Source organism: Lutra lutra, chromosome 16 (genome assembly GCF_902655055.1).
Source record: "Lutra lutra chromosome 16, mLutLut1.2, whole genome shotgun sequence".
NCBI classification, from domain to species: Eukaryota; Metazoa; Chordata; class Mammalia; order Carnivora; family Mustelidae; genus Lutra; species Lutra lutra.
Genome location: NC_062293.1, coordinates 48,623,348 through 48,694,485, shown reverse-complemented (window position 1 = coordinate 48,694,485; position 71,138 = coordinate 48,623,348). Strand labels below are relative to the sequence as shown.

General features: G+C 48.0%; 1 protein-coding gene across 2 annotated transcripts; it reads left to right on the top strand.

The window, feature by feature from the left end:
- Positions 1-25,289: 25,289 nt before the first annotated feature.
- On the top strand, positions 25,290-62,295 carry TNFRSF13B (TNF receptor superfamily member 13B). Of its 2 annotated transcripts, XM_047708924.1 has the most exons (6): positions 25,298-25,380; positions 49,146-49,283; positions 51,817-52,062; positions 61,148-61,324; positions 61,831-62,093; positions 62,197-62,295. In XM_047708924.1, exons 2-5 carry the CDS (start codon positions 49,169-49,171, stop codon positions 62,079-62,081), a joined length of 789 nt encoding a protein of 262 aa, XP_047564880.1. In that variant the 5' UTR covers positions 25,298-25,380; positions 49,146-49,168; the 3' UTR covers positions 62,082-62,093; positions 62,197-62,295. The 2 variants fall into 2 exon arrangements, with proteins under 2 accessions (XP_047564881.1, XP_047564880.1); XM_047708925.1 differs by lacking the exon at positions 49,146-49,283 and having other exon boundaries at positions 25,290-25,380.
- Positions 62,296-71,138: the final 8,843 nt, after the last annotated feature.

Below are 71,138 nucleotides of genomic sequence, written 5' to 3'. Positions count from 1 at the left end.
GAGATGTACGCATAGATATGTATATGGTTATATAGCTCTGCTTCTCTTTCTCCAGAGAAGTCTGTAGACTTATATGATATGTATAGAAATACAAGGAGCCTAGAATATCCAAAGCACCTTTGAAAAACAACGAACCTGGGGAGCTGACCCTGGCAGGTAGTGTGGTAAGGCTAGGGAGCGTAGGACACTAAAACCATCCATAGCTACATGGGATAATTGCATAGGCTGACCACGGAAAAGAGATCAGAGGAACAGGATAGAGAGTTCATTCACCATGTATAGAATTAATCCCGAATGGATCATAGACCAAAGTGTAAAACCTGAAAGTATAAAAGTTCTAGAAGAAAACGTACCAGAAAACCTTGCTTAGGCAAAGATTTGTTAGATGCAGTAGGAAAAGCACAATCCACAAAAGACAAAGCAGATCAGTTGGCTTCATTCAAATTAAACTCTTCTGCTCTTCCACAGATGGTAGTTAAGAGAACGAAAATACAAGCCACAGACTGGGAGAAAATCTTTGTAAGTCATTTAGTGACAAACGACTGGTATCAGAACATACGAAGAACTCTCAAAAACCTGACAGTGAGAAAACAAACAACTCAATTTTTAAACACGGGCAAGGGCCCCTGGGTGGCTCATGGCTCTTGATTTCAGCTCGGTTCATGATCTCACGGTCCTGAGATGGAGCCCTGCATCAGGCTCGGCAGTGGGATTCTCTCTCTCCCTCTACCCCCTACCCGCTTGCACACACTCTCTCTCCAAAATAAATAAATAAATAATAAAAACAAGAAATAAGGGGCGCCATGGGTGGCTCAGTCAGGGTGCCTTTGGCTCAGGTCATGATCCTGGGGTCCTGGGATTGAGTCCCACATCCGGCTCTCTGCTCAGCAGGGAGCCTGCTTCCTCCTCTCTCTCTCTCTGCTTGCCTCTCTACCTACTTGTGATCTCTGCCTGTCAAATAAATAAATAAAAATCTTTAAAAAAAAACAAATAAAAATGGACAAAAGATGTGAACAGATACTTCATCAAGGAAGGTATATGGATGGCAAGTAAGCCTACAGGAAGAGGCTGAACATTATTCATTAGTCATGAGAGGAATAAAAATTAAAACCATAACAAGATACTGCTGCACACCTGTTAGAATGGTTAAAAAAATTTTTAAAGATTTTTTATTTATTTGACACAGAGAGACACAGCAAGAGAGGGAACACAAGCAGGGGGAGAGGGAGAAGGAGAGGCAGACTCCCCACTGAGCAGGGAACCCGATATAGGGCTTGGACCCAGGACCCTGGGATCATGACCTGAGCCGAAGGCAGACACTTAACTGACAGCCACCCAGGCACCCCCAGAACAGTTAAAATTAAAAAGATTGACCAATCCCAAGTGTTGATGAGGATACGGAGCTACAGAAACTCTCATCCCTGCTGGTCAGAATGTAGTCTGTAGGACTATTTTTTATATTAATTTGGTAGGTTTTAGAAATTTTAAACACATACCTACGGTACGATTCAGCCATTCGACTCCTAGACGTGAACCCAAGGGGAATGACACATGTCCATACAAACGTGTTTACACTTTCTGCCAGCTTTGTCGGTGAATCGCCAAAAACTGGAAACAATGGAGGTGTCCATCCCTGGTGAGCGGATATATCCAAAGGAGGATATATACAAAGGAGTAGGACTTGGCAATAAAAAGGGACAAGGATGTCCTGGAAGGCTGTGTCCTCCAGAAGCTGGGGGCCAGAGTTTTAGAGACGAAGAAGTCAGACCCCTCGTGGGGATGGCCCATGGCTGCCGTCTCATATGGGGAGAACTGACTTCCACCCACTGCCCAGGCCTTCTGGACTCCGAAGCCGTTCCCTCGGCTGCCTCCCTCCCTCACTGAGCTGAAGTCCCCAGGCTCCCCTGCTGTTCCCTGTGCCTAGAATACTCTTCCACAGAGACTGTGGCTCCCTTTTCTCCTCCCCCAGGCCTCTATTTAAAAGTCAGTCCGTGAGGCACCTGGGTGGCTCAGTGGGTTAAAGCCTCTGCCTTCGGCTCAGGTCATAATCTCAGGGTCCTGGGATCGAGCCCCGTATCGGGCTCTCTGCTCAGCAGAGAGTCTGCTTCCCCCCCACTCCCTGCCTCTCTGCCTCCTTGTGATCTCTGTCAAATAAATAGATAAAATCTTTAAAAATAAATAAATAAATAAAAGTCAGTCTGTCATGAGGTCTCCTTTCTGACCCATGGGAGCTTCAACACTGACCCCAGGACATGCAGGGCCTCTCATGTCTGGACACTGTGAAGGTTCCCTCATCTGGCAAAGGGACCTCGCAGATGTGGCTAAGGTAAGGACCTTGAGATGGGGAGAGGACCCTGGATTGTCCAGGGGGCGCCCTCAGTGTGACCTCAAGTGTCCTCTGAGAGGGAGACGGACGGAGATCCGACGCAGAAGCAGCAGGCATGTGACCGAAGCCCGATGCTTAGACTCCTGCCTTCGAAGAGGGAGGAAGGCACCACGAGCCAAGGAATGCACGAGGAGCAGCTCTGGAAGCTGAGAGAGGCCACCATGAATTCTCCCCTGGAGGTTCCAGAAGGAGCCAACCTGCCCACGCTTTGACGTGGCACTTTGACTGACTTGGCACTTTTGAACTTCAGAATTCTAAATGGAGGAAGGGGGTATGGATAAATAAGGGAAAAAAATGTGTGTTGGTTAAGGCACCAAGTTCATGGTGGCTTGCTGACCATGGCAGCCCCTGTGCCCACAACACCTACCCTGCTTCCTCCCCGCGGTGGCCCTTACCAGCACCTGACAGGCTGTATGCTTTGCTCATCTATCTTGTGCATTGTGTGTGTGCATTGTGTGTGTCTCTCAAGTGGGCATCAACGCCAAGAAGGCACGGATATTTCACCTGTTTTGTCTGCGCTGGCATGGAGGAGGGCTCAGCAAACTCTGTGTGGAAATCCAGCAGGTGAACAAGTACACCTGAGATTTCACTATTCAGAACGTCACGAGGAATGACTCAACGGCGCCACGTGGGTCTTGTTTACAACCGGTCAGGTCTGCGCCATGTTTCTCTTTTTTAAGATACGAAGCCCCGCACGTATGGTCATAGGCCCTTTGGACCTGGGCCACCAGGGGTGTCCCTTCTCCCGGAAGGAAGCATTCCCGTGAGCTGGCGGAGACCCACAGGCTTCCTTCTGCTGGAGGGCCTGGCTTTCTCTGTTTTCCTGCTGTAGCAGGTGCCACGGTAGGAACACATTCATCCACTGACGTTTCAGGCAGAGTCTGGGCAGGAAACAGACGAACTGCTCAAAACAAGAAGGAACTCAGTGAAGAGACTCTTTAGAAAGGTCTGGGCAGGGCTGGGGAAGGCAGCTCACTTCACCATCTTTGCCTCTGTCTGCTGTTTCCAGTGGTGCCACCGCGGAAGGCTTTGTCCTCGTGCCCACCTGCCAGAGCTCCTCCCGAGTCCCCTGGGCAGGGCCTGGCGTGGCTGGGCTGTTCTCAGACACTCAGCCCCCTGGAAGCTAGTGTCACGGAAGAAGGCAGGGGATGGCCCTTTTGGTCTGTGAGTGTGTGCACCTCGCAGAGGAATTTGCCCCCTGAGCCGCCCCCTCCTAGAGTTGCCCCAGAGGACTTCCCGTGGATTTTCCTTATACAGCGATGTCCCCTAGGGTTTTGTCTGCATGTCCCTGTTGAACAAACTGCCATCCACAGCAAGATGTAGGGCAAGGAATCCCGGGTCCGGCTCAGCCCCCTTGCTTGTCCGCTATGACTTTGCCCTTGTCTCTTTGTCCGTCAGGGTCAGCGACAGTTGACGGACGAAGCCCCGCTTTTTTGGAGCCCTGTTTTGCCGAGCCCATGGAGAGAAACGGTGGCTGGTGGGGGCCACATCGGCCCCGGGCCCTGGGAGTGGCTGGCAGTTCTTTTCTGCACGAAGAACCAAAGTGCCCGCCTTTCTCTCACTTCCTTTTTGGGGCCTGGGAGGGTCGGCTTGTGAGCGGACGGCTGCTATTTCTGGCCCTTGGCTGCTCTGTGTGAAACCCCAGGCCCTCCCGAGAGGAAAGAGTGGAGGAAGGAGGGAGGTGCCAGGTGACCTTGCCCTTGGTCTGCGGTGCAATGGGCCCAGGTGTGGTGGTTAGAGTCTTGAGTGAAACTTACCCCAGGAGGTCAGGCTGAGTCCGGCGTGGCAGGTTTCCTAGCAGATAAGCACGAGGCCCACTGTATTTATAGAAACTCAGAGTAGAGTGGGCGGCTTGCTGGAGGGTGGTGTCCACTCTCCCTACTTTTGACAGGCAGGAAACTGAGGCCCAGGACGTCAAGTGCCAAGTCTGAGGTCACCCACTGGGCTTGGGACATCAGCAGGATGAGAGCCCCATGTCTGGACTCTCTCCTCAGACAGTGGCTGGGTTCCCTATTTAGAGCAGAAAAGAGATCAGATTTGAGGGTCATGGAGCATCTTCCCCCCACCCCCGCCCCTCCCCGAGTCCTGGGCCTCCTGGTATTGTCCAGAGTCCGGAGTGGCTGGGTGAGGCTGAGAGGTGAGGGACGGACGGCAGAGAGAATCCTCTACACACCTCGAGTCTCCAAACCTGCATCCCTCCCTCTCCTGTCCGCGTTCGTGATTCATGTCAGCCTTTTAGAATCTTTGTTTCTGCACCACTGGGTTGCTCTTTGGCATTCATTGTGACCCAGTTTCACTGGGATGACATGGCTACATGGTATTCCTTCCCTCATCCTTCCTTCCTCCCTTTCTTTCCTGCTCCCCCCCCTTCTCTTCTTTCTTATACTTGTTGAGCATATACTATGCCCTGGATACTTTTCCTGGTATGCTCAGGGATCTCCTCATTGATATGGCAAGATTGGAGCATAGATTAGTAGGAAGTGATGGGCTAAGCAGTGGTCTGGGCCAGGAGTGTTCCAGGCAGAGGGAACAGCAAGTGCCAAGGCCCTGAGGCAGGGAAGTGATTGACATGTTTGAAGCCCAGAGGAGAAGTCCCCTGTATGAGGTGGAGGGAGAGAGCGGCAGACAGCTCAGAGAGAAAGGCCCAGGTTCAGTGGTCTGAGTCTGTTGTAAAGATTTCGGCTGTCACTCAGAGTAAGCCGGTAGCCAGCAGAGGGCTCTGAGACAGGAGCGCTAAGCCCCTCTTGGGCTTAACAGGTCCCATGGGTCCTGGATGGGGATTGCATTGAGGAGGGACATGGGCAGAAGGACGGAGGCCAGTGAAGATGCCACCTGGCTAGTCCAGGTGAGTGACTACGGTGGCTCAAACTAGGTAGGGAACAGGGAGTAGGTGAGAAGGGGTGTTCTGAGGATCCCTCTGAAGGCAGTGCCTGCATGATGTGCTGCTGCGCTGGATGGGAACGGGGTGTGGAGGGCTTGTGGCAGTGACCCTGTGCGGTGCAGGAGACCAGACTGAGCAGGCTTCGGTGTGGGCTCTGCCAGCAGCTGGCTGTGGGACTGCCCTGGCCGGGCCTCCCGCCTTGATTTCCGCCCCCGCCATCTGCATCCCCTGGCTCCAGACCACCCGTGTCAGCGTCCGCTCAGCCACCGCATGCTGAGGTTGTCAGGAAGTGGCCGCTCTGATGATGACGGTCCCAGGAGGAGCCACGCATGGCGACCTCACCCACATGTCCCTTCCTCTCCCACTTGTCATCTTTGTGGGGAGCATGAGGCCACAGGACGAACACTGATCACGCTCCTCCTCCTCTCTACCTGGGATGCATCGCTGAACTGAACGTGTCCTAGCCCTCGGGCTGCATTCGCCTGACCAGGCGGACAGATGCTCCTCAGTGGCTGACACGTGAAGTCATCGTAAGCTCCAAGGAAGATGTGCAAGGTCTGGGCCGGGGGCCTGAGTGAGCCCCACTTCACTGGTGGGGGCGCGGACAGACCCCCGCCCATGGGGATGTTAGAATGAGGCACAAAGGCCGGGAGAGTGTCAGGCAAGTGGAGGATGGGAGGGAAGAGTCTTTCCAGCAGAAGGAACGGCATGTGCAAAGACTCTGAGCCGGCATAAGGTGTGACATGTGTGAGGAACTGTAAGAAGGGTGTTGGTTACTGTTGGATGAAGGCACCCAAAGGAGTGTGTAGGCAGAGGGGTGCTGCCTGGGTGGGCCCGGTAGCTGTGGCACAGGTGTGGTGGCTGTGACATGGATGTGGGAGGGTGACACAGGTATGAGTGGTGGTAACATAGGTGTGGGAAGTGGTTGTGACACAGGTCTGAGTGGTGGTAGTGACAGGTGTGGGAGCTGGTGGTGACACAGGTGGGGGGGAGGTGGTGGTGACTCAGGTGTGAGTGGTGGTGGTGACAGTAGTGTGGTACTGTGACACAGGTGTGGTGGTGACACAGTTGTGGGAGGTGGTGGGGACACAGGTGTGAGAGGTGGTGGTGACACAGGTGTGGTGGTAGTGACACAGTTGTCCCTGCTTCTGGGGAAGCACTAGTGGTGGGGGAGGAGCTGGAGCTCTGGGGAATTCAGAGCCATTCTGATCCCGGAGGTAGGCTGTTTCTGGAAGCAAAGATGTGGGCTTATTCTTCAGGGACAATAAGAACTGGCACCTCGTGTCCCCCTCAAGGCCTTTCCATTGGACCATGAAGGCGTGTTCCTTCTAAGGATGGGACAATTGGGCCCCTCGCGGTCATGCACACTGGGTGAAGAACCTAACACGCTTCACCCCACATAGTCCTCACCACAGGCGGGTGGGGCAAGGTCCACCATCGCTCCCTCGACCGCCATCACTCCCTCGCACAGATGAGACCCCTGAGGCTTGGAGAAGGTCTGTGGTTTGCCCAGAGGGTCACAGCTACTGGCTGGCAGAGGGGGACTTGACCCAGGTCTGCGATGCAGCCTGAGCAGCCCTGGAACCCTCAGGCACAGCTGCTGGGAGGCCAAGGGCGGCAGCACTTCGGAAAGTGACCACACGACCGGGCAGAATTCACTGGAGCAACAGGGCCACCTCCATGAGCCAGCTATCTCTCCCGGGGGACATGCCCCTCGCGGACGTGTCAGTCCTTCGGCCGAGAGATGCGTGAGAGAGCGTCACAGCCGCGCTGTGAGTGATCACTGCAAACTGGAAGCTTCTGGAGCGCCGTCAGCGGGACAGTGGGGAGGAACCGTGGGGAGAGACACAGACTGGATGGAGGAAGGCCACATGGCAACGGTAGCGGGTGAGCCATGGGCTCACATGACACGAATGAGTCTCAGGCCCGTGGAGCGAAAGAGCTGCCCCCCTGCCCCCCAAGAATGGGCCCGACGTGACTCCGTGTACGTGAAGCTGAAGCTCAGGCCGAGCTAATCTCTCGTGACAGGTTACCCTGTGGGAGGGCAGGGCGGCCGCCTTCCGTGGGGCAGGAGCTGCACACTGGCCTCAGGGTGCCGGTGACACGGGTGTCCTCACACAGCCTGCACAGCGGGGGGGGGGAAGGGTGGGTGGAAGGGCGGCGGGAAGACGGGCACCATTGGGGGCGCAGAGCACGTGCGTGCCCGTCGGGGCTCTCAGGGATCCCGTTTTACAGAGGGGAAAACCAGGACTCGTGCTCTGGGGACCCCAGCGGGACCCCAAGGCCTTTCCGGGAGACCCACCAGGTCGCAGACCCGCACAGGGCGGATGTCCTCTGCTGTTTGCGCCGAGCTGCTCGTGGCCGTGGCCGCAGACTGGCTGCCAGCAGGTGTCGGAGCCCCGGGGCTCTGTCTCAGCCAGACTTTAAAGAGATTCGAGAAAAGGTACAACAGTGCTGCTCTTGTTGCTAATTTTCTTTCGACACGTAGTGCTTTTCTCGTAAACCTATGCCATCTATCTTAACAGGTCACGGACGCAGCTAGAGGGTGTCATCCTAAGTAAAATAAGTCAGACAGACAAATACCATACGATTTCACTCGTAGGTACAATCTAAGAAACACAACAAACAAGCAAAGGGGAAAAAATACAGAGAGAGAGGGAAACCCAAGAAACAGACTGTTCATTATAGAGAACAATCTCATGGTGACCAGAGTGGGGAGGGGGAGGATGGGGGATGGGTGATGTGGGGGATGGGGCTAAAGCGTGTACTTGTGCGGAGCCCTGCGTCATGTATGGAAGTGGTGAGTCACTCTATGGTGCACCTGAAACTAATATAACACTGTACTGGAATTTAAAACTTAAATTTAAAAAAATTTAAAAAAAAATCAATAGATAAGTCCTTAACTTCCCAGTTTTGATTTTCAGTGCAGTCACTATTGAGAGGTGTGCCCACACACAGCAGCTCTCTGGGCTCCTCCGCTGTGATCAGGATCAGGTGGGGGTCCCCAGGGATGCTGCAGATGCTGGGAGGATGGTTGGGGGGGCATCCAGCTCGGGGGGCCAGGTGCGGGGCCGTGCAGCCATACCCTTTGTCAGTGTGTGCCCAGCCAGGCTCTGAGACCCTTTCTGTCGGTACCACCCGTGGTCTCCTCAAAGCTGTACAGGTCATGAAAAACAAGGGAAGACAAGCTGTCACAGGCTGGAGGAGACAGAGAAGGCCGTGAGCTGTGTGTGGGGAGCCCGATGGGCCCCTGGAGCACATACGGGACGGGAGAGATCAGCGGGAGAAACCCAATCAGGGCGGCAGTCTATGTGACCGTTAGAGTTCTGTGAATAACTCTAGTTCACAGCCAACTGGATTATTTAGCTAAAAGCACTACCCCAGTACTGATGTCTTAGTCCTGCTCAGTGGGGATGGCTCTGGGAAGGGTTATTATTAGGGAAGGCTGGATTGAGAGCGTTTGGGAACACTGTAGTGTGTTTTCAATTTTTCTGTAACTAAAATCATTCGGAAACGGAGGCACTGCCTTTTCCATTGATGTCCAGTCCAGCACCAGGCAGACCTAAGGTTTGGTTATGCTAGGGGAGGCTGGGAGGGGCTGGGCACAGTCTGTTACTTGAACTGGGGCTGGGGTCTGTGAAAGTCTTCCAGGCTGCCCACTTGCAATGTCTGTATCACACCACATTGGGTTTCCAAAATTTTAAGTAATAGCAACTCTAGGGCAGCAGGAGTTTTGTTGGGCTCTGGGGACTCAGACTTTGGTCCGGCTGTGATCCTGGGCCTGGAGCTGCCCATGCTTCTCCTGGGGGTCCAGCAGTGGAGGGATATAATCTGACAGTGTTCACAGGCTGCCTCCCTCCCAGCTTCCAGGCCGGGAGCAGCTATGGGGTGTGGGTAGGGAGCAGCGATGGGGGAAACCAGGACACGGGTAAGAATTCGATTGGCATGATCTAGGGGAGAGATGCATGGCTTGAGGAAGGCATGAGCTGGTGAGATGAGGTCAGATGGTTCTGGTCACATTTTGAAGGCATAGCCAATAGAGTTTGCCACTGGGTTGGTCTCAGGGAGTGAGACACAGAGGAAGAGAAAGAGAAAGAGAAAGAAGGTTGGAACTACCAGCTACCAGGATGGGGATGACAAGGTGGGACAGGCCGTGGAGGTGGGGTCAGAGCTCACTGGGGCTGCCCTAAGTCTGAGATGCCTATTCAGAAGCCAGGAGGAGGCCAATGGGGGCCTGAGTTTGGAGTCCAGAAGAGAAGCCTGGCTGAAGACATGGATTTGTGTGCTGTCACTACTATTAGACACCCAGCACAGGCCAAGTGTATTAGTCAGAGTTCCCCAGAATAAGGGAACCAGCAAGAGCCAGATGCATAGATTGATTTTAAGGAATTAGCTCATGCAGTTGTGGGGCCTGGCAAGTCTCAGATCTGCAGGACAGGCTGGCAGGCTGGAGATGTAGTGAAGCTAGGTGTTGCAGTTTCAAGTGTGAAGGCAGCCCGGAGGCAGAATTCTCTCTTCACGGAAACTTGGTCTTTTGCTATTAAGGCCTTCAACTGATTGGATGAGGCCCACCCACGTTGTGGCAGGTCATCTGCTTTAGTCAAAGTCTACAGATTTCACTGTAGTCTCATCAGGAAATACCTTCACAGTGATATCTAGTATTTAACCAAATATCCAGGTACTGTGGCTCAGATGCACTGACACAAAATTAACTATCACAATGGGGAGATGGCAGGCTCGAGATGTCAGAGATGCAGGTATGGTTCTTAGGAACAGCCCCATTTTCCTTTTGGTTTCTTCCTGGGCTGGTCAGGATCTCGTTAGGGGGTTCAGGTGCACAGAAACTGAACAAGAGCCTCTCATAAAACAAGGTACCAAACTGAATCAAGCAGGACCCTTGGAAACACAGCACTGTAAGATTACACAGAAAAATCAAACGGGATTATGCCCTCCTGCCCTAGTGTGAGCTCCTCCAACTGGCAGCTGAGTTTAGTCCTTTGCCCTTGAGTTGTTGTATTTAAACCTTTATACAACTCTCTGCAGAGTGATATCTTGTCCTCTCCATCAGACAGTGGACACTTTGAGGACAGAGACTATGATTTCCTCTGAAGTATCAGTGACAGGGAGCTCACACCTCAGCGGAGGCAGCCTTTGAATAGTGCCGATGGAAGGAGTTCCCCTCAAAGTTGCACGGAGCACTGTCTTCCCAGGTCCTTCTCCACCCATGGAGTCTACACAGGATGACCCCCAGGCTGTGTGAGGACTGTCAGTGAGACTTGCCTTCACGGGGTGCTCAGTCTTGCTCCCCATAGGTGACAGGCTCCACGCTGCTGGGTCCCCTCCTCTGATTATATCCTGTTCTGGAAAGCTCCTTCCCACTCTCCACGAGGACTGGCCAACAGCAGACTCTCAAAAATTGTCTTTAATAACATAGTGAACCCATTCAAAGAGCAATGTTCTAATCTTGGCACGGAGTTCTGAAAAACACTTATTAAATAATTATTTATTATTTCCTACTATGTACCTTGCCCCATGATAGGGGCTGGGAATAAAATGGTGCCCCAAACAAACAGGATCTTATCCGGGCCCTGGTGAATCCCCCTCAGGATGCTTCATTGTGCCCACCTTCCAACAGCCAGGGTCCACAGCTCTAATTCCAGGAGGCCACTATGCTTGTTGCCAAGCAAGGTGGAGGAGCTATTAATATACCCTAGGGGCAGCCCTCAACCAATACGTCTGGTAGGAACTGGTGTATAGATACCCTTCCCCACCCCTATACCCCAGACATAAGTCTTACACCATTTCCCAGAGTTGCCTTGTGGTATAGAGCTCCAGGTACATGCCCGCCATGGTAGCTGGCATCATAACACCCTTTCTTGGCTGCTTTTCCTTCCTTGTACAGCTTCTTGAACAACTTGTACTTAATCTTCTCTTCAGGGTCTGCTCATAAGGAGTGCAAACTAAGACAGCTCCAACCCTCACAGGACTTCCAGCTGGTGGGAAGATGGATAATAAACAAGTAATAACAAATCAGTATATGATCAAAAATTATGATAAGGGGTGTGAAGGGAAAAACAGGATATGAATGATAGGCTACGTTTTGAGGAGTGTGAAGGTACACCTTGGGTGTGTTAGAATGAAAGGTCAGGAAAGCCCTCTCAGAAGAAGTATGTTTAAACAGAGACCTGGAAGATGAGGTCAAGGAAATAGCATTCTAGACAGAAGAGAGTATGTACAAAGCTCCTGGGGCACAAAGGAGCTTGGCATAGTTGGGTTAGAGAAAAAACCCAAATCTCACTAAGTATAGTGAGCAAGGGAGAGAGTGGTAGACAGGAAACTGGAGGCCTAGGCTATCTGAATCATGGATTGCCTCATAGGCAGAGCAAGAAGTTTTTACTTTTCTCTCAAGATAATGGGGGAGCTTCCATCAATGGTAAACTAAATTATTTTAGATGATTTCCCCTGCTGAGAATAGTAGAAAAGCTGGACAAAATTAAAAAGGAAAACACATCTATTTGAAGGTACCAGATAATAATCAAGGTAGTGAAAATTGTGGGAATTGCAGGGCCAAGATCTGGAACAACACGGATGCCCAGAAAGTGAGGCTGGAAGTAGATATCACTTTTGTCCTCAAGGGGATTATTGACTTGAAAGCAACATCTGAGAGGCTGAGAAGCCGAGAAGACTTTGTTTCAGACTCATAGGGTTTGGAGTTTAGAACTTGTTGAGGTGGCAGCATTTCCTAAACATTCAAAGCTTTGGGTTGGGATCTTTAAGGGCTGCATGTTAAGAATAAAGGTTAAAAAAAAAAAAATAGACAAGCCCTCACAGGAATTGAATCCCAGCTTTAATCCTCTTCAACTAAGGTAATCTGGGATTCCCCAGCTAAGGTGATCCCAGCTTAGCTTCCTGCCCAAAGTTCAAGTAAGGAGGAAGATGACATCAAATGATTTCTGTACTTTTTCATCCTCAATATCCAGGCTGACAAGAATATAAGACTTTCCCCCAGATAGAGGAAAATACACACACACACACACACACACACACACACACACACACACACTAAAAAGAGACCCAAGACAGGACAGATATTGGAGTTACAACATGGACTTTGAAATAACTATGATTCAGTGCTCAGTGAATTACAAGGCAAGATGAGAATTTGGCAATGAAGGGGACTCTAAAAAAGGGAATCATAAAATAAAACATATGATATGATATGATAAAATAAAACATACTCTAATCATATGATCTAGCCATTGTAATCCTTGGTACTTACCCAAATGAACTGAAAACTTAAATGAACATATAAAACCTCCGTGTGAATATTTAGGGCAACTTTATTCATAATTGCCAAAACTTGGAAGCAACCCTCAGAGGTGAATGGATAAACAAACTGTACGACATCCAGACGATGGAATACTACTCTGCACTAAAAAGAAATGAGTTATTTTGGCATAAAAAGATATGGAGGAATGTGAAATGCATATTTATAACTGGAGGAAGCCAATCTGAAAAGGCTTTATATTGTATGATACAACAGCATGACATTCCGGGAAAGGCAAACCTATGGAGACAGTACAAAGATCAGTAGCTACCAGGAGCTTGGGTAAGGAGAGACATGAATAGGCAGAGCACAGAAGATTTTCAGGGCAGTGAAATTATTCTGTAGGATACTATAGTGGATACATGCCATTATACATTTTTCAAATCTCATAGAATATACTCATCAAGAATGAAGCCTAATGTAAACTATGGACTTTGGGTGATGATGATGTTTCAATGTAAGTTCATGATTTTAACAAATATCCCACTTCGATGTGGGATGTTGATGGTGGGGGAGACTATGTGTGCATACGAGGTGGGATAAGGCTTATGTGAACTTTCTGTGATTTCTGTTCAATTTTGTTGTGAACCTAAATGTGGCTCTAAAACATAAAAATGTGTTATTTTCAAAGGACTGAAGAAAATCAACCAAAGGGGAAGGAAGGAAGGAAAGAAGGAAGGAAGGAAGGAAGGAAGGAAGGAAGGGGAATCAAAAGGAAATTGTGGACCTGAAAAAATAAGTCACTGAAATTAAGATCTCAAAAGATAAGTCTAATAGTTGATTAGATACGGCTGAAGAGAAATGTAACAAACTGGAAGGTAAATCACAGGAAAATATTCAGATTGAAGAGACAAAAGAGCCTAAGAGAAATATGGGACATGGTACAAAAGACCTAACATATGTGTAACTGGTGTTCCAGAATGAGAGGAGAGAGGGGTGCCTGGGTGGCTCAGTTGGTTAAGTGTCCAACTCTTGATTTCTGCTCAGCTCATGATCTCAGGGTCGTGAGATTAAGCCCTGTTTTGGGCTCTGCACTCAGCATGGAGTCTGCTTGGGATTCTCTCTCTCCCTCTACCCCTCCACCCTGCCCGTGCTCTAAATCAATCAATCAATCAATCAATCAATAATAAATAAATAAATAATAAAAAGAGGAGAGAGAAAATACTGGATAGTGGTAGTAGTTCAAGGGATAATGACTAAGAGGGACACCTGGATGGCTCAGTGGGTTAAAGCCTCTGTCTTCGGCTCAGGTCATGATTCCAGGGTCCTGGGATCGAGCCCCGCTTGGGCTCTCTGCTCGGCAGGGAACCTGCTTCCCTTCCTCTCTCTCTGCCTGCCTCTCTGCCTACTTGTGATCTCTGTCAAATAAATAAAATCTTTAAAAATATATATAAAAAAGAGATAATGACTAAGAATATTTTTATTTTTATTATTTTTTAAAGATTTTATTTTTATTTATTTGACAGATAGAGATCACAAGTAGGCGGAGAGGCAGGCAGAGAGAGAGAGGAGGAAGCAGGCTCCCTGCTGAGCAGAGAGCCCGATGTGGGGCTCGATCCCAGGACCCTGAGATCATGACCTGAGCCAAAGGCAGAGGCTTAACCCACTGAGCCACCCAGGCGCCCCGTAAGAATATTTTTAGATGAATGAAAAGACATTGAGCCATAGATATGAGAAGGACTATAAACCCTTGGGAGGATAAATACAAAGAAAACCACATTTAAGGACAGCACATAACATTACCAGGAATCTAAGACAAGAAGAAGAATCTTAGGAGTAGACAGAAGAAAAAATTAGAGAGTTTCCAGTGAGGGACTGATACGCTATCAGGTTTATTTTGTTTGTTCGTCTAGTAAGCTCTATGCCCCAGGTGGAGCTTGAACTCACAACCCTGAAAGCAAGAGTTGTGTGCTCTCCTGACTGATGCAGCCAGGAGCCCCTGATTTCTTTTTTGAGAAGTTCATTTGCAATTGCTGGAGGTGAATGGGTGGTAGAAGATCAGTTAGTGGCTCAGCAGAAAGGCCATGTGGGTACAACGAGAGTGGTGGTGGTGGGGATGAGAGTGTGATGACCATGTTGAGGGTGCTCTGCGTTGTGGAAATGGAATAGACCACTTGGTGACAGGTAACACATGGGAATGAGGAAAGGAACAGATCAAGGGTCATCCCCAGATCTCTGGCTTGTGTCTTCAGTACACAGTGGTATCATTTACTGAAATGGGAAAGAGTGCCAGAGGCAGTGCTTTGGATATGTCATGTTTAGTGGGTGATTTGCTGTCTTTGAACTTAATTATCCTCTTCTCCAATGTGGAGAAGCATTCAAAGCATTATTAGCTCCTATTATGACAGACGTCCAAGTTGAAATGTCAAGGTGACAGTTCAAGGCAGGCAGCTGGAAGCAGGGTCTCACCATTTTTACCCTGGGCTCCCTGTGTCCTGAGCCGCTTTATTTTATTTATTTATTTTTAAAGATTTTATTTATTTATTTGACAGACAGAGATCACAAGTAGGCAGAGAGGCAGGCAGAGAGAGAGGAGGAGGCAGGTTCCCGCTGAGCAGAGAGCCCGATGCAGGGCTCGATCCCAGGACCCTGGGATCATGACCCGAGCCGAAGGCAGAGGCTTTAACCCACTGAGCCACCCAGGCACCCCTCCTTAGCCGCTTTAGATCTAGAGTGGCAACAACCAGGCCAGCCCAGCTGTGTGACTTAGGGGCTCCAGAGCTGGTGTAGCCAAGGGTACCAGAGCCAGCTGCTCAGGAAAAAAGGAGAAAAATCCATTAGCCTTCAATAGTAGCAGGAGATTAAACTTGCATCCTGCAAGACAAAAGACCTTAAGGTATTTTTTTCCTCCTTTACCCAAAACTTTTAAATTCTGCTTCCGCAACCTGATGCTTGCTAATCTGCCTTCTACCTTTGGTGTATATTGTTTTGGTTTGCTAGCAACTGGGAGATTAACACTCACCCTCATTCTTTCTGGAGGGAATTTTCCTGGGAGGCGAGGTGCACCAGAGATTGTGGTTTCTTGTTTTTTTTCCAAGCATTGATCTGATTCAATTCAATTCAATTCAATTCAGATATTTCTGGAGGAACTTCTCTATGCCAGGTGCTGTGGGAGCTCAACACGTTATTTCGAATCTTTCCTTCATTTGGTAAACATTTCTCTTCCTTATGACATCCACCCCCACAGGCCTTTTTCTCTATTACGTTCGTATGCCAAGTTCACTCACTTGTAACTGTACCAATTTTCTGAACTGCCCTCCCCTAGACCTTTACAAGCTGCCTAGCCACTGTTCTGGGTAGCCCTGTCCTGTCACTGCCCTCCACACACACCAGCACACAAACACCCTGCGTGCTCCACAGCTTGCCACCTCACGTGACCCTAGCACAGATTAGAGTCTGACTTCCTGTCATCTCCTTATGTGGGCATCCGTCTGCCTCCGTTGCCTGAGCTTCATGACCGTGGGAGTTTTGACGCACACACTTACACACAGTAGGTGTTCAATTAATGCTTGGGGACTGAGTGAACCACTCTGCTTCTGCTCCCACCCGTCCTCCCTGAGAGGGTCAGGGGCCCCAGGGCAGAAGAACATCAGGGTCAGGCAGGAGCTCAGGCCCCTATCTGGAGCTTGAGGACGGTGTGTAAGGACCCCAGCCATCTCAGCACCTGCTGGAAAGATCGTGGGCTCCGGGGCCAGATACCGGTGGGAGAAAATCCGCTCTACCACATCCTTGTCTATGGTAAAATGCTTGGTCTCTCTCAGCCTCAACTCCCTTACCTGTAAAATGCGGGGCTTGGTGGCATCCACCTTATTCTGAGGATGAAGCAATTTAAAATAAATCTTGTGCCTGGCATTAGTAGTAGTAGTTCAACTAACTGTGGTCACCTATCATTCTCCTATTCCCCCACCCCACCCCTACCCCCCCGCCACACACACTATCACCTTCACTGTGGGGCCCAAGCCCCTTTTCCAGTTTGTTTCCTACTGTTTACAGAAAAGGAATGCCAGAGACCTCCACCCAGAAGTCAGCAGCTTGCCCCCTTCTCTTTCTCATTTGTGTAACAACTGCCAGTTGGGTGCCTTTCACGTGCCAGGCATAGCTCTGGGGACCAGCTCATGTCAGGACGAAGCTCTGCCTACTGGTGCTTACTTTCTGGAGGGGGAGCAGATGAGCTGCCCGCAAGCCCATGAACAAGTTAGCCTGTTCTAAGTGGATGTCAGCGCCAGAAGGAAGTTGGTCAGACCCAAGGGGTGAGAGCGCTGGCTGGGGTCCTCAGGAGGGCCTCCCTGAGAAGCTGAGACAGTCCCCACAAGGAGCTGTGGCTGAGCATTTCAGGGCAGGGGCAAAGGACCCAGAGGTGGGAATGGGTCTGGCGGGGCTCTTGGAGGGAGCGGGGGAGAGGGGTGGGCAGGGATAGCAGGGAGGCAGCGGAGCAAGGCAGCGTGGGGCCACGTGCAGATTCTGGTCCTGGCCTTGAACTCGGAGCCTCAGCCCAGGTCTGGAATCAGTGGGCTGTGAACATGACTGCTAGCTGAGTCACCACAGCCTTCTCACGAAGGACCTGGTTCACCGATTTTCCTTCCTTAAATTGGCCACCGCCCAGCCGAACCCAAAGGAACCCAAATCTTGTTTGTTTTGAATTTCCAACCTTCTCGTTCATTCACGTACTCATGCAACAAATATTTGTGAGAGGTGTGTTGTATGCTGAGTACTCTGAGTACTCTGAGTACTCTGAGGACAAGTCACATACCTTGGTGCCCTCAAGCAGCCCAGAGCCTAGAGATTTCCATGCCTCAGCTTTCCCATCTATAAAATGGGCAGGCTGGAACCGATGTCCGTAAGATTCTTCTCTTCTAGAGTCCGGATGACAATGGAGAAGGCCGTAAACATCTCTGCCCAACATCACATGTACAACAGAGGGCTTGGAGAGAGACATAGAGATTCTTTTTGCTCCCAAACTTAAGGTGTAAAAGTTCCCCCATTGTTGAGTCACAGAGCTCCATTCCCCACCCCACTCCCCGATTCCAACCGATCCAAAAACGATGAAAGATTAAGAGATCACTGACTCACCTCTCCTTCCTGAGCTGCAGTGACAAAGAAGGACTTTAAGCCTCCTTCTCTGTCCCCTGATCCAGAACCTGTGTTGGTGAGCCAGGACCTATTTGCAAGGCTGCCCTTTTTGGTTAACAAAAAAATTTCTCTGCTCATAGCCAAGGGGAGGGGCAGGACAACCAGAACCTTCCTTCTTTCAGTAACAAGTTATCTTTTATTTTCTCTGGGAGCTCTTTGGGCATGTGGGAGGAGTGTGGGGCGGGAAGGGTTTGAGCACTTTAAGCAAATCACTCACTGGCTCTATGACCTTAGACAAATCACTTACCTCTCTGACCCTCAGGCTCCTCTTCAGTAAAATAGGAATAATTAATAATAATAATAATAATAATAATATATTTCTGAGAGGATTAAATAACACCTCTAAAGTGACTCACACGTGCCAGTAACGTGAAAAAGATTATTAAAACAAATATAGGAACATTATGAATTGATAATAATTACAGTCCCTCCATGATGTCTCCCTGAGTATTAGCTAATACAGCACCTCCCTGGCTTAGGGTGGGCTTCAGGGGCACGAGACGTCTCTCAGAGGCTGGGTGTTCACTAGTAGTTCGGATGCTCAGAGCAGTGCACGCCGTGTTCCCTCCTTCCCGGTGAGGGACTGCAAGCCTACAGGTAGGTTGCAACTCCTTCTCCAGGGGGTCATTAACTCTTCCTCAACAAAGGAGGGACGGAAGTGGAATGTGCAAAACCAGAGAGCCGTCGAAAGGAATGAGCTAGCTTTGTACAATAACTCCTGATAACAGGAGTCGATCTCAACCATGTTGGGTGAAATAGGAAAATACATCACGATAGAGACAGAACGCCATGTATATGAAACAGTTTTAAACCCCTCATGCCAAATAGTGGTATACACTGCATAGTTCAGAGATGAACGCATCCGTCCAAAGGTATAAAGATAAGCCTGGGGGCGCCTGGGTGGCTCAGTGGGTTAAAGCCTCTGCCTTCGGCTCAGGTCATGATCCCAGGGTCCTGGGATTGAGCCCCACATCAGGCTCTCTGCTCATCAGGAAGCCTGCTTCCCCCTCTCTCTGCCTGTCTCTCTGTCTGCTTGTGATCTCTCTCTGTCAAATAAATAAATAAAGTCTTGGGGCACCTGGGTGGCTCAGTGGGTTAAAGCCTCTGCCTTCGGCTCAGGTCATGATTCCAGGGTCCTAGGATTGAGTCCCACATCGGGCTCTCTGCTCAGCAGGGAGCCTGCTTCCTCCTCCTCTCTCTCTCTCTCTCTGCCTGCCTCTCTGCCTACTTGTGATCTCTGTCAAATAAATAAATAAATAAATAAATAAATAAATAAATAAATAAAGTCTTAAAAAAAAAAGATAAGCCTGGAAGATGGAGCCATACTCATGACGGTGATACGATCGCCGTCCTTCCGGCGAGGGGAGAAGTAGGGTGAGGGGATGGGGCATTTCAGAGCTGCAGTGTTTTCTCTCTTAAAAGAACAATTTGAAGGTGAATATGCCATCCAGTTAACATGTAACTCTAGGTGGTGAACATGTGGGTTTTGTTATCTCGTGCACAGCTATGGTCTGTATCTTTTTTTTTGACAAGGGAAATAAAAAGAGAATCTGTCAGAGAAACACTGGCTAAGAAAGCAGAAGGAATGACAGGTTTCGAGAGTCACCATTTTCCTAGTGTTACAGTTGTTTCAGACAAGGACCATCAGTGAACGGTGGTCAGGGAGCTAGGTATCCAAGGTGCCAAGTGGCACCCGTGGTTGACATTCGTGAGGGGGCAGGGCGCCTTTCCATGGAGACATATGGTGTCACCTCCTGAACAGGCGACCCAGCTGGGCATCACCATGTGGAGGACAGGGGATGCCAGGCACACTTGAGCGGAATCAATACGGAATACAGCCCATCACCTGGGATGTCTTCACCCCCAAGATGGGGAACCCAAAGCCAAGCAAGCGTGCAGACCTACCATCCCGCTCCCAGGGCCTCACGGAGGGATAGAAGAACATTAAGCACAGGGGAGGAAACCATCAGAGACGCCAACGTGGGACATTCTGTAAGACTGAGGCTGAGTCCATGTTCAACAAACCAAAGAAAGGAAAAGAAGAGAAAAGAAAAGAGAAAAAGGAATACCTACCATTTGCATGGACGTGGGTGGACTTCGAGGGGATTCTGCTGAGTGAAATGAGTCAGTCAGAGGAAGACAATTTCGTATGGCTTCACTCATATGTGGAATATAGGAAATAGCACAGAGGATCATAGGGCAAGGGAGGGAAAACGGAATGGGAAGAAGTCAGAGAGGGAGACAAAGCATGAGACACTCTTGACTCTGGGAAACAGACTGAGGGTTGCTGGAGGGGAGAGGGGTAGGATGGGATAGCTGGGTGATGGGCATTAAGGAGGGCATGTGATCCGATGAGCACTGGGTGTTACAGGCAACAAATGAATCATTGAGCACTACATCAAAAACTAATGATGTGGGGCGCCTGCGTGGCTCAGTGAGTTAAGCCTCTGCCTTCAGCTCAGGTCATAATCTCAGGGTCCTGGGATCGAGCCCCGCATCGGGCTCTCTGTTCAGCAGGGAGCCTGCTTCGCCGTCTCTCTCTGCCTGCCTCTCTGCCTGCTTGTGAGCTCTGTGTTTCAAATAAATAAATAAAATCTTAAAAAAACCCTAATGATGTACAATATGTTGGCTACTTGAATTTAAAAAAAGAGAGAGAGAAAAGAGAGAAAGGGAGGGGACAATTCTAGACCCAAACAAATGCCTACAGAGACATAGCAACCACATGCCATGTGTGACCCTCGGCTGGGTTCTCTCTCTCTCTCTTTTTTAAGATCTTTATTTATTTGACAGAGGGAACTCGAGAGCACAAGCAGGGGGAGCAGCAGAGGGACAGGGAGAAGCAGGCTCCCCACTGAGCAGGGGCTCCATCCCAGGACCCCAGGATCATGACCTGAGGGCAGGTGCTCAACCGACTGAGCTACCCAGCCAGACGCCCCTCTCTACTGACTTCTGATTCAAAAGAGGCAGCCAAGAAAAGCTGCAGAAGACAGCTGGGGAAATCCAAATATGGACTAGATATTAGATGGTGTTTCGAATTATTACTGATTTTCTTAAGTGCGGAAAAGCTAAATTTGTGGAAGAGAATTCCGTGTCTTAAGAGAATTCCGTGTCTTAGGGCTGAGGATTGAACGTCACGCTGTCTGCAAACGGTTTCCAGGCATCTCAGCAGGAAAGCAGATGGTAGACAGATACCAGTGTGATCACTTGTTAAAAACCTCGCTGGAGGGTCTGTAGGTATTCATTTGCTGCTGCTTTTAACCTTTTTCTGAATTTTGAATTTCATAATAAAAAGTTTTGAAGGAAAAATTTTTTTAAATGGAAAGAGAAACTAAGTCTTCCCACAAAAGTTGGTGCCTCTTGCTGTAGAAACTGCTGTTTGCTCCTTTGAAGCAGGTTCTGCTAAAACTATTTAGCATTTCTGAAAAATTAGCACAAATCGAGGGACCGGGTACACTAGCGACGACAGAGGAAATTCACATCTGAGTCGCATATGTAAATTGCAATCATGAAAATCAGGGCTTTCACTGCATTTCTAAGAAATGACCTTTTTTGGATACTCTTGCTTTTGTCTTACCTCTAGGACTCTCCCAGAGAAGGTTCAACAGCAAGGCCTCAAAGGGATGGGGTGGGGTTGGCAGACGCCAGGGCGTGGATGAGACAGATACCCACAGCGTCAGAGAGACCACGACACCCAGCATGGTAGAGGTTCTCAGGGCCAAAATATCGCCACTGTTCTTGCGCAGGGTGGAACTGCCTCATGGGAAAATTTTGATCAACGTGACAATGTTTCCTCTGACCAAGTAATCCGCTTAGGGAATTCAAGCTGTTTGATGAAACACAGAGATAAAATATACATGAAATGAACATATGTAAAGGGTTTAGAACAGCGCCTGGAACCTGGTAAGCGCTACAGGAATGCTCACTATTGTTATTATTTCTAATGAGCATTTTAAAGAACTCCTTTGAAACAAGAAAGGCTTGATTGATAGGATATATTCAGTGAAGAAAGGTCGTATGTTTATAGGGCATTGAACCTGCGTAAACAAGCAATTGTGTCAAGAAATGTGCGCAGGGTGGGGAGGGGACGGAAGCAAAAATCCATCCTCCCTTGACACGTGCAAGCATGTAAATGCCAGGGTTTTGCTTGGAAGCCTGTGTGACCCAGATCTGGTCACAGTGGCCACCTTTGAACAGGGAAAGGGGCTTTCGAGAGTATCTAGATGGAAGGGAAATTTCTTTTTTGCTATATTCCCTTTCACACTGTTTGAATTTTTCTTTACCATGTGCTCGTTTTAACTGTTTAGGTACGCGTATCTGAATGTATCAGCTCCAAAACCTGGAGGTTTACAAGTATCTCTACTCTAGGTTCCAGACTCTTCTGTCCCCTTTAAGTGTGGGGCTTAAAATTAGAATCCCACGTCCCCCCGGGGAGAGAGCTCTGAGAGAGGGCTGGTTTCAGAATGAGGTTCAGAAACCTGCAGCACCTGTTCTGAGGGAGCCCAGGGAGGAAGGGATTCTATTTGCATGGGTCATGAAATTCGAGCTCAGTTAACAGTAATAATAAAATTCCTCACAATTCTGTGGTCCTGAAGGGGCGGGTCACACGTGCTTTGGTCTGCCTGGTTTAATAAAATCTATTATCAGCCTAAAGTAGCCAGAAGAAAAAAGTGGATAATCCCATCTGTATGTTCCTGTTTACAGTCAGGAACAGGAAAAATGAATCTTTGAGGCTGGATGTCAGGATGGTGGAGATTCTAGGGTGGGGGGTGCTGCCTGGAAGGGGCAGGGAGGGAAACTTTTGGGGGGCTCCAAATGTTCTAAGTCTTGATCTGGATATGCACGTATGTAAACTTGCTGATTAACCTGTACACTTAAAATTCATGCATTTCACTGCATGTAAATTACATTTCTAATTAGAGAAAATAGAAAGCAAATAAAATCCACTACCTGTAAAGGGTGTTGAACAAAAGCACTAACAAGGGGCACCTGGGTGGCTCAGTGGTTAAAGCCTCTGCCTTCAGCTCAGGTCATGATCTCAGGGTCCTGGGATCGAGCCCCACATCGGGCTCTCTGCTCACAGCGGGGGGCCTGCCTCCTCCTCCTCTCTCTCTCTGCCTGCCTCTCTGCCTACTCATGATCTGTCTGTCAAATAAATTAAAAAAAAATCTTTAAAAAAAAAAAAGCACTAACAATCTGTGATCAGCAATGAGACATTAGGAAACCTACCCTCCCATCCTCGGCCGCCCCAAAAGTCAGATTGGAGTTTGTTCAACTTCTGTTTCACGCCTAACCTACACCGGCTTTAAAACTCCAGGGTGGGATCTCACGGAGCAAGCAAACGCATGTGGCTTCAGAGAGTAGCCGTCAGCCCAGCAGCTCTGTTTCTGGAAGGCACAGTCCGCTCAGTAGACAGAGACAGCTTTCTAACGGTCAGAACTAACCCCCTGGGAGCCAGCTGCTCTGTGAGGTGGTGAGAGCCCCAGCCCTGGGTAGGAAGGTAAGGAGGAGGTGTACTGAGGGCATCAGACAGTGACTCTGGGCATGCCCCGATTCAACAGGCAGGAAATTCCTGGGGACACAATCTCTGCCGGGCTCTGGCTCGCAAATCCAGTCCCTGCCAGCCTGAGTCTGGTTTTGTTACTTTTCACTGGCACAAGTAATACATAAGTATCTTCTCTGCGTAAAACTTAAAACGTTACAAATAGGGCTAAAGTCCCCTTTGATCATCTATTCCAAGCCTGGTCCCCCCTTGTCCTACCCAGAGAAAACCATCGACACCACGCATGTCCCATCAGACTTCATCAGCATCACATTCATACATATGGGGACGCGGAGAATGCGGCCATGTGTGATTTTTACAACAGGGTATCTTACGGTGGGTATCATGATTTGTCTAGCTCCTGCTTTGTACACTTTGTATAATATTCCTGGTTATGACCTGTGTACCTCATCCAGCCATCCTCCGTTGGATGGACATGTATGTTGTTTTCAGATGCTCCCTATTATTTTTTTTAATCTTTTAATTATTTTTTTATTTTTAAAAGATTTTTATTTATTTATTTGACAGAGAGAGACACAACAAGAGAGGGAACAGAAGCAGAGGGAGTGGGAGAGGGAGAAGCAGGCTTCCCACTGAGCAGAGAGCCCAATGTGGGGGCTCGATCCCAGGACCCTGGGATCATGACCTGAGTCGAAAGCAGATGCTTAACTACTGAGCCACCCAGGCATCCCCAGATGCTCCGTATTATTAACTGTGCCTCTGCGAACACCCTGGTGCACCTGTGGCACGTGGAGAAGGTCCTCGTGCACCTGTGGCACATGGAGAAGAATGGCACGTGTGTCGTGCAGTTTAATGGACCCTGGAAGGTTGTCCTCCAAAACTCCCTCCCTCCAGCAAGGCGCAAGAAAGCATTTCCCTAGGTCACTTCTAGCCCTCCGTATTATTGAACTTGAAGATTTTGCCGCCCTGGTAGATGAAAATTCATTTTTCATTGCTGAATTGCGTTTCTCTGATCGCTGAGATTGAGCAGTTTTTAGGTTTACCAACCCTGTTTCCTCTCCTGCTGCACTCACTGTCATCCAAGTCAGCCTTTTGTGTTCCTCCCTCCTGCCCTCACTCCTGTCCTGACTGCCCCCTGGATGCCCTCCCACTTCCCTTTCACCAGCAGGATTCTTTCCCATGCTTCCAAGATTCCTTCCTAAATGCCTTGGGCTTCAAAATCTGGCTCAATCCAGTCTTAATCCCCAGGAAGGTTTCCGGGGAGTTGGGAAGGCGTGGAAAACGAGTTACAAGAGTGTGTTAGGGGCTACGGTGCTAATCTTCCATATTGTTTATTGAGAACTTACTAGGTGCCAAGAACTTGCTCTAAGACTTTAACTGTGGTGACTCCTTTCATTCTGCTAACAACCTGTGACCTGGGTACGATTATACCCACTCATGAGAAAAGAAGACGGAGGCACAGAGAAGTTAAGGGAATTGCCCCAAAGGCTTCCTGCAGGTAAGCGGTCAAACTAAGGTTCAAACCCGGGGTGTCAGCTTCTCGAGTGTTTTGATAGGGCTTAGGAAGCACAGAGAATGGGCATTTAGCCTGGCCTGGGGCAGTCAGGGATGGCTTCCTGGAGGAGTTGGCCCCTCAGATGAGCCTGAAGCCAGAACAGGAAGAGATGACCAAGCAATGAAATAGGAAATGGGTGTCAAGGAAGAGGGACAGTGCTGAGCAATGTTTGGAGGCTGGAGAGTGGGGTCACCCTGGCTGCAGCTGGGAAGGTGTGGCATGGGGCTGGAAACAGGTCCAAGCTGTGGGTCAGGGCCAGCTTGCGGTCATACCAGTTTATACCTCACCCCAAGGCCAGGCCAGTCCTGTTCTTCCTCTGCTCTGCGGGTGCTGGTGGGCATGGCGCAGAGGGGGCTCCGTAGATGGATGGCACTGGTGGGGACTCCGAGCAGTCCCAGGCCACCCACCTCAGCTCCTAACACGCAGGTGCAGGGCGGGAGGGGGTGCCGCTGATTTACATCCTACAGGTTGGGGGGAAAACCCAGGAAGTGCAGCTCAGGCACTAATCAAATCTCAGGCTAATAATAAACGTCCTGAGTAATGAGCGGCTTGGGCTGGAGCAGGCAAGGTGGCCGGAGCCGGGCGGGCCAGGAAGAGCGGCGTGAGTAGCTGGGGAGGCGGCCGGGTGGGGGTGACTGGGGGCGAGGAGGGCTCGGCCAGGGGTACCCTGCATGGATTCGGTGGGGATTGCTGGGCACGGCCTCCACAGCAGATGGGCAAGCTCGGGCAGTCTGAGGGTCGCCCCATGCCTCTGCACATGGACAGCCCCAAGTCTGGGGGCCTTGGGGGTCTGCACCTTGCACCCCAGGAGAGGAGCCTGGAGCTTGGAAGATCAGCACATAAGCAGAAATTCCATCCCAGACGCCCCCGACCCCGAGCTGCCAGGGCACCTCAGCCAGGTTGGCCAGGAGGTTTAAAAAGTATTTTATTTTGAAGCCAAAGTGAGGAGGAGAGTTTAATGCAGCTTCTGCATACATCCTCCAGCTTTGACGATTATCGACATATGGCCCCCCACTTTCCATGCCTCCCGTGTTCCCCCAGCAGCCCCTCTGGATCATTTGAAAGCTAATAGCAAACACTGTATTGTTTGATTTGTGGATTCCTCAGCATTGAACTCTAAAAGCCTTTTAAAAAACAAAAATCAAAAAATTAACCATCAAACTCTGACCAGTTTGAAAAAGAAGCCCCCCCAGGCCCCAGGTTCACCTGGGTGGCTCAGTCGGTTAAGTGTCTGCCTTCGGCTCAGGTCATGATCCCAGGGTTCTCAGATCAAGCTCACGTCAGCAGGGAGCCTGCTTCTCCCTCCCCACTCTGGCTGCCACTCTGCCTACTTGTGATCCTTCTCTTCCTCTCTTTGTCAAATAAATAAATAAAATCTTAAAAAAAAAAAAGAAATAGAATGTCGCCCCCCTAGTATTACCAAATAGCTGGTCAGTGTTGAGAATTTTCAACTGTCTCATCAATGTCTTTTCCAGTTGATTTGTTCAAATCAGGATCTGACCACACCCCCATTATGGCTTTGATTACACATTTTATTTTATTTTATTTTTAAAGATTTTATTTATTTATTTGACAGAGATCACAAGTAGGCAGAGAGGCAGGCAGAGAGAGAGGAAGGGAAGCAGGCTCCCCGCTGAGCAGAGAGCCCCATGCGGAGCTTGATCCCAGGACCCTGGGGTCATGACCCGAGCAGAGGTTTTAAACCACTGAGCCACCCAGGTGCCCATGATTACACATTTTAATCTAGAATAGTTCCCTTCTGGTCTCCCCTTTCCCCCTTCCTATTTATTATTGAAGAAGCTGGATAGCTTACCCTGTAGAATTTTTATCAGGGTTTTAAAGGCCCGTTTGAAGGCCCGAACCAGGAAGCATAGTTTTCTGGAGTGGAGGATCCAAGTCTGTGCTGCGCAGAGGGGACCCCAAGGGTGGGTTTGAGGGGCTCTTCAGGGCCCTGGGTGGCCTGGCCTGGGTTCAAGCACTGCTGCCTCCTGCTCTGTCCTGCTCATATCAGGCAGGGAACACATCTTTTCTCTGATTCCTTTTTAAACCTACTGACCTTGTCCCCAGACACGTCCCCAGCTAAGGGCTCAAATGTATAAAATTTCTAAGAACTTCAGAGCAGGCAAGGGCCAGAGGCCACCTTGACTCAGGCTGAAACTGCCCGGGCCCCCAGGACCACAGGCCAGGAATTGGTCAGAACCATACGGGGCATTGAGCGCGGCTGCCATGTGCCCCAGAATCCGCCCCGGCCTGAAGTTCAGGGTTCTAGCTCCCTGGTGTTCACAGACTCCCTGTGTGAGCTTGGATGAGACTTTCACCTCCCCTGGCTCTGTTTCCTCAGCTTTACTATGAAGAAGAGCCTCTGACCCACCAGATGTCCCTCAAAACCTCGAAAGGGCTTTGAACCTGCCAGAGCCCCTCTTGAGGAGTCCCAAGCAAAGGCTCGGAGAAGGGCTGCAGTTAAAAAAGCTTTGGGTTTCTTTAATCTGGCATTTTCCGAACTAATGTGACCACAGACGTCTTTCTTGGTACAGAACCTCTTAAGCCAAGCACACGAGGAATCCCAGGCAGAGGGATCCAACCATCATCCCCCCTTGTCTGCTCTTGGGTCTCAGGGTGCAGCAGGCCGGGGTGTGAGCCTGGTCCTCAAAACCAGGCGTGCAAGGGGTTCTCCCTTCTTCCCTCTAGTTTCTCAAGGTTCTATTCTGCCTGGCTGATGTCAATCTTGGGCTTTTCCTGGCTCTTTTGGGGGCTGGATGATGGTTCTGGGATTTTCTGTAGATCCAGGTCATGGTGGAGGAGTGGGGAGCAGGCATGGCACCATTGGGTCCCCATCAGGTCCCACAGCTTGGTGGCACCCAGACCACGAGTATGTCTCGAAAGCTCTCTAGGGCAGCCCTGTCCAATCTAACCCAGAGGCCCCCCACCCAGAACTTCACAGTGTGCTGGGGCGAGCAGCAGCACCCTCCTTCTCCTCTCCCCAAATGAGGGAAGGGTCAGAGTTCTCTCTAATTTTGTTTGGTCCTTTTGTATTTTCAATTTGTGTTTTGAGTAGATAGTGGTCACACATTGGAAGCGCAGAAAGTATAAAAAGGTAGACAATATGAAGTCTTCCTTCTCTCTCCATCCTTCAGCTGCCTAGTTCCTGCCTCCCTGGAAAGAAATAGCCTTAAATGCCATATCCTTTACACATCACACAGTTTACCCCATTAAAGTGTGCGAGGCAATGATACTGAGTGTGTTTGCAGACTGATGCAATCAGCACTATGATCTAATTTTAGAACATCTTCATCACCCCACACTCTCCATTCCTCCCCACCCCAGGCCTTAGGTTATCACTAACCTGTTTTCTGTCTCTACAGATTTGCCTGTGTTTTTCTTTTTTATTTTTTTAAGATTTTATTTATTTATTTGACAGACAGAGATCACAAGTAGGCAGAGAGGCAGGTAGAGAGAGAGGAGGAAGCAGGCTCCCTGCTGAGCAGAGAGCCCGATGCGGGGCTCAATCCCGGAAACCTGGGATCATGACCTGAGCCGAAGACAGAGGCTTAACCCACTAAGCCACCCAGGTGCCCCAGATTTGCCTGTATTTTTCTTAAAAAGATTTCTTTATTTATTTGGGGAGTGGGGCAGAGAAAGAGGGAGAGAATCTCAAGCAGACTCCCTGCTAAGCACAGAGTCAGATCCTGAGCTCGAAACCTGAGCCAAAATCAAGAGTCAGCCACTCAACTGACTGAGCCACCCAGACACACCTAAGCTCCTGTTTTGGACAATTTTATAAAAATCGAATGTGGGGGACGCCTGGGTGGCTCAGTTGGTTGGACGACTGCCTTCAGCTCAGGTCATGATCCTGGAGTCCCGGGATCAAGTCCCGCATCGGGCTCCCAGCTCCACGGGGAGTCTGCTTCTCTCTCTGACCTTCTCCTAGCTCATGCTCTCTCTCACTGTCTCTCTCTCAAATAAATAAATAAAATCTTTAAAAAAAAAAAATCGAATGTGGTTTTATCCAATTGGGGCACCTGGGTGGCTCAGTCGTTGGGTGTCTGCCTTCACCTCAGGTCATGATCCCGGGGTCCTGGGATCAAGCCCCACAACAGGCTCCCTGCTCCCTCCTCTCCCGCTCCCCCTGCCTGTGTTCTCTCTCTGGCTGAGTCTCTCTCTGTCAAGTAAATAAAAATCTTTAAAAAAAAAATCCAATTTGGGGCACCTGGGTATCTCAGTGGGTTAAGCGCCTGCCTTTGGCTTGCGTCATGATTCCAGGATCCTGGGATCAAGCCCCACATCAGGCTCCTTGCTTAGCAGGGAGCCTGCTTCTCATTCTCCCTCTGCCTGCTGCTCCCCCTGCTTGTGCTCTCTCAATCTCTCTTTGTCTCTCTGTCAAATAAATAAATAAAATCTTTTAAAAAAATCCAATGTGATGTTTTGCAAACTGCCTTCTTCCTCCTAGCATGATGTTTTTAAGCTTCATTCATTTTGTAGTATATGTCAGCACTTTTTTCCTTTTTATGGAATAATAATATTCCATATAATTGGAATAATAATATTCCAATAATATTCCATTTAATGGACATACCACATTTTATCCATTCATCAATTGATGGGCATTTGGGTTGTTTCTGCTTTTTGGCTATTATGAATAATGCTGCCATGAACATTCGTGTTCAAGTATTTGTTTGGACATGTTTTCATTTGTCTTGGAGCAGAATTGCTGGGTCTTATAGCAATTCTCTGCTTAACACTTTGAGGAACTATCAAACTGTTTTCCACGGTAGCTGTACCATTTGATACTCTTGCTTCCTGTATGAGGGTTCTAGTTTCTCCACATCCTCAGGAACACGTGTCATTATCCCTTTGTTCATTATGGTCATTTTAGTACGTATGTCAGTGTGGTTTTGATTTGCATTTCCCTATTGACATGTGATGTTGACCATCTTTTCATGAGCTTAGTAGCCATTCACATTATCTTTTTGGAAAAATGTCTAACTCCTTAACCTATTTTTAAATTGGGTTGTTTTTCACTATTCACTTATAAGCATTCTTTTTTTTTTTTTTAAAGATTTTATTTATTTATTTGACAGAGAGAAATCACAAGTAGGCAGAGAGGCAGGCAGAGAGAGAGGAGGAAGCAGGCTCCCTGTTGAGCAGAAAGCCCGATGTGGGGCTTGAACCCAGGACCTGGGATCATGACCTGAGCCGAAGGCAGCGGCTTAACCCACTGAGCCACCCAGGCGCCCCATAAGCATTCTTTATATATTCTGGATCCTCCAACATATATATGGTTTGCAAATATTTCCTCCCACTCTGTGGATTGTCCTTTTATTTTCTTGATAGTATTCTGTGAAACACAAACGTGTTTAATTTTGATAAAGTCCAATCTCTCAATCTTCTTTGTAGCCATTCATGCATTTGGTGTCATTGCCTAACCCCAAACATGAAGATTCACTTGTTTTCTTCTAAATTTATCATTTTAGCTCTTACATTTAGATCTATGATCACTGGGAGTTAATTTTTGTGTATGGTGGGAGGTAGGAGTCCAAATTTCCTTTTTTTTTTTTAAGGATTTATTTATTCATTTGACAGAAAGATCACAAGTAGGCAAAGAGGCAGGCAGAAGGAGAGAAGGAAGCAGGCTCCTCACCAAGCAGAGAACCCGATGCAGGGCTTGATCCCAGGACCCTGGGATCATGACCTGAGCTGAAGGCAGAAGTTTTAACCCACTGAGCCACCCAGGTGCCCTAGGAGTCCAAATTTCTTGTTTTACACATGTCTATCCTATTGTCTCAGCAATCTTTGTTGAAGACTATCCTTTTTCCCATTGAGTTGTCTTGGAACCCTTGTTGAACATCAATTAACTATAAACGTTAGGCTTTATTTATGGACTCTCAATTCTATTCCATTGGTCTATGGTTATCTTTATGCCAGTACCACGCTGTCTTATTTACTATTGCTTTGTAGTAAGTTTTGAAATTGAAAACTGTGAGTCTTCCAACTGTTCTTCTTTTTTGAGATTGCTTTGGCTCTTCTGGGTCTCTTGCATTTCTATAGGATTTAAGGATCAGCTTGTCAAATTCTGCAGAAAAACCAGCTGTGATTTTTTATTAGGATTGCATTGACTCTGTAGAATAATTTGGGGAATATTGCCATCTTAACAATATTAAGTCTTTCAATCCATGAACGTGGGATGTCTCTCCATTTATTTAGTTTTTTTAAGATTTCTGTCAAAAACGTTTTGTAGTTTTCAATGTACACAAGTTTGGCACTCTTTTGTTAAATTTATTCCTAAGATTTTTATTTAAAACACCATTTTTTTCTTGTATTTCTTTATAATGTTTCTTTGTATATATGCCAACACTTACAGATTTGAACTTTCCCCCTTTTTGCAAAAGGAAGGAAGGAAGGAAGGAAGAAAGGTCCAGCCCTAAGTACTATGCTGTTATGTACACTATTTATTTTTGTTTTCCACATAATATATCTTAGAGTTCTTTTCATAGCAATATATAAAGAGCTTCCTAATTCTTTTTTTTAGAGATGCATATAGTCCTGTATATAAGCATACTATAATTTACTCATTCAGTCCTCTATTGATGGGCATTTGGGTTTTTACCAATCTCTTGCTATTACAAATATTGCTGCAGTAAATTTATTATTTCCCACTCTGGGATAAATCCCAGAGTTTAATCACTGTATCACTGGTAAATGCATCAGTAATTTTGACAAATGTTGCCGAATTGCCCTCCACGAGGGTTATCCCTATCCCCCACCCCCCCACTTTCCATACTGAACTGGAGTGCCAGTTTCCTCATGACTTTGCCATTAGAAGGTATTATTAAGCTTCTGGATTTTTAAGTCTATTAAGGGAAGATAGTATCAGCACAGTTGTCTTTGGAATGAACCAGACATCTTTATGATGTTTTTCCCTGTCTGTGAACTGTCCACTGTGTTTGCTCAGTTTTCTATTGGGTAACTGACTTTTCCCCTTCTGTTTACCGATATGAACTGCAATGTTTTGTTCCCACTTTCTATTTGCCTTTAGACTTTTCTGAAGGCATTTTTGGCCATGCTTGGGGTTTTTTTGTTTGCTTGTTCTGTGAAGTCTATTTTATCAGTCTTTTCTTTAACGGATTTTGGATATGGGGTCATAGTTAGAAAGGCCTTTCATACTTCAAGATTACAAAGAAATATCAGGGCATTTTTTTCTCTAGAACTTTTTGTAATTTTATTCTTTTTCACACTTAAATCTTTGGGCTGGTGGTTTTGTTTTTGTTTTATATATATATACATATATATACACACACATATATGTATATGTGAAGTTATTTACATATATATACATACACATGTATATATATGTGTATATATGTGTGTGTGTGTGTGTGTGTGTATGAAATTATTTCCTGTGCTGGTTTCTGGTCCACTTACTTGTCTCTTCCAGGAATCCTCTCCCCTAAGTTTTAAAAGCAAAAGCCAAGATTTTTGCTTTCCCCTCTCTCCACTCCAGGACACCTCTGCCCTGAGTCCTACTTGAATGGAGGAAATGCAGGCAGGAGAGGGGGCAGAGTAAAACTTGAATATTGTCCCAGCCCAGCTGCCTATAACACAGTGCAAAAATGGAGACTGCTTTTCATTCCACAAGTCTTTACTGAGGACAGCAATGTGCAAGGTCATTTATGAGCATTTATCAAGGACCTACTATGTCCTGGTATTATGGGAAGCACAGACTCAGAGATGAATGAGACAGTGAAAGGAGGCAGAATGGCTACACCTTCAGATGTAAGTTACAAAACAAGAAATATGACCAGGTAGACATGCTCAGACCACAAAGTCATCCAGGAAGACACATGTGAGACAGCTCAGAGGAGAGGAGAGGCAAGAGGATAAGACAGTTATGGGGGCAAGTGTTTTTAGAAAATTTTGATGCTTAAGCTACAAGTTGAGGCTGTGGGAGAAGTTCCCAGGCCTGGAGGGCTAATTCGAGGATATATCATTATTAATAAAAATATTCTATCATTATAAGAGATTCTATGGTTTTATATTACTATAAAATGATTATAATTGTGACTATAATTAATCCATTATATTTTATACCACTTGTATCAGACAAGTAACCACCATTTGGCAGCCGTGTCTCAGGCCAGTTACATGAATGTCACATACACGTCCTTGCGAGAACTTTCTCTGCAGAGGAAAGCCTATACCCTCCATTTTGCAGATAAGGAAAGCCGAGGTTGTGTGCCCTTTCCCAAGGTGATTTAGTGGTGACCCAGAGTTGTGGTTTCCCCACCACACGCACTTTGGTTCTCTCACACTTGTTCAGCCACTGAACTGTGGCAAATCAATTTTCAAAATGAGCTAACCGGAGGCAAAAATTATAATAGGTAGAAATGGTCATCCCCTTCTTATAAACCAAAACCGAGAAAGTGACTTGACTAGGATTCCCAAGACCTAATTTAGTTCTGACTTAAATCCTGTGTGGGGACAGTGGGCTCACCACCCTGAGAATCTCTGAAAGGTAGTTTGGGTGGGGGCTGGCCGAGGTCAGTCTCTGACCTATGTTCAGCCATAGTGGCACATTGTGTTGTTGAATCCATCAACAACACAAATTCCTTTGGATCCCTTTAGCCATCCCTTTAGGTGTTCAAGGATAGACTGCTCTCTTTGCTATAGGCTAATGTTACCCAGAAGAGCCTGGTAGGAAATCGGTTACAATTAACTGAAATGAAAAGCCACCTTCTCATTTCCTTCTTTGTCTCCTCCCCTCACCTTGTCCTCTTACCTCTCCCACCACCCCAACCCCTCTACCTCCTCTTCCTTCTTCTTCATGTAAATAAAAGCAAGGTTGTAAGTGGTCATTGCCTGTTCTCCTGCAGGTGCCCCCCGTGTCAGGCTGTGACCTCCTCCAGGACACGCACCCCATCTCTTCACATTGAAATCCCCTCCTGACCTCACCCCACCAGTGACAACCTAGCTCAAAGCCCCCAGTTCACATTGTGTTTACTTAAAGACTGGATGAGACATTCCTCCCGTCTTGAAGTTGTTTTTGTCCTTTCTTTTCAATTCAAGATTTTTTGACAAAATTGTAAAGAGTCAGAAGGAGGACCTGAGATTTTACACCCCTCCTGTTCCTTTCTCATGGGGATGGGACTCTCTCCCCACCATAGAGAGAGATACGGAGTTGTCTTAGGCCCTTAGGCAGGAGTTTGCCCTTTTATTCTTCCCTTGACTCAGGTCCAGGCCTTGGCCAGCACAGTACTCCCTATTGCAAGGAGTGGCAGTATTAATAAGGGCAATAGCTCAGAAGGTTAACCTTTTACTAATAGCCCAGTACGATGCCAGGCAAAGCAGCTGCTATGCATGAAATGTTCACATCGTCCATATGAAGTAAACAATAGCATCCCTATTTTACAGATGGGGACACTGGGGTTCCAGGAGGTGACGTTCTGCCCAAGGCCACAGAGTTAGGAAGTGCTAGGCCCAGGATACGTAGTCCAGTGGTTCCCAGCCCTTGCTACCTAATAGCTTCACTGGGCTCACTCTCAAAGAGTCTCAGAATATCATAGGCATACAGTGCTAGTTCTTGACTTTTCAATTTTATATACTATGTGTTAACTTCCTACTTTGTAAGACAAGAACTTAATTCTTACATCACCCTCTGTGTACGTACAACCTCTCCTCCACCCAGTCTCCCAGAGCTCTGCCTTTAGTTAGACCCGTGGAGACTGTGAGCAAGTCTGATACAGACAATGGGGCTGACCTGATGGTGGATGGGGCAGCAACAGCAGTGTACTCAGCCAGCCTGGCACATTGTGTTGTTGAATCCATCAACAACACAAATTCCTTTGGATCCCTTTAGCCATCCCTTTAGGTGTTCAAGGATAGACTGCTCTCTTTGCTGTAGGCTAATCAGTTGCCCCCAAATGTAAAATGCTCTAGAGTTTTGTTCTTCCTTTTATTCATCCTCTCTTGTAAGTCCCAGTATTGCCTTTGTTCATTGACAGTGGTCTAATGGCTATCTCCACTCACACAAATGAGTAACATTTGTTACTCATAATTCAAAGTCTCTGAGTTACTCATGGACTGTTGCTCAGACGTTTATGATGTTGTGGATTTTGTTCCCAGCTGAACCATACGGGTTCTAGGATTTCCCTGGGCTTGATAGCGCCTCAGTTTTCTCTGTGCCTATCAGTAATTTATCCTCAGCTCTGTGACAAGCTCAGCCTGTCAGCTGGCCAAACATACTCACTTGTCTATTATTTCAATGTTTTCATTGGAGATCCTTCTTCCCTCTTTTCTTTTTTAGCTGGGAGAGGATTCCCTCTAGGCCTATAAATGCTGTCCCCAGAGACTTCTTTCATCATCATTCTGAGAATTCTAACTTCATCTCTTTGCTGAGATGGATCCACTCTTTCTCTCCCACTCCCCATTGTTTTGTTTACTCCCTACATTTGATGGAGCGTATCCCCCAGTAGCTCACTAGGAAATGGTGCATGGATGGAAGATAAAAGTTTTTGAGACTTTGTGTGTCTCATAACATCTTTATTTGACCCCATACTTGATTAATAACATGTGGTGTTCTAGACTGAAAATATTTCTATCATAAATTTGGAGCATTGTGCCCTATCTTTTCCTTCTGGTTTGCTTTTTTTTTTTTTTTTTTTTTTTGGGTGAAATACACAGAATAAAATTTAACATTTTAGTCATTTTTAAGTGTACAATTCAGTGGCGTTAAGTACATGCACAATGTTTTGGAACCATCACCACTATCTACCCAAAACTTTTCATCCTCCCAGTTCCCTCCCCCGCCCCAGTGCCTGGTAATCTCTAGTCTGCATTCTGCCTCTATGAACTTGCCTGTTCTGGGTCCCTCACTCAAGTGGAATCATACAATGTTTGTCCTTTTGTGGCTGCTTTATTTCACTGAGCATAAGATCCAGAAAGTTCTTCCATGTTCCTCCATGTGTCAGTGCTTCACTCATTTTAATAACTGGATAATATTCCAGTGTAGATAGAACTTTTTACTTATCCTTTCATCTAACGATAAACACTTGGGTTTTCCACATTTTGGCTATTGTGAATAATGCTGCTGTGAATGCTGGTGTACAAGTATCTGTTTGAATCGCTGTTTTGAGTTCTTTGGGGTGTATTCCTAGGACTGGAATTGCTGGGCCAAATGTTAGTTCCTTTTTTTTGTTTTTTGTTTTTTTTAAGATTTTTATTTATTTATTTGACAGACAAAGATCACAAGTAGGTAGAGAGGCAGGCAGAGAGAGAGAGGAGGAAGCAGGCTCCCCGAGAGCAGGGCGCCCAATGTGGAGCTCGATCCCAGGACCCTGGGATCATGACCTGAACTGAAGGCAGAGGCTTTACTCCACTGAGCCACCCAGGTGCCCCCGTATTTAACTTTTTGAGGAACCGCCAAATTGTTTTCTATAGTGGTTGCAGCCTTTTGCATTCCCACAATCAGTACATAAGGGGTCCAATTCCTCCATGTTCTTGTCAACACTTGTTATTTTTCCCTTTTTTGAAAATAGCCATTCTAATGAACATGAATGAACATATCTCATTGTAGTTTTGATTTGAATTTCTCTACTGACTGATGATGATGACTATTTTTATATGCTTATAGGCCATTTGGATGTCTTCTTTGGGAGAAATGTCAATTCAAGTATTTTGTCCCTTTTGGCTTGACTCGTTTCATTTTTGGTTCTTGAGTCTCAGTAGTTCTTTATATATTCTGCATATTAATCCCTTATCAGAGATATTTGCCCCCATTCTGTGAGCTCCCATTTTTCACTCTCTTGATATGCACAGAAGTTTTAAATTTTTATGAAATCCAATTTATCTAGGTGTTGTATCAAATATGTCATTACCAGATTCAATCCGTGAAGACCTCCCCCTGTTTTCTTCTAAAAGTTTTATAGTGTCAGCCTTAAGTTTAGGTCTTTGATGCATTTTAAGTTAATTTTTGTATATATTGTAAGGTAAGGGTTCAACTTCATTCTTTCACATGTGGCTATCCAGTTTTCTCAGCACCATTTATTGAAGATTGTCCTTACCCCACTGAAATATTTTGGACCCCTGTTGAAAGTCAATGGATTGTTTGTGTGAGAGTTTATTTCTGGTCCATTTCTGTACCATTCCGCTGTTCCGGGTGGCCATCATCATTCCAGTATTATACTACTTAACCGTTTACTTTAGCTTTGCAATAAGTTTTGAAATCAGGAAGTGCTGGTCCTTCAACTCTTCTTTTTTAAAAATTTTTACTTTTTTTAAAGATTTTATTTATTTATTTGACAAAGAGAGAGAGAGAGAAATCACAAGCAGGCAGACAGGCAAGCAGAGAGAGAGGGGGGGAAGCAGGCTCCCTGCCGAGCAGAGAGCCTGATGTGGGGCTTGATCCCAGGACCCTGAGATCATGACCTGAGCTGAAGGCAGAGGCTCAACCCACTGATCCACCCAGGTGCCCCCCTCCAACTGTTCTTATTCTTCAAAGTTGTTTTGGTTTATTCAGGGTTTCTTGCAATTCCATATGAAGTCTTAGGATGAATTTTTGTATTTGTATTAAAAAGTTACTGGGATTTTGTTAAGGATTTCACTGAATCTGTAGATCACCTTGGGTAGTATTGCCATCTTAATATTAAGTCTTCCAGTCCATGAACATAGGATGTCCTTGTTTAAGTCTTCTTTAATTTCAATAATGTTTAGTAGTTTTTCAGTGAATGTGTTTTTGCTACCTTGGTTAAGATTATTTCTAAGCATTTTATTCTTTTTTTATGCCTTTGTAAATGGAATTGTTTTCTTTTATTTATTTATTTTTTAAGATTTTATTTATTTATTTGATAGACAGAGATCACAAGTAGGCAGAGAGGCAGGCAGAGAGAGAGGGAGGAAAGCAGGCTCCCCACTGAGCAGAGAGCCTGATATGGGGCTCGATCCCAGGACCCTGAGATCATGACCTGAGCCGAAGGCAGAGGCTTAACCCACTGAGCCACCCAGGTGCCCCAGTGGAATTGTTTTCTTAATTTCCTTTTAGAATTGTTTGCTGCAAATATATATATTTGTGTTTTGATTTTATCCTACAACTTACCATTAGCTCCAATAAGGGTGTGCGTGTGTGTGTATGTGTGTGTGTGTGTGTGTGTGTGTGTAACTTTTAGGGACTTTACATATAAGATCATGTTATCTGTGAACAGAGATAATTTTACTTTCTTCTTTCCAATTTAGATGTCTTATTTCTTTTTCTTGTCTAATTGCTCTAGCTAGAATTTTCAGTACTACGTTCAATTGATGCAGTGAAAGTGGTCATTCTTGTCTTGTTACTGCTCTTAGGAGGGAAGCTTTCAGTCTTCCACAATTGAGTAGGATGCAGCTGTGAGTTTTTCATATATGGCTATAATCATATTGAGGAAATTTTCTCCTATTTTTGCTTTACTGTTTTATTTTTTTGATCATGGAAAGGTTTTGGATTTTGTCAAATGCTTTTTCTGCACCAACTGAGATGAGCATACAGTTTTTCTTTTCATTCTTTTAATGTGATATATTACACTGATTAGTTTTTGTGTAATGAACCATTGTTGTATTCCAAGAAGAGAAAATCCCACTTTTTTGTGGTGTAGAATCCTTTTAATAAAGCTGTTGGAATTTATTTGCTAATATCTTGTTGAAAATTTTTACATCTGTGTTCATAAGACATATTGGTCTGTAATTTTCTTTTCTTATGTTGTCTTTCTGAGGCTTTGGTAGCAGTGTAATGCTGACCTCATAGAATGAGTTAAGAGGTATTCCCTCCTCTTCAATTTTTTAGAAGAGTTTGAGAAGTATTAGTGTCAATTCTTCTTTTAAGTGTTTCATCGAACTCACCAGTGACACCATCTGGTCATGGGCTTTTCACTGAGAGGTTTCTGATTACTGATTTGATTTTCTTACTTGTTATATATAGGTCTGTTCGGATATTCCTTTTTCGTGTGTCAGTCTTTGTAAATTGTATGTTTCTAGGAATTTGTCTGTTTATCTAGGTTACTCAATTAGTTCGATGTATAATTGCTCATAGTATTCTCATAATCTGTAAAATCTGTAGTAATATCCCCACTTTCATTTTTTTTAATCTCTTTTTTTTCCATTTTATTTTATTTTCATCATGGTAAGTGTACTGTATAATCCCTATTACCTGTTTCACCCATCCCCCCACCCACCTTGCCTCTGGTAACCAACGGTTTGTTCTCCATAGTTAAGTCTGTTTCTTGGTTCGCCTCTCTCTCTCTTTTTTTTGCCTTTGCGCATTTGTTTTGTTTCTTAAATTCCATATATGAGTGAAATCATACGGTATTTGTCTTTCTTTGACTGACTTATTTTGCTTAGCATAATACTCTGAAGCTCCATCCATGTCTTCGCAAATGGCAAGATTTCATTCTTTTTTTATGGCTGAGTTGTACTGCATTGTTGATATATACCACATATTCATTTGTCTATCCATGGACACTTGGTCTGCTTCCATGGTTTGGCTATTGTAAATAATGCTGCAATAAACACAGGGGTGCATGTATCCCTTTGCATTAGTGTGTGTGTGTGTGTGTGTGTGTGTGTGTGTGTGTGTGTGGGTAAATACCTAGTAGTGCAATTCCTAGATCATAAGGTAGTTCTATTTTTTTTTTTAAAGATTTTACTTATTTATTTGACAGAGATAGATAACAAGTAGGCAGAGAGGCAGGCAGAGAGAGGAGGGTAAGCAGGCTCCCCGCCCAGCAGAGAGCCCGATGCGGGGCTCAATCCCAGGACTCTGAGATCATGACCTGAGCCGAAGGCAGAGGTCCAACCCACTGAGCCACCCAGGCGCCCCGGTAGTTCTATTTTTAATTTTTGAGGAACCTCCATATTGTTTTCCACAGTGGCCGCACCAATTTTCATTCCCACCAACACTGCAAGAGAGTTCCTTTTTCTCCACATCCTCACCAACAGTTCCTATTTCTTGTATTTTTTATTTTAGCCATTCTGACAAGTGTTAGGTGATACTTCATTGTAGTTTTGCTCTGCGTTTCCCTGATGACGGGTGATGGTGAGCATCTTTTCATGTCCCACTTTCATTTCTGACTTTAGTAATTCGAGTCTTCTGTTTTTCTTAGTCAGTCTGGTTAAGGTCTGTCAAGTTTGTTAATCTATTCAAAGAACAAACTTTCGGTTTTGTTGATTATCTCTAATACGGTTTTTCCGGTTCTCTATTTTATTTCTCTCCACTCCAATCTTTATTAGTTCTTTCCATCAAATATCTCTGGGTTTAGTTCACTCTTCTTTTTCTAGTTCCTCAAGGTGTACAGTTAGGTTACAATTTGAGAATTTCTGTTTTTTTAAAAGATTTTATTTATTTATTTGACAGAAAGAGAGAGAGATCACAAGTAAGCAGAGAGGCAGGCAGAGAGAGGGGGGGAAACAGGCTCCCTGCTGAGCAGAGGGCCCCATGCAGGGCTGGATCCCAGGACCCTGGGATCACGACCTGAGCTGAAGGCAGAGGCTTAACCCACTGAGCCACCCAGGTGCCCTGAGAATTTCTATTTTTTTAGTGTTTGCATTTGCAGCTACAAATATCTCCTTCAGCATTACTTTCAGTATCCCATAACTTTTGGTAAGTCGTGTTTTCATTTTCATTTATCTCCATATTTTTCTAATTCTCCTTGTGATTACTGCTTTGATACAGCAGCTGTTTAAGAGTAGGTTGTTCAGTTTCCACATATCTGTGAATTTCCCAGTTTTCCTTCTGCTATTGACTTTTAGTCGCATTCCATTTTGATCAGAAAAGACATTTTGAATGGTTTCAATATTTTAGAACCTGTTAAAATTTGTTCTGTGGCCTAATATATGGTCAATTTTTAATTTAATTTTATTTTAAAGATTTTATTTATTTATTTGATAGAGAGAAATCACAAACAGGCAGAGAGAGAGGGGAAAGCAGACTCCCCGCTGAGCAGAGAGCCCATGCAGGGCTCGATCCCAGGACCCTGAGATCATGACCTGAGCCGAAGGCAGAGGCCTAACCCACTGAGCCACCCAGGCGCCCCTTGTTTTTTATTTTAAAAGAAAGTGAAGGGGGAAGAGGCAGAAGGGCAGAGGGAGAGAGATACTCTTTTTTTTTTTTAAGATTTTATTTGTTTATTTGACAGACAGAAATCACAAGTAGGCAGAGAGGCAGGCAGAGAGAGAGGGGGAGGCAGACTCTCACTGAGCAGAGAGCCCGATGTGGGGCTCAATCCCAGAACCCTGAGATCATGACCTGAGCCGAAGGCAGAAGCTTTAACCCACTGAGCCACCCAGGCGCCCCTTGTTTTTTATTTTAAAAGAAAGTGAAGGAGGAAGAGGCAGAAGGGCAGAGGGAGAGAGATACTCTTAAGCAGACTCTATGCCCAGTGGAGCCTAACTTGGGGCTTGATCTCACAACCTGAGATCATGAACTGAGCCAAAATCAAGAGTTGGACATTTAATGGACTGAGTCACCCAGGTGCCCCTATGATGTAATATATGGTCTACCATAGAGAATATTCCATGCACACTTGAGAAGAACATGTATTCTGCTGTTGTTGAGTGTAATGCACTGTGTATGTTCATTATACATCATTGGTTTATATTGTTTATTTGTAGCTGGTTTATAGTGTCATTCAAGTCCTCCATTTCCTTATTAATCTTTTGCCTGGTTCTGCTATCCATTACTGAAAGTGGGTATTGACATATCCAAATATTACTGCAGAATTATCTTTTTCTCCCTTCAATTCTGTTAATTTCTGTTTCATATATTTTGGGGCTCCATTATTAGGTGCATGTATGTTTATTGTGGTCAAACTTTTTATTGATATATTTTGTCCTTCTTTGTTTCTTATAACCTTATAATCTTTGTTTCTTATAACTTTTGCTTAAAGGCCTATTTTGTCTGACAATAATACCACCTCAGCTCTCTTTTGGCTATTTTTTGCATGGAATATATTTATTCACTGTTTTTACTTACAATCTCTTTGTAAGATTGTTTTGTACAATCTCTTCATTTTTTTAAATCCAAAGTCTCTTGTAGACAGCATATAGATGGAGACTCTCTTCTTTTTTAATACAGTCTGCCAATTTCTGTCTTTTAAAGTTTATTTGTTTTTAACATTTTATTTATTTATTTGACAGAGAGAGATCACAAGTAGGCAGAGAGGCAGGCAGAGAGAGATGGGGGGAAGGAGGCTTCCCGCCGAGCAGAGAGCCCGATGCAGGGCTGGGTCCCAGGACCCTGGGATCACGACCTGAGCTGAAGGCAGAGGCTTAACCCACTGAGCCACCCAGGTGCCCTGAATTTCTGCCTAATAATAGAGAAATTTATAAATTTATCTCTAAATTAATAGAGAAATTTAGTCCATTTATTTTGATGTGTTTACTAATAAAAAAGGATTTTCTTCTCTCATTTATCTGTTTTCTGTATGTTTTATATGTTTTTTGTCTCGCTATCCCTCCATTGCTATCTTTTTATGTATCTAGTTAGTTACTCATGTGTAATATTTGATTTGCCTTTTCTTTCTTCTTTTGTATTTTTTAAAGTTATTTTCTTAGTGGTTATCTTGAGGATTACAATTAACATCTTAAACTCATAACAACTTGATTTGAAGACTTAGTTTCAATAATACACACACATTCTCTTCTTATATCTCTGTTCCTTCCTATTTATATTGTTATTGTCACGGATAACCTCTTTATACATTTTTTAAAAGATTTTATTTATTTATTTGACGGAAAGAGATGGAACACAAGCAGGGGAAGTTGGAGAGGGAGAAGCAGGCTTCCTGCCGAGCAGGGAGCCCGATGCAGGCCTCGATCCCAGGACCCTGGGATCAAGACCTGAGTGGAAGGCAGATGCTTAACAACTGAGCCACCCAGGCACCCCACCTATTTATACATTTTATGCCCATTAACATAGATTTATAGTCATTGTTTCATGCACTGGTTCATTAAATCATATAGGGAAAAAAAGAGGAGTTACAAATCACTCAAAAAGTACAATAATACTGGCTTTTATAATTACCTATGTAGTTACCTTTACCAATGTCCCTTATCTGTTTTTATGACTGTGTCTATGTCTAGGGTACTTTCATTTCCGCAAAAAGGACTCCCTTTAGCATTCCTTGTTGGGCAGGTATAATGAATGAGGGTAATGGACTCCCTTGGCTTCTGTTTATCTGGAAATGTCTTAATTTCCCCTTCATTCTTGAAGGATAGTTTTGCTGGCTATATAATTCTTGTTTGGCAAATTTTTCCTTTCAGGACTTTACACACATCAACCCCGCCGACTCCTGGCCTCCATGGTTTCTGAGGAGAAATTAGCTGTTAATTTTTTTTGAAGATCACCTATATGTGACAAGTTGTTTCTCTGTTTCAGGTTTTACAATTTTCTCTTTGTCTTTGTGTTTCCTCATTTTTATTACAATGTGTTTCAGTATGGGCTCTTTGAATTTATCTTATTGAGAGTTCTTTGAGATTTTTGAATGTGTATATTTATGTCTCTTAAGATTTGAGAAATATTCAGCCATTATTTCTTCGAATATTGTTTATGTCCCTTTCTCTCTCTCCTTCTGAAACTCCTATAAACTTATGGTGGCATGTTTGATGAGGCTCCACAAGTCCCCCAGAGTCTGTTCACTTGTCCTCATTTTTATTTTTTTTTATTTTATTTTTATTTTTTTTAAGATTTTTTTTATTTATTTGACAGAGAGAAATCACAAGTAAGCAGAGAGGCAGGCAGAGAGAGAGGAGGAAGCAGGCTCCCCGCTGAGCAGTAAGCCCGACGTGGGGCTCAAACCCAGGACCCGGGATCATGACCTGAGCCTAAGGCAGCGGCTTAACCCACTGAGCCACCCAGGCGCCCCTGTCCTCATTTTTAAAAAAAAGTTTGGCTTCTCAGACTAAACAATTTAATTGTTTTATCTTCAGGTTCACTGATCCTTTCTTTTGCCTTCTCAAATCTGTTGTTGAACACCTTTAGTGAGTTTTTAAAATTTCAGTTATTGGACTTTTCAACTCCAGAATTTCCATTCGTTTCTATTGTTCGATTATTTTTAGAGCAGTTTTGGGTTCACAGAAAAATTGAGTGGGAAGTACAGAGAATTCCCCTACACCTCATACTCCCAAACATGCCCAGCCTCCTATACTATCAGCATCCTGCAATAAAGTGGTACATTTGTTACAAGCGATGAATCTACATTAATACATCATTATCATCCAAAGTCCATAAGTTTACATAAACATTTACTTTTGGTGTTGTACCATCTATGGGATTTCACAAATATGTATAAGGATGTGTATCCACCATGATAGTATCATACAGATTAGTTTTCATGCCCTATAAAATCTCCTGCACTCCACCTTTATTTCTCCCTCCTCAAGCCCCTGACAACCACTTATCTTTCTACAGTTTCTATAGTTCTGCCTTTCCTAGAATGTCATATAGCTAGAATCACACAGTAGCCTTTTCAACTTAGCTTCTTTCAGTTACTAATATGCATTTAAGATTCCTCCATGTTGGGGCACCTGGGTGGCTCAGTGGGTTAAAGCCTCTGCCTTCGGCTCGGGTCATGATCCCAGGGTCCTGGGATTGATCCCTGAATCAGGCTCTCTGCTTAGCAGGGAGCCTGCTTCCCTTCCTCTCTCTCCCTGCCTGCCTCTCTGCCTACTTGTGATCTCTGTCTGTCAAATAAATGGATAAGGTCTTTAAAAAAAAAAAAAAGATTCCTCCATGTGTTTTCATGGCTGATAACTCATTTCTTTTTAGTGTTGAATAAATTCCATTGTTTGGATATACTGTAGTTTATTCATCCATGTACCTACTGAGGGAAACCTTGCTTGCTTTCAAGTTTTGGTTCCTTCTTTTACAACTTCTATTTCCTTATTCATATTCTCATCCATTGTTGTTTTTCTGATTTCCTTTACTTCTTTGTCCACAGTTTTCTTTAGCTCATTGAATATATTTAAGACCATTGATTTGACATCTTTGACTAATATTTCTAATGTCTAGACTTCTTCATTGATAGTTTGTGTCAAATTTTTTTTTCTGTGAATGTGTCATATTTTCCTCTTTGTATGTTTTGTAAGTTTTCTGAGAACTGGACATTTTGAGTATTATGTTGCAGTAATTCTAATTCTCTCATTCCTCAGGAATTGTTGTATCTTGCTTGTTGATGGCTGGAGTCCATTTGTGGCTTTTCCAAACTACATTCGAAAATGTGTGTTTATTGTGTGTGGTCACTGAAGTTTCTGTTCCTTCATCTCTGCAGTCAGCCAGTAACCTGACAAAGATTTCCTTAAAAGTCTGGCTACCAAAGGGGAGGGAGGGAAGTACTGTCTCTTTAAATCTCCATGGAACACTCGGGGTGCTTGCGTGGCTCAGTCAGTTAAGTGTCTGTCTTCGGCTCAGGTCATGATCTCAGAGTCCTGGATAGAGTCCTACATCAGGCTCCCTGCTTGGTGAGGAGTCTGCTTCTCTTCCTCTGCTCCCCTGCCAGCCCCCGCTCTTGCTCTCCCTCTCTCTCAAGTAAATAAATAAATAGTCTTTAAAAATATATATAAATCCCCATGGAAGCCACTTCAGCTGATGGGGGTTGAAACAATGGCCACCAGCCTGTGTGCTACCCTCTCACTGATCAAAAACAGCAAACAGCAGTCAGAACCGATAGTCCCAATATTTGGAGGACAAGGTCCCTATTGCCCATCTAGATTCCAGCAAGTTGGACCAGCAATATGACCAGTTGCTCCCACTGCTGCATACATGGGGCTGGAGACTGAGGAATGGTAGCCACCACCACGAAATAGGCTGAAATGCACCAAAATTCCAAAAATTGACCAGTATCTTCATCCAGCTTTCCCCTGGATAAGTCCAGAGTTCCACAACAGTTACTCAAGAGGGTTGCTGCCTGCTCAACAGCTGTTAGGTGGAAAGGCAGGTTACTGGAACTTCTACTCTGCCTTCTTCCCAGACATTGTTCTTACATCCCAGTTTCGATTTGAGATGTCTACGGACTTCCCCAAAAAACTCCAAAACTCTGTGAGTAACCTGCTTGTTCTCAAGATGGTTTTAGAATCTGCTCTTAATCTTTGGTCCTCCTAAATTTTAAGATGATGGGTCATGGCTTGTGAGAATTTATTACATCAGACGCCTGACTGGTTCTTTGACTCTGGAAGCTATATCCTAGAAATCTGTTTTCTCTGGAACTCCCATTAGTGAACCTTTGGACTTCTTGAAATAATTCCATAATTTTCATATTTTTTTTCTCTCCTTATTTTCTGGGAAATTTCTTCAGTTACATCTTGCAACCCTCTTACTGATGTTTTTATTCTGGCTATTATATTTATAATTTCTAATAATTCTTATTTGCTTTATGCATATTCTTTTTTAAAGATTTTATTTATTTATTGACAGAGAGAGAGAGAAAGAGAGAGAGCACAGCAGGGGGAGCAGAAGGGGTGGGGAGAGGGAGAAGCAAGCTCACTGAGCAGGGATCCCGTTGTGGGGCTCAATCCCAGGACCCTGGGATTATGACCTGAGCTGAAGGCAGACCTTAATGACTGAGCCACCCAGGTGCCCCAATTCTATGCATATTCTCTTCAAAGACAGTACACCATTCCTTTTCATGAATGTAAAAATTCTCCTATCTTTCTGAGGATATCAGTTGTTGCTGTTGTCACCTTTTAATTTTCTTCTATTCTCTGCATTTTTCTCTCTTGGCTCCCAGCATGTTCTTTCTCTCTGCTTCGTTTGAATTCTCTTCCATGTAGAGTGTGTGCTCAAATACCAGGTGACATGTGCTTGGTTCTTGGTTCACAACTTAGACTGAGGCAGAAACAGCTGATCAGAAGTTCTGGGTAAACAAATGAGGATGTTAATGTAGAAGCTTTGCTCTCAGATGGTCAAGCAGAAAACTTGGTCATTTTCTAGAGAGCATCTCCTAGTCAGTGCCTTTAGGTCTTTTCCTTTGGATCAGTTTTTCCAGAGTCTGCTGACTTCCTGCCAGTTGCAGGATGGGGAAGGAGATATTTTTTAAAACCTGGCCACAACACTCCTTAGGTTGTGTTTTGGAGAGAGTGGACCTTATGGCTACCCTCAGCTATGCTGGAGAAGACCACTAATCTTTTGCTTGGGTTGTCAAGAGGCCGTTACCTGTCTGGGGATGGGATCTGGTTGGGGTCAAGCCTTCTTTATATAAATTTCCAACCAGGGGCACCTGGGTGGCTCAGTGGGTTAAAGCCTCTGCCTTCAGCTCAGGTCATGATCCCAGGGTCCTGGGATCGAGCCCCACATCGGGCTCTCTGCTCCGCGGGGAGCCTGCTTCCTCCTCTCTCTCTCTGCCTGCCTCTCTGCTTACTTGTGATCTCTGTCTGTCAAATAAATAAATAAAATCTAAAAAAAAAAATAAAAAAAAAATAAATTTCCAACCAGTCTTCCTTTCATTGTTTTGCCTTCCCACCCCCAACTGTCAGAGATACTCGGTGCATTCAATTCCAGAGACTTCCTAGAGTTCCGTGACTCAAATCATCTTCCTTTTCCCTGTGGGCATCAAAGGAGAGAGATCTTTATCTGAAAACAGTCCCAGTTCACATGCTTTCTGTATCTCAAAAATGTTGCTCACATCTGTCCCCTGCTGCGGTAATTTTTTCCATTCTCTTTCTCTCTCTCTCTCTCTTTTTTTTTTTTTTTAAATTTTATTTATTTATTTAACACAGAGAGAGATCACAAGTAGGCAGAGAGGCAGGCAGAGAGAGAGGAGGAAGCAGGCTTCTGGCCAAACAGAAAGCTCGATGTGGGGCTCGATCCCAGGACCCCGAGATCATGACCTGAACCGGAGATAGAAGCTTAACCCACTGAGCCACCCAGGCGCCCCATCTATTGTCTTTCTCTTTAAGGACAAATATCTTTTTCTTGTCCTTTTAGAAGGGTTTCAAGAGGGAAGGAAGATAAGCCCCCGTGTTTAAGCTGCCACATTAAACCAGAAACCACCAGTCTCTTCTCGGCTTACTTTCATTAAAGAGTAAACAAACAGACCTGCAAAATGTTTATAAGGAGACATTGTTGGTGAAGCTAATATCATGAAATCAGGCAAAAAATTGTAGAAAAGTTGATGCATTCATATAATGGAAGACTCAGTAATACAAAATAAATGACAGAGCCTCGACAGAGATGTGTCTCAGATACCTTGTTGAGCCACAAAACCAGACACAGAAGTTCAAGAATGGGCAATATTAACAACCTACAGTGATAAAAATCAGAGTAGAGGGGCGCCTAGGTGGCTCAGTGGGTTAAAGCCTCTGCCTTCAGCTCAGGTCATGATCTCAGGGTCCTGGGATCGAGCCCTGCATTGCGCTCTCTGCTCAGCAGGGAGCCTGCTTCCCCCTCTCTCTTTCTCTGCCTGCCTCTCTGTCTACTTGATCTTTGTCTGTCAAATAAATAAATGAAATCTTTTTAAAAAAATTAATGGCTGAAATTCTTTTTTTAAAAAAATCAGAGTAGAAGTAACCTCTGAAAGTATCAGATGGAAGGCAATCCAAGGGAGTCTTTAGGGGCAAGAAATGTTTATAAATTGAACCTTGATGTGGGTTGTAGTGACACAGGTGTGTACATATGGAAAAACTCATCAAGCTGTACACTTCAGATGTGTGCACTTTACACACATCATTGTGTGTGTTTCATACCTCAGTAAAAATGAAAAAGGGAAGTAAATAGATACTTATTGAATGCTTGCTATTTGCTAGACACTGGCTAGAGCTGCTTTTCTTTTTACTCAGTTAATGAGCACCAACTCCGTCCTGGTTCTGAGAACCCAGGGTGAAAAAAAAGTTAAGAGTTCTTGCCTGCATGGTGCTCACAGTTAATCGGGGAGACAGTATCCAATAATCACACTTATAAAAATGAAGTGAAAACAGTGACAAATAAGGGGCACATCACTGTTCACAAAAAGGGGCATGTCGTAATCTGAGAAGAGAATCGGGATTTCCTGAGGAAACAAAATTTTAACAGTGGTCTAAAGGATCAGGAGAAAATAACCAGTGGAGGAGCATTTTGTGCAAAGGTACTGTGGTAGAAAGAGGCACATTTAAGAGGGCAAAGAACAGGGCTGAGAAAGGCACAGATGTTGTGAGAGAGGGAGGCTCAGAACAGCCATATCACAAATGGGGAAACTGAGGCTCAAGGAAGTAAGATGGCTGCCGCAGGTCACCCAGCAAGTGCAGTTGGGGTTGGAAGCTAGCTTTGTCTGGTTCCCTCTGCTTGCTGAGACAGAGAGTAGGAATGTGAGTTGGAGTGGCTGTCTGGGTTCTCACCTGCAGCAGGATGCCCGCTGCCCTCAAGGTCTCATGCTCCTTGCCTCTCAGCTCCACAGGGCTTGTGAAGGGGGATGGCCATGGAGCTCTGCCCTGAAGAACAGTACTGGGATTCTCTGCTGAACATCTGCCTCTCCTGCAAACCTATTTGCAGCCATCAGTTTCCACGCACGTGTGCAGCATTCTGCAGTGAGTTCTGGGGCTCAAGTCCCATGGGCTGAATCACCCCCTTCCCCTCCCACCAGAGCAGTTGGGTGGCTGAGAAGGAGGTCGTGAAAGGAGATGTACAATGTTGCATCCTTTTACCCCTCAGTCTTTCTGCTCTGGCCACACTGACCTCCTTGCAGCTTCTTGAACATGCTGTTTTTTCCTGCCTCAGGGTCTTTGCCTATGTTGTACCTTATGCTTGGAATGCATTTCCCTGTTAAGGTTCCTCAGCTCCCTCCTACTCAACCTTCAGGTCTGAGGCCAAATGTCAGAGGTCTTATCTCACTGCCCAATAAGAATGAGGACCTCCTTTGTCATTCTCTGTTCTGATTGTCTTTTGGAAGTTTTTATTATAGGAATTATCACAGAGAGGATAAAATAATAAATTCCTATCTACCCATTATTAGTGTTAAAATTTTTGCCTTTTTATTCCCCAGTCATTGTCTTGCTTGTGTATTTTATTTTAAAGATTGTATTTCTTTGAGAGAGGGTGAGAGAGCACAGAGGGAGTAGGAGAGAGAGAAGCAGACTCCCTGCTGAGCAGAGAGCCTGATACAGGGCTCAGTCCGAGGACCCTGGGATCATGATCAGAGCCAAAGGCAGACACTTAACTGATTGAGAGTATCTCCACTATCCATTAATGAAGTAGAATATCCACAAATCACTCCACAAATATTCATGGAACTCTCTAGCTTCTTGAAAATAGGAAACTGACATGATTCTTCAAGGGAGTTATGACCTAATGGAAGAAATAACTACATTTCAAATGAGAAAGATAAAGTATCATAAAATGCTACAGTTGGGAAAGACCACCTCTGGCTGATGGGCTGGGGGGCAGGGAAGTATTCTTGGAGTAAATGCCACCTGAGATAAATCGTTTAGAGTTTGTAGATGTGGCAGTCAGATGGGGCAGGGCAGGGCACTCCTGGAAGAAGGACCAGTGTGGGCAAAGGCATGGGGATGGAAAAACACAACAGGAAATATCAAGGCCCAGAAGGGAAGTTCATGAGGTTAGCAGTGAGGGTTGGTGGTCTGGGGAGCTCAGACACCACCTGCAACAGCCACACTGGGGGCCTGAGGAGGGAAGGAGGTCACACATAAAACCCTGGAAACACCACTGTCATCCTGTCAACTCTTTCTCATGAGTGGCAATGGCAGTGGTCCTATGTGGCTTAGTAGAACCCTGGGGCAGAGCCAGGGCAAGAAGAGATCACTGATCCCATCTGAATCTTCCCTGAGGTCCCAGTTTTATCATCTTCCTGGTCTTTTCCTCTACTCTTTTAAAGATATAAGAGTTGGTGTCTTTGTGTTGCAAAGAGGCACAAATGAATATTCTACTCAGACCTTCCATTAACCCAGCATTTACTTATTATGTGTCAGACACTGTGCCAGGAACTTCAAATCCTCATAGTAACTTTAAGAAATCAACCTTTGTCTTGGAAATGTGGGAACTGAGGCACAGAGAGGCTAAGACCCCACAACCTCAATGGGTAGACTAGGGATGCTCTCAAATCTGTTTGGCTAACGGCTATGTTCTTACCCTCTATCTTGCACTGCCTCTGAAATGTGCCCTTAAAATCCCCTATGTGAGTCACATTTTCATATAAATAGAATCTTATTTTAAAGACAAGGGAAGCTTGCCCTGTGAAAGTATAGATTTCTGTTACGCACTCAAAATTGCTCTCTTAACACAAGTATGATTGGGCTTTAGTGTGCCTGGCTTCTGCTCCTTGGCACTGATGTCTGTTTAAGCTCTTATAATTCTCATTCATTAAGACAGAAGAAATGCTATTAGTGTGAGCTTTCCCATCTTTCTTCCAACCTCCTCCCTCAAGCTGCCAAGGTGGTTGCTGGCTTCCTCCTCCAATCCTTATGTTAATATGAACTATGTTTTTCCTTTATGAAGTTTGAAAAATGCAAGTAAAGAACTTACGTGATAATGTAATAACCTAGATTTCAATTTTAAAAGATAACTAGAAAATTCTTATATGTTTAGATAATAAGGGGGTGCCTGGATGGCTCAGAGGGTTAAGCCTCTGCCTTCGGCTCAGATCATAATCTCAGGGTCCTGGGATCGAGCCCCGCATCGGGCTCTCTGCTCAGTGGGGAGCCTGTTTCCTCCTCTCTCTCTGCCTGCCTCTCTGCCTCCTTGTGATCTTTCTCTCTGTGTCAAATAAATAAATAAATTCTTTTAAAAAAAAAAAGAAGAAAATAAGAAATGCACTTCCAAATGATCTATAGGTCAAAGAAGCAGTAATAATGAAAAGTAAAAATGTTGTAAATAGTATAGGAAAAATACTACATATCAAAGTATATATTGCGGCTAAAACGGTACTTAGAGGACAATGGATAGCCTTCCATTTACATATTGGAAAAGGACTTGCATTACTCTGGAATTACCTTTGGGGATTTGAACTGTGATTTTTTTTTTTTAACTGTGATGCCCTTGAAGGCCAGCCTCACAGGGCCTGCAGATCTCTATCATCTGATAACATCATTCATTTCCGCCTCCCAGAGTCGCTCAGTTGCCGCAAGGAGGAAGACAGGTACTATGATCAGCTCCTGAAGGATTGCATCAGCTGTGCTTCCGTCTGTGGACGTCACCCCAAGCAGTGCACATACTTCTGTGAGAACAAGTTTAGGAGCCACGTGAACCTCCCACCAGAGCTCAAGAGACAACGGTCTGGGGAAGCTGAAACCAGGTCAGATGACTTGGGAAGGTACCAGGGAACAGAGCACAGAGGCTCAGAGGCAGGCCCAGGTAAGCCCTCTGAGGTTGGCTTGATGGTGTCTGAGGGTCACAGTGGGTGGAAGGTCAGGTGCCAGGCCTAAATAAGGACGGTCTGCAAAGCAGGACGTCCAAAGTCCAGGCAAATGGCCAGAAGTCAGGGGAGGGTCATCACAGGATAGAAAAAAATTTAGGCCAAAATATTTAGAAGTCTGTGGGCCAGAAGAATGCAGAAGGAAAAGAAGGTGGACTTACTGAGAGGTGTAAGTGAGTGCATGAGCAATGCTGAGCTGGGATTCAGGCCAAGTTGATGGGTCCCAAAGTTTACCCGCTCTGCAGGAGCAAAAGACCCAGAATGGCGTTCATGGGATTGTCACTTCCTGAGGGTAACCTGCTGCCTGTGGGACATGATTAGCTATTTACAGCTCCCAGTCAAGCTTATCCCTGGAGGGCAGCAGGTGGAATCCGGGAGCCTCATGTTGGCTCCAGGGTTACATCCCAGGATGTGTGGATAGGGGTATGTAAGGACATAGTGGGGGGGTCAGAGGGGTCAACAGGGCTGGTCATGCCTGAGCCCGTGGCATTCGCTATCCCACTCCTACCACAGCATAGTCAGGGACACCGCATGCCTTCCCAAGGGACTCCATGCCTTAATGACTGCGTGGCTGTGGTCTGAGTCTCCCCAGAGGTCTGGGGCTTTGGTCCATTCTCCTCTGACCCCTGGTGTGCTGGTGCGGTAGAGGCTGCACCTGGTGTGGACCAGAAGCAGGCAGTACCAGGGCCACACCCCTGGAAGGCCAGGTGGGGACCTGTTGGAGAGCATGGTCTGGGGGACGCCATGGAACCAGGCTGCCTCTGGCTGCTGCTGTGGTGGAGCTGATGTGATCCCGACCACCTTGTGGGCTCCTAAATCCCACCATCCCCCTGCTAAGTCCGCATCCCTGCCAGACCTCCCCTCAACCCCACCTCAGCTCTTTCTGCAGTCCTTCCAGACTGTCATTCCTTCATTGGACGCATAACTGTGAGGGTTTGCTGCGCGTAGGCAAGGCGGCAAAACCAGGTAAATCCTGTCCCTGACCCAACAGAAGCTGCGGTCTAATGGTAGAGACAGACAATGCCTGACTTGGGCAAATGAGACATTAATCTCAGTGTGTGGTGGCAACACAACCCAGCCAGGGGTGTGATGGGAGGCAAGGTAGACTAGGGTAATGGTGGAGGCCATGGAGCTGGTCCCGGGTTCCAGCCCCCACTAACTGTGTGACCTTGAACAAGTTACTTAACCTCTCTGAGCCTTGATTCTGTGCGAATGAGATCATATATCTTTATGGAGTTGTGAAGATTATAAGAGAACACTCGTCAGGGTCTGTGAGTACCCACCAAACCTATGTAACTGCTCGTGTCAAAGGAAACTGTGTGTAAGAGACAAGATGGGGGAAGGGCTTTCCAGGCAGAGGGAACAGCATATACAGATGCTCTGAGGAGTCAGGTTGCTGTGCCATGAAGGGGGGACAAGAGCTTTGTGCTACAAGGCAAATCCGAGGAGACTGACACTAAGTCCCTGCATCAGGGGCTCCTAGCCTCGGGCGGGACGTGGTGGTCACTCTGCCAAAGCAGGAGGGACCCCTCCCCCACGAAAGTGTGAACACTTTGGCTGTTGAAATTGATGATACTACACACTGGCCAAGAGTGTACCCGGTAAGGCTGCAGTGACAATGGCCTGAAAGCAAGGGGAGGGAGCCTGCCTGGGGTTTCGTGGCCAGGGGCGAGAGGTCCCTGGTGCAGGGGGACATGCGTGGTTGGAATCTTCTAGAGGCTTGAGCCCCTGGACTTTCCAGTCAGCTTGCCCCATTGTGGGCCAGAGTGGGGGAGCTCCAGGTCAACAATCGGAGTCTGGCTGTTAGCGCCAGGGAGACGCGCAGGGGTAAGCTAGGTGGAGGGAGTGTCTGTTTCTCCCTGAACAGATTTCTTGGAAAGGGGCAGTGGGCACCGGAGTCAGGGGCAGGGGGAGCAGCAGAGCATCCCAGGGCCCTGGGAGAGGATCAGATGCGCTGATGTGCTCCTGGAGGCAGAGGCAGCCACAGACGAGAGGGTACGGACTGGGCTGCAGGGGGATCCCCAGAGCCCCTGAAGGGTGGACACTGGCGAATGCAGCAGGGGCCCCTAGACCCTATTTCTGGCAACAAAGGAGGCCACTGATGACAAGGACCCAGATGGTCCTCAAGGGGCGGTGTCCGTGCACAGGCTGGGTGGGCTGCAAATGCCCTGGGTGTGGACAGCCGTGGAGGCAGCAAGCACAGCAGGGCTGCTCAGGTTCTAGGATGACCAGCACCAGGGGAGCCCTTCTGCAAATAATTCTAGAAGTGCATCCAGCAAAGCACATAGGGTTACAGAGAAACCAAGGATGCTGAGATATGATTCTCAGTAGCATCTCGAAACATGAGATTGAAGTAAATATTAAATCAAAGGATTACCAAAGTATTGTGCAAACTGGAAGGTCGGGATGAATCTTGGAACTCTGTGGAAGCTTCAAATGGCATAACGGAGCGGTGGACTGGGGGACAGCGGACCTCCAGCCCCCAAGGAGCGCAGGCGGACAGCGCAGCTTGCGGGAGCGACCATGTGGGGTGCACAGATACCCCGCACTGTGCCATGGGCAAAGCCATGTTCCTGCTCCCGCCACTTGGGGCTGTGGCCTCCGCGGACAGGGGAAGCAAAGACTGAACCTCAACAGGCCGTCAGTGAAGCTGAAAACATGCCTTTCTCAGCCAAGTCCACAGAGCCCCCAGATTCTATCCAGGGGCCTCCTGGGTCGCAGTTTAAGTGCTCCAGGTGTGTTGGGAACAGGGCCCCACCAAGCCTGCCGGCGCCTGGATCCAGGGAAGCTTCTGGACCACTTGTGCCTACCTGTCCCCACCTGTAACGATCATGACAGCACCGACCTCACGGGCTCCCCTGAGGCCTCAATGGCTCTGAGATTTGGAGGCACGGGGCCTCGTCAGTCGGGAAGAGTGGAAGGTGGGTCCCGTCCTGGGCTGGCCATGTTAGCTTCCCGCAGCTGCTCTAACACCGTGCCACGAACTGAGAGCTTAAAACCACACGAATGTCCTCTCTCAGCATTCTGGAGGCCGGAAGGCTAATATCCAGAAGTAGGCAGGCCTGCGCTCCCCACAAGGCTCTTAGGGAGGCTCTTTCCTTGTCCCATCCCGCTTCTGGTGACCCCAGGACCGCCTTAGTCTGTGGCGGGCGCCCTCTGGTCTCTGCGTCCATCTTCGCACAGCCTCGCCGTGTGTCTGCCTTCTCTCCTCCTATAAGGGTGCTTGTCACTGAATTTAGGGCCCATCCTAATCCAGATGATCTCTTTTTGAGATCCTTAACTTAAATACACAAAGTTGTTTTTTGTTTTTTTTTTTCCCAAATAAGGTCATAGTTGCAGGTTATGAGGGGGCACTTCTTTGTGGGGAGGGAAGGAACCAGGGTCAAGGGAGGGAGAACCAGAAGGACCAAGAGCTCCAAGTTGGGTCTCCCCATGGGAAGGTGATACCAGCCTTGAGGGAAGCCAGGACCTCCACACAGGTCCAGACCTCTGGGGAGCATTTCACTAGAGAACTTGGATTTCATGGGCTTATGGGGTAGCTGCTATATTTCCAAGAACGGAAAAGATGCCCCGGGGACCCAGGAGGTGTGCACAGAAAAGGACTGAGAGGGAAATTCTATGGGTGGTGGAAGGGGGCGGTCTGCCTCTGAGGGGTCAGAGAGGGTCCCCCAGACACACTGGAAAGGAGCAGTCAAGGAGGTCGGTGCAGAACCCAGAGGGCTTTATGTCTACAAAGGCAAATAAGGAAGAAAGTTCTGGAAGGAATAGGTCCCAGCACAGAGAAGGTTGCAGATGTCCAGCAGTTCTGGCCACAAAGAGGCCAGAGGACCCTCTGAAGGGCCATTTTCAGGTGTCCGTAGGTGGAGGCAGTCCTGACCTGAGGAAATGGTGGGGGGCAGGGCAAGGAGCCCCTCTCTCACTGTTCCAGAGGCTAAGAAACCAGACCTCTCCCTCTCCGTCTAATGTGTACCATCCTTTATCAGGCCTTTAGCATCTCCTAGTCCGTTTTAACCTAATTCCACCAGATGGGAACACACAGAAGCAGAGTGGGGGTCCGGAGGCACAGGCTGCCCTCCAAGGTCCCCTGTGTTCACTGAGTGGCTTAGGACGCCACGGCCCAGAGCACAGAGCCTCCCATGAAGGTCACAGGCAGGGGGACTGAAGGCAGAGGAGGTGGGGATATGCAGGACCCGGGGGGCAGCGGCACCAAGCATGGTGGCAGAACACCGAGCTTTGGGGTACAAGCACCCCAGGGAGAAAAGGCACAGGGTGGTCCCAGCAGGATCACGGGCTTGGCAAAATGGAAGCACAACAGGCATTTAAGGAAGAGATTCATGAACCTGCAGGTCATGTGTGCAGGGTGGGAAACAGCCGTGTTCTTACGGGGGGTCAGGTCCATAACAGCGGGCGGTCAGCATCTCGGGGTCGCAGAGGACCATACTTTTGTCTCAGGAGTTGCTCAAGGGTTCCTTATGTGTGGGACCTGAATATAGATAGGGTGGTCCTGAGGTTGGTCTTAAAAATCAGGCTGAGGAGGGAAGGGAGGAACAGGTCGTGGATGGAGGGGTCCCAGGGGCGGAACAGGGCTTCCTTTGTTAACCAGAGAGGCTTGAGCAAACAGAAAGGCTAGGGGGCCTGACCCAGGGGCCAGGGAGAGGGAGGCTAAACGGGAGCAGGGGTGAGGCTGGGAGGGAGTCATCCCCCGTGCCCTGCTGCCCTTCCACCAGCAGGAGGAGGTGGCACCGGGAAGAAGGGGGACTCCAGGATCCCAGACCCCGATGGGGGTGGGGAGTGGAGTAGGGGATGCCCCCCATCCTTTCCCAAACTCGACTCCCAAAACGGCAGCCAAGTGTCACACACACAAGCACGCACAGACCCCATGGTGGGGGTGTCTATGGGAAAGGCCAACAGATACAGACATCTGCAGGCCCCCCAGTGCGGGAGAACGAGACTCACACGCACTGCAGGAAGCCCCGTCTCAAGGTGGACATTCGGCCCGGGGCCACCACACATCCCTCTGCATCAAAGTGGCAAGTTATAACCCCGACCACCTGGCCAGCCTGAGCTTGAGCCGGGGACCGCAGCAGTCTGGGGAAGTTCTGTTTTTAGATATGAGATGTCTTTGAAGACAGTAAAACAAAAAACAAAAACAAAAACAAGTCTGGAAATAAACTGTCCCTGGACTGGGGCCAGCCTGGCTCCCAAGCCACCAGAAGCTGTGTGCGCTGTCCTCTGGTGGTCGTTCTCAGGAACTGCACCTGCGGCGGCTGTCCCCAGGACTTGATCTTCAGGCAAGGACAGAGAGTGCAACCCTTTTTCTCACAAAAACTTTTGACTGTGCCCCTTTGCTCCTGGGGTCAGCAGACAGAGAAGTACGGGGAAAGACCTCTCCGTCCTGAGAGGGCTAGGTCACCGAGGGCCAACAGAAGGTGACTTCTGAGGTCGTGACCCAAGAGAACTTTGTGACTGGCCAAAGGAGAGCAGAGAAGGGCACACACATGCCTTCCACGCCCAGGAGACTTGATGCTCTCTGCTGCCAGACCCAATGCCATGGCCCACATGGGTGGTGCAGAAGGCAGCAAGGGACAGCTGTCCCATCAGTGGGCCTGCCAGCGGCTGGGAACATATGACACCCCCTCCCCCCCCACTTCCCCACCCCAACCTTGCCCCACCCCGTCCTTCTGGTCGGCCTTTTATATGGCTCTTTGGACATGTGGGTGGCCAGAGCAGCTTCAACTGTTTTCCTGTTTAAATAGATGACACACAAAAATCATTTTAAAAAAGAAGAAGAACAGGAGGGACGCCTGAGTGGCTCAGTTGGTTGAACTTCTGACTCTTGATCTCAGCTCAGGTCTTGATGTCAGAGTGGTGAGATCGAGCCCCGTGTTGGGCTCCGCACTGAGCGTGGAACCGACTTCCCCCCTTTCCTTACCTAAGGCCCAGCTACAGCTCCTTACGTCGTTCAAGCACTGCTGGCATCCAAAGTGCCCACCTCCCACTTTCTCTACGTATCTCCTGGGGTTCGGTCCATCTGAGGCCGACCCAGGCTTCTGCTGCTCTGAACAAGGCTCCAGGGACCATTTGTGTGTGTTTGGGTGGGATGTGGCTGGGAATTGAAGTCAGAAATCCACGGACATCAGGAAAGTGTGTTTTCCACATTGGTAGCTGGTTCCAGCCCTCAAACTTGTCTCCCCAAACGAGGTTCTCTTGTGAGTCAGGTGGAAGGGGACCCCTGTACTTTCAATCCACTCTTCCCTTCCTGGGTCAGGGGCTCTGTAAAGCGTGTCCTGGAGGCTGGTCACCAGCACGAGCTGGTCCCCTTGCCCCCGGAAGCCTCCGATCGCTGGGGGGGGCAGAGGGGCGAAGAGCAGCTGGGACAGCCCCTCCCCGCTCAGGAGCACAGTCCGGGTGTTTACTGTGGCCTCCGAAAGCCACCGAAAACTTAGTGGCCTACAAATAACCCCTTCATCATCTCGCTTGGTTCTGTGGGTTCCTGGGCTCAGCTGGGCAGGTCTGGCGTCTGCCTGGGGTGTCTGTGCAGCCTCAAAGAGATGGGGGGCAGGGGCATGGGGGCTCTGATGCTGGGGTGGCCACGCCCCGCCCCTCCCTCAGTCTCAGGGCCCACCCTCCGCAAGTGGCATCTCCATGGGGCCCTCCACCTCCCTCTCAGCTGGCCTTCTCACGTGGTGGCCGGGGGCTCCCAGGAGAGCAGAAGCAGGGGCTCCCCGGCCTTCAGAGGGTGCACATGGCTCTGCCGCCTCAGGGAGGCCCGGCCCAGCCCTGATGTGGGGGGCAGGCTGCGGGCAGGCGGCTCTGTGGCGACCATCCGTGAATACTCGCTGCCAGGTCTCGGTGGTAGAAATGGCACTGAGAACATCTGACTGCGCAGATGTTCGGACTCTGTCCTTGAGCCCGCGCAGCAGCTCATTGTTGCTTCGCACCCTGGTGGCTGGGTGTTGGGTCCGTGATGTGAATACAGGCCACCGGCCTCTCCCCTGCACACCCAGTGGGACGATGCTATCATAGTGTCCCAGAGGCGAGTAGCAGCAGGTAGGCAGACAGAAAGACCTGGGAGCTGGGAAATGCGGAAGGTCGCCCAGCTCTGTCCTATGCCCTGTTCCTCTTGTCCCTGAGGGCCTCAGTCTCCAGATCTGCAGCACCTATATAGGGTGCCCACTGGGGGGCCCTTGTGGCTGGTGTCTGCTCTTGCCATAGGACATAGGCTGGGATGGTACCAGAGCTGGATGGATACATGACCAGACAGTAATCCTGTCCTGACCTGGGCTTTCCTCCAAGACGGGGCCTTCCTGGGAAGCGTGCTTGGAGAGGCTTCCCCCTCCTCTGGGCCTCCCTGAGCTCCAGGGAAGGGACAAGGGGGACAGTGCCGCCCAGAGCACCCAGTCTCCCTCTGTAAATGCCTGGTCTCCCCCTATAAGTGTCAGGGTGGCACCTGCCAGCCCTGTCACTTTACAAAACTCATGACTCTGAGGAGCGTGTCAGGAGCGGTGTCCTTGTCGCCTCCGTGTGGCCAGCCCTGAGCATTGGCCCGAGTCCGTCACACCTGCTCCCAGGGACAGCTGTGACTGGGAACAGAGGGACTTTAAATCTGTTTTGTCACCTGCAAAATGGAGTGTCAAATGGGGCAGCCCCTGCGGAAGACAGTCTGGAGGGTCCTCAAAAAACCCAGAGAATTTCCACCTGACTGAGAGATTCCACTCCTAGGCTTACAGTGGAAAACCGAAAACATGCGTCCCCACAAAAACTTATCTGCAAACGTTCATGGCAGCCCTATTCACAACAGCAAATCGCGGCAACAGCCCAAACGTCCGTGGGAAGAGGAACGGAGAAAGATGGGTTATGACCTTACAATGGAACATTCTCGGGCTGTAGAAAGGAGTGAAGTCCTGACACGCAGGACGGTGTGGAACAGCCCTGAAATCACACGCAGCTCAAGAAGCCGGACACATACTGTATGATTCCATTCACGGGAAAGATCCAGAATAGGCACATCCTTGAGACAAAGGGGAGAGCCGTGGTGCCAGGGGCTGGGGCAGGGGAGATGTGGAGTGACTGCTAGTGTGTGAGTACACAGTGGCGGAAAAGTCTCCCAATCAGATGGCGGCGACGCTTGCATGACCTTGTGAATATACTCAAACACACCGAGCTGCACCCTTTAGAATGAGGAATGTGATGGCATATGAGCTCTGTCTTAAGATCTGAAGGCGGGGTAGTCCCTCTGCCTCGACAGGAGCAGGAAATTAGAGGAGATGCTCCCGGAAGTGCTGCTGCCATATAAGGGCTCTGTGGGTGGTCCACATCTTCAGTACATCACATGCCGGGATCAACTCTGGCCCCTCTGTCCTTCCTAGGGCCTAGAGAGGGTCCTGATGCCAGGATCCAGGAGAAATGTCAAGGGCAACGCTTTGGTTCAGGGCTGAGTCTTCCTTCCGCATCCAAACCAGAGGCTCGAGGCCCTGAGAAGTGGCGTGACCAGCACCCCCGTTCCCCAGGGCCCCCCTGCTTTGCTATCCCAGCCACAGAAGCAACCGGACTGGTCTCCCTCTCCAAGCACGCTTCCCCAGGAAGGCCCACTCTTGGAGGAAAGCCCAGGTCAGGACAGGATTATTGTCTGATCATGTATCTATCCAGCTCTGGTACTGTCCCAGCCCACGTCCTATGGTAAGAGCAGACGCCACAAGGGCCGCCCCAAAGGTGCCCAGCTCCGAGCTCTCAGGAGACAGGCCTACCAGCCTGGGGTCCAGGCGGCTGATTTCCTCCAAAGTCCAGAGAAGGGTCCACACCAGCCAAGCCTCAGGGTGAGGAAGGGAACTAGCTTCTCCAGGAGCCAGACAGATGGACAGCATGCTGGGGCTGGGGGCTCTGTCCGGGGGCATGCGGGTGGCCAGGTGGCTTGCCTGGGCCCGGTGAGGGAAAAGAAAGAGGGGACACTTCAGAAAAGGGCCCTAGGCAGTGAAGGGCCTCTCCGGATCTCAGGGCCTCACATCTGTTTTGGGGTGCCCCCAGGGCTGAAGCTGAGCGCCGACCAGTTGGCCCTGGTCTACAGCACGCTGGGGCTCTGCCTGTGTGCAATCGTCTGCTGCTTCCTCCTGGCTGTGGCCTGCTTCCTCAAGAGGAGAGGGGACCAGTTCTCCTGCCAGCCCTCAGCGGCACCATGTCGGACCCAGGCCAAGTCCTCCAAGGGTGAGCGAGAAGTGGGTCACACACTCCCACTGTTGTGGGACCCGCTGCGGGCTATCCCCCTGTCCTGGCACTGGCCCTGTTTCCAAAGGGAGAGCGTGTTGCGGGTCCTTCCTGAGAAACCCTGTGGCACTTTTTCTGTCTTGGTGAAATCGGGTTCAACATCAAGACCAGAGATGGGGCACCTGAGGAAGGGTGGGTGTAGGGTGATGGCCAGGGGGGTTGGCAAGGGAGCATGGCTTCCGGGGCTGAAACCTGGAAGAGGCGGTCACCCTGGGGGTTTGGTGAGGGGTGGGGGTGTGGGGGGAGGTCAGCCAACCTGTCCAGTAGAAGGGGAGCTGGCGCTGGCGCCAGGAGGGGCCGCTGCGCGTGGGGCGCGGACTGGCAGGGCAGTTTACCGTCTGCGGGAACCCTATAACCTGGCCGCCTGTCCCCTCGGTACAGGGCGGTAGAGGAGGAGTGGGGGCCAAGGCCAAAGCCAACACCATCGCCCTCTCCCTGTCCGGCAGATCACTGGATGGAAGCTGGAAGCGCCGCGGGCTCGCCGCCAGAGCCGGTGGAGACGTGCAGTTTCTGCTTCCCGGAGCGCAGGCAGCCCACCCAGGAGAGCGCGGGCGCGTCCCCAAACCCCGACGCCGCGCCCTCAGGGAGGTGGGGGCGCCTCGGCCGGACCTCGACCGCACAGCCCTGCGTGCGCGCCCCAGACCGCGGCCTTGAGGTCCTGTGCGCGCCCGCCGAGGAGGGAGGCCCCACCGCGTGACACGGAGGAAGGGTGAGATGGGGAGAGGGGCAGGGGTGGAGAGAAGTGGAGAGGGAGGGAGAGAGGTGCCAGGGAAGGAGGCCTGTTATGTCTTTATCCCGTGTCTCCACTGCAGGTCACCGTCACCTACACACCTGCAGTGAAGCCATCCATACCTGCTGGACAGAGTCCCCGAGAGCCCTTCTTTAGAAATAAAACCTTCCGCGGCTGCCCACTCCTCCCTATCCCTGCTTTTGGTCGTGTCTCCCCTGTGATGCCTCTGGACGTCCCACGTCTCCCGCTGCCTCCCCGGGCTCAGGGCTCCACCGCAAGGCGGCCGCCGGGTTTCGGAGGACCTGCCAGCTGAACGTCCCACCAGGCTCAAGACCCACCCAGCTTGCGGACCTGCGCCTGGTGGCAAGCGGCGGGTACACGGTGGGCGGGGAGTCTGCGGGAGCTTCCGTTTAAGAGCGAAAGCCAGAGTCGGGGGAAGCCGGTGGTCCTCCTGCTGGAGGGCGGGGCTCCCCTGCATTCCTTTTACAAAATAGATTCTCCACCATGCCTCCTTAGGCTTGACGCAGCAGGGGAAAATAGTGCGCCCTGTGTGTGCATGGGTTCGCACGTGTGTGTGAGTGTGAGTGTGGGTGTGTAGTGGGGCATGAGATGGACAGGACGGGACAGACTGAGCCCAGAGCCCGCAGCTGGTGTGAAAGCCCGAGGCTATCAGCCTGGCCCCCAACAGGAGCGGTTTCCTTTGCAGACACCTCTGGCCCCATCTCGCCACCAACCTGCACTCTTAAGAATCTTTATATGGACTCCCCTTTTCCTCTAGCCCTACTCTGACCCCATGCTAAATTTCATGCGTGCTAACAAGAAGCAGTCATATCTGAGCACCCACCCATTTGAGATGTTATCTGTATTTTAGAGTTCTCTTTAGTAGCATCGAAATCCACATTTTAGTCGCACTTAAAATGCATAACGATCCTTAGAAGCATTTACACAGTCAGATAAATACATGGTCAAGTGGAGTAAAATGATTCACCCATTTTACTCCACTTGACCATCTGTGGCACCCAAGATTACCTAGCATAGCGACACGTATCAGAGGTCCACGTAACACACTTCGGGAGGTGTAGACAGGATGCCCGGATGCCATCCACCCACCCTCCGCGGGCTAACAGGCTGCCTCCGGTTTCGGGGCTGCCGGAACAAAGCAGTACACACGGGGTGGTTTCAAGGACAGAAAATCACTGTCTCCTACTTCTCGAGGGGCACCCTCTGAGACCCCGGAGCTAGCGGCGCTGCCTTCTGAGAGCCCTGAGGGACAGATCTGCTCCCAGTCCCTCTCGGCTCAGCCTGCATCTTCTCTCCCTCTGAGTCTGGCCAGGCCCAGTTATGTCCTTTAGGTAAGGATGCCAGTCATATGGGATCAGGGCCCGCCCCCGTGCCTCATTTACCTCCAACCCTTCTGTAAAGACTCCGTGTTCAAATAAGGTCACATTCCCGGGAGCTGAGGGTTGGGGCTTAACACAGGAATTTGTGGTTTCTAGAGTGTGTCCATCTGTCGCTCAGTTGGCCCCACGTGGCAAATGGTGACACTCTAACAGCGGTGTTTCCTGCCACCAACCCCATGCAAGTAGTTGGGTAAACTTATCCAATGACAGGGTTGTCACTAAAAGGCTGTAACTTGTGTAGGTGTCCCCACACGCTGACAAGGTCATGGCATGTTTGGGAGCCGCCCAGGTGCCATTTTGACAGGAAGGCTCACCCGGAAGGTGTGCGGGTGTCCAGTTTTCCTGCAGTCCGGCTCTGCCTGTCCGAACCTGGGGACTCTGGGGGATGGTTCTGGTGCTACTGGAGGAGCCAGGACTGCAGAAAATGCCAGGTGCTGAGTGCCCAACCCTGGCAGCTGTCAGACAAAAATCATCTTGGTTTTGGTCGGTTTTGCAATTACTGTTTGTTGGGAGTGTGTGTGTGTGTTTTAAGACAGGGATCCCTTGGGTAGATCGTAAATCAGAAGCTCTAAATACTGTCCATTGTATACATGCTCCGGATAAAGTTCTGTCTCCAACATATATTCTGATTCCTGCCACTTGTCACAGGCTCGGAGCCAGGCTGCGGTCCCTGCTCCCCGGGGTGTGCTCCAGCACCCCCTGGCGGGTCTGTTGCCCCCCTGTTGCCTAGCCTGGGGCTCAGCTAGCTCTGCTGGAGAGGATCAGAAAGTCAGTATCATGGGCCTTGTGGACCATTGGGTTCCCGCTCCTGCGGCCAGTCACTCGGTCCCTGTCTCAGTAGCAGGCAGGGAAGGCTGTGCTCCATAAAATGACTTCCAGAAACAGGGGGCGGGTCTGATTCGAACCATGGACCATACCTTGCCCACCCCGCCGTTTCCCTATTCATGGCAACACTGATCTTTTTCCTCTCTTCAGCTCTATTGAGATATAGTTGACATGTAACATTGTATAAGTGTATGATGTAAAATGTGATGATTTGATACATTTACAAACGGCAAAACGATGGCCGCTGTAGCATGAGCGAAACCTCCTATCCCATCAGAGAATTTCTGCTCCTTTTGTAGTGAGAACATCTAAGATCGACTCTCTAAGCAACTTTCAAGTAGATAAGACAGTATTATTGCTGTGGTCACCATGTGGTATATTAGATCCTCAGAACGTGTTCATCTTATACTAGGAAGTTTGCGCCCTTTGACCAGCATCTCCCCCCATTTCCTGCCCCCACCCCCACCCCCTGCTAACCACCATTCTACTCTCTTTCTCTGAACCTTGATCTTTTTATTTATGCTTCTTAATTTTTTTTTTTAAAGATTGTATTTATTTGAGAGAGAGAGAGAGAGAAGTTGCGAGAACGAGTGGGAGTAGGGGGAGAGGGACAGGGAGAAGCACAGGGAGCCCCACACAGGACTCAATCCTGGGACCCTGGGATCATGACCTGAGCTGAAAGCAGACACTTAGCCAACTGAGCTACCCAGGCATCCTATGCCTCTTAAAAATTTTTTAATGGTCCGTCCTTAGGTCATCACAGTCAACCCTCAAATAATAAAATGCCACTTTTCATAGAGCATAAGAACCTTAAAACAGTACACTCCCAACGCCCTTAGCTTCTGTGTTGCCGTTCTCATGCATTTTCCTTACATGTTCTGTCAACTCATTAAAGATCACTACTACTTTTGCCTTAGAAGTTCAGTACCTTTGAGAGCAATTAAAAATAAGTAAAGCAATGCCTTTTAAATTGACCTTAATTTCCAGGGGTGCCTGGGTGGCTCAGTGGGTTAAGCCGCTGCCTTTGGCTCAGGTCATGATCCCAGGTCCTGGGTTCGAGCCCCGCATTGGGCTTTCTGCTCAGCGGGGAGCCTGCTTCCTCCTCTCTCTCTCTGCCTGCCTCTCTGACTACTTGTGATTTCTCTCTGTCAAATAAATAAATTAAAAAAAAATCTTTAAATTGACTTTAATTTCCAGAAACCCTCACTGTTTGGTGTAGAGCCAAGCGTCTGGTAACATGTTCCTTCTGTCTGAAGAACTTCCTTTATTCCTTGTCCTGCAAGTCTGCAGGACATGAATCCTCTCCATTTTTGTTTGTTTGGAAAAGTGTTTATTTCTTTTGCATTTTTTAAAAAGATCTTATTCGTTTATTTGAGAGAGAGAGAGAGAGCATGAGAAGAGAGAGGTCAGTGGGAGAAGCAGACTCCCTGCCGAGCAGGGAGCCTGATGTGGGACTTGATCCCAGGACTCCAGGATCATGACCTGAGCTGAAGGCAGTCGCTTTACCAACTGAGCCACCCAGGCGCCCTCTTTTGCATTTTTGAAAGATGTTTTTGTTCCTGGGTATAGACTGGGGTTGCTAGTTCTTTCCTTTCAGCATTTTGTTATCCATGGTTTGCAAATTCTCTGACAAGACATCTACTCTGATTCCTCTCTTTGCTCCTTTGTAATCTGTGCCCTCAATTTTTTTCTCCTTTTTCTTACCTTTTTATTTACTTTTTAAAGATTTTATTTGACACAGAGAGAGCAAGCCGGGGGAGTGGCAGAGGGAGAGGGAGAAGCAGGCTCCCTACAAAACCAAGGAGCCCAAAGCGGGGCTCAATCCCAGGACCCTGAGATCATTACCTGGGCCAAAGGCAGAAGCTTAACCCACTGAGCCACCCAGGCGCCCCTGTTTTTTTTTTGTTTTGTTTTAGTTTTGTTTTGAGAGAGAGCGAGAGAGCACATGAGCAGGGGAGGAGGGGCAGAGGGAGTGGGAGACAGAGCATCCCAAGGAGGCTCCAAGCCCAGCACGGAACCCATCATGGGGCTTGATCTCATGCCTGTGAGATCATGATGTGAGCCAAAAACAAGAATTGGATATTTGACCGTGTGAGCCACCCAGGTGCCCTGGGTTAGGTTTGGTTTTTATTTATCCTGCTTGGGGGTTGCTGAGATTTTTTTTGATCTGTAGCTTGACGTCTTTATTATTTCATTATTTATATATTTCATTATTATAAATAATACAGAAATATTATATATTTATATATAAATATAACTATTATATATTTCATTATTATTTCATTATTTATGCATATGCCATATATATATGGCATATATACATGCCATTCATTATCTCTTCCAAATCTTTGATATTATCCCACAGCTCTGATGCCCTGTTATTTTGTTGGGGTTTTTCCCCCATTCATTTTTCTCTTTCTGGTTCAGTCTGGGTAAATTGTATTGACCTTCGAGTTCACCAATTCATTCCTCAGCTGTGTTGAGCTTACTGAGGGACTTCGTCTCAATCACATGGGTTTTTCTTCCAGAGTTTCCTTTTGACCCTAATAGCTTCCATCTCTCTGCGGAAGCCCCCCCCCCCCCCCCCCCCCCCCCCCCCCCCGCCCCATGCCCTTCTCTCCAGGCATGTATCTCACAGTTTCCATGAGTGAATTCAACATGTGAATCCTTTTTTTTTTTTTAAGATTTTATTTATTTATTTGACAAACAGATCACAAGCAGGCAGAGAGGCAGGTAGAAAGAGAGGAGGAAGCAGGCTCCCTGCTGAGCAGAGAGCCCGATTCGGGGCTCGATTCCAGGACCCTGAGATCATGACCTCAGGCGAATGCAGAGGTGTAACCCACTGAGCCACCCAGATGCCCCTCAACATACGAATCTTAATTCTTGAACAATTCCTGCCTAATAGTTTCAACATCCAGATCACTTCTGACTCTGGCTCTGAGGAGGGATTTGTCTCTTGGAACCGGGTTTCGCCTTGTAATCTTTCTAACGAATGCCAGGTCTGCGTGGGACAGTAGGCAGACTGAAGGAAGAGGGGTGTGTGCGGGGACATGGCATGCCTGCTCTCCTCCAGGCTGTCAGGGTGAGGGGTCGAGTCGACCAAGCTGTGAGTGGAGCTGGGTTCGGGTTTTGCTGCTGTGCACTCACCTTTTGTGCCGTGCTGGTTTCAAGTGCCCTGGGGTTACCATCTTCTTGGTAGCAGGGGTCCTGGGTTTGTAATATTCCTGCTACCCCCTCAGCTTTCTACCATCCCTGCATGCCTCCGCCTAAGGTTTGTTAGGGGCAAAGAGTCTGGAGGGGGCTGGGGACACTTTCAGCAGCTGGGGCCCCATGTGGGCACCTCTGAGGGAGGCTTCCTGCAGCCTCTGCTCTGTGCCCGATATTTTTACGAGATCCAGTGGAAGTCTGTGACAAGAAACTGCAAGTTGGTGTCAACTCCCCGTCTTCGATGTCCCGGAAGTTCTGTGCTCTTGTGCTAAACCGCACTCAGCCTTCAGAATCCTTCCAGGTCTCAGAGGACCTCCTCTGCCCCTTTCGCACGGCGGCTCTGCCGTCTTCCCTGCGCTTGGCCACCGGTGGCCGCTGCTCGTGTCCCCGCTCTCCTTGGAGGCAGCTTCCCTCCTTAGACTTCAGGCACCTCGCAGATGGACTCCAGGAAGATACGGTTTTGTGGATTATCTGGTGCTATTATCACTTGGGAGGGTGTGGTCCTCTCTCTGGCTTTCTCCTTCCTAGGTGGCCCTGGAAGCCAGAGTGATCTTACAAGCATATCAATGACATCATGTCTTCTTACTGCTTAAAACTGCCCATGGGTTCTCAACACAGAATAAAATCTCAATCTCTTACAAGAGCCTCTGATCCCATGTGCTCTGGCCCCTGGCCTCCTCTCAAACCCATCTCATATCACACTCTGGGCACCAGCCACCCTTCAGACCCTCTCACCCTCAGCCTCCTGCCCTGGGGCCTTTGCCACTGCTGTTCCCTCTACCAGGGATGCTCTTCCCTCCATCTTCCCCCTGGGTTGGAGGGGGTGCTCCTAGCAGGCAAAGCTCAGCTCAAATGCTACCTTCTCAGAAGCCCTTCCCTCCCACAATTTCCCTTCTCCCTGGTTTCTTAAAATTTCTAAAAACTTACAGATACGATTTGGGAAACATCTCAAAATTATTTTTTGGGACAAAGGAGATATTTCCTCCAGCTGTGCTTCTCTGGCTCTTGATATTTTACTTGGCATATCTGGCCAGCTGTTCTTAGTCTTAGCTGAACGTGAGAATCCCTGCAGGAAAAATCTGTTAAAAAAAAAAAATCCCAATGCCTGTGTCACACCTCAGACCAATTAAATCAGATTCTCAAGAGGAGGGAGGGCCAGGCATCAGGAGGCTCCCAATGGTTCCAGGTGGAGAACCAACTGGTCTGGTCCTATAACGGACCATGTCACCTACCCTGACATTCAGTCTCTTTCCAACAGGCCAGGGACAGGTCCCACATCTGCTTAGTAAAATACCTTGTTTCTTCTTCCTAATTTCTGTTCACACTCTCTCATTTATAGACTAATCAAAGGAAAAACCCCAAACCTATCCTAGGAAATGGACATATGGGCTTGGTATGGATTTTCCTTTTGAGTTAGAAGACCCACCACTGATCCCAGAGGGCCCCAAGCTTGGCTTTCAGGTTTGGGGTTTTAAAAAGTATTTATAGAATTCCTACTCCATGCCAAACGTTTTCCTAAGCACCTTCCATAAATTAACTCAATTTTTCCCACATAATCATCCTATGAGAGGACACTATTAGTCTCCCCATTTTATGAATGAGACTCAAAAGTTTAAGTAGCTTATGCAAAGGTACCCAGAACCAGGGTTCATGCTCAGGTAGTCTGGCTCCATATCCTGTCTATTAATCACCAGACTATACCATAGAAAAGGTTAAAATTACAATTTAAAATACTAGGGAAGCCGAAACTGCCATTTTAGCATATGCGGTGACATGCCCGTGACAGGGCAGAGAGACCATGTGCATCCACTGGCATGGAAAGCACAAAAAATTCTGGCTGGAGACCAGGAGGAATTTTTCCACTGGCTCTTCTGGAGAACCCGCCACAGCACAGGTCAGAGACGCAGCGGTCACACGATGTCCCTCCTGCAAGCCTCAGAGACGGGGCTTTTAGAATGGATGGGAAACAACCAGTGCGGGCTGGATCCGACAGCAGACTGAAGGGAGCTCGCTAGGGTGTCCCTCTGAGCCTCAATTTCCCCATCTTGAAGGACACGCTCTTCCTTTTACCTGGAATGCTCTACGTCTGATAGCCCATGCTCAGTCTCTTACTTCACTCAGGTCTCTGCTCAGGGGTCATCTAACTGGAGAGCCATTTAGCCACCGATACATAGCACAGTCCCTGCGGTCACGCTCTGTCCCCAGCCTCTCTTGTCTTCTTGTCTACACACTGCTTCCTACAACCTGACATATGCATGTCTGCTCCGTGAGAACAGGACTGTGGTCTCTCACTCCCCAGTGCCCAGAACAGCACAAGTCCCGCAGGATACAGGTTGTTAAATAGTTGCCAGACGAATCATTCAGAAGCCAGGGGAACCACTGCTGAAGCCTTTTCTAGTTTGAACGTTCTACAAAAATGCAACATATTTACATTTCATCTTCCTCTCCCAGCGGCTGGCACTGGCAGCATTCAGGACTGACTGCTGTCGCCATCTGGAGAAGCCAAGAGAAAACCTTTAGAACAGCCAGACATCAGGGTTGGGGTGGAGTTTCCTGACCACCCCCCCTTTTTTTTTTTCCAAGATTTTATTTATTCATTTGACAGACAGAGATCACAAGTAGGCAGAACAGCAGGCAGAGAGGGCGGGGGGAAGCAGGCTCCCCACTGAGCAGAGAGCCCGATGTGGGGCTCGATCCCGGGACCCTGAGATCATGACCTGAGCTGAAGGCAGAGGCTTAACCCAGGTGCCCCTTCCTGACCACCCATTTTAAGCTCTGCCTCTTCTCATCTCATAGATGGAGGGCCATGGGGCTCAAGAGAATCGCCAGCCCCAGGAGCACCGCCAGGGAGCACAGAGCCCCAACTAGAAGGCTCATCTCTTGTCCCCTGAAAGGAGACTTTCCTGCCACGTGAAACTGCGCTTGGCCGTAGCAGGCCAATCCGCTGCCCAAGACAGCACAGAGTGGGGCACGTGGAGCTCTGGTCAGTCCGTATTCGTCTTCACTGATTTGCTGTGGGAAGAGTGTTTGTCTCAAACGTGTACGTGCTCCCCCACACATACATATAGTGCGTGAGGTTCCAGGTGGATACATTGGTCCCCTGGAAGAAGGTGGGGTACGCCTCCCTCACTGGCGGAGTCCTGTGTGCAGACAGGGAGCTGGGCACCTGGGGAAGGCCGGGGAGATCAGTCCGGGCTGGGGCCCCAGGTTGGCTCTGAATTACACTGGTTGTCGTGCCCCTTGTAGGGTGTGTGTGTGTGGGGGGGACTCCCCACTGGTACGAATGCACGAATCTCAGAGTCCTGGGCGTCAGAGTTGTCACAATGGGAGTGGTGGACACTGCAGTATGTGCGCCGGGCACCCCCAGGACTAAAGCGCCTGGCTCTGCCCCCCAGAGGAGTGCTGTCCTCTCATCAACAGGGCCACCTCCCCCACACCACCGTCGCCCCCATCCTGCTCAATGTCACATCCTCAGGCCCCCAACTGCCGGGTCAGCCTGCCAGAGCACTCTGTACCTGGGTTTGTCCACATTTCTCAGGTTCTACATCAAGGCTATTTCCCTTCCAGCAAGTTCCTTGGGGCCAGGCCCTGG

Excerpts from the sequence above, each read along its gene's own strand:
- TNFRSF13B (XM_047708924.1), top strand. The coding sequence starts at position 49,169 with ATGGCCATGGAGCTCTGCCCTGAAGAACAGTACTGGGATTCTCTGCTG. Across the intron at positions 49,284-51,816 it reads CACGTGTGCAGCATTCTGCA|AGTCGCTCAGTTGCCGCAAG; the intron begins GTGAGTTCTGGG and ends TCCGCCTCCCAG. Across the intron at positions 61,325-61,830 it reads CCAGGCCAAGTCCTCCAAGG|ATCACTGGATGGAAGCTGGA; the intron begins GTGAGCGAGAAG and ends CCTGTCCGGCAG.